Genomic DNA, 72089 nt, shown 5'->3' with positions numbered 1-72089 from the left:
CAACAGGTGTATGACCCTAGTTATGCGTGAGAGATCCGCTGTGGTCGCTTCAATGGAGATGCCTTGAAGCTGGAGATGCAGATGAATATTGTTAAAATGTACAAATGTTTATGAAACGTAGAAATGTTATGAAACTTGTAATGAAATTTTGTACGTCGAATTATAATAATTATTTGTTATTTATATTTTCATGCACATGTCATTAAACATTTATAAAATGACGAATTTATTATAAATAATAAAGTATTATAATATCTACTCTTCTGGCTAATTATATGTTTCCCATAAGTGAAATCATTGCCATAATTGTGATCTGACGTGACATGTAATGTAAAATGTTTTGGCGCTTCTTCAATCATTCAACCATTCATTGGAGTTAATATACAAGCGAATACATTTTCGTTCAATGTGGTCGACCTCAAATATGAATATCAAGCGAATAGTATTTCGTTTCGTAACAACGTTGGGTTTAATATAGAAACTTATAGGCGAATGATTCTTCGGGTTCAAATTCATTAGAGTATGACATGAAAGTGGCACAAATACAATAATATGTAACTTCAAAGATTGGATGCGACTTCATCTTCGTTTTCAATCACATGGTAAAAAGTAATACACTAACAAACGAAGAAATGTCCGTTCGATTTACTGATTAGATACTGTGTAATGAAGCGAACAACCAAACGATGGATCAATGTAAGGGGTTTACATGAACACATCAGTTGTTTTACATTATACTCTGAATTGATAATGACATCCAAATTGCAATCAAACAATCAAACATGATCAATGTAAGGGGTTTACATGAACACATCAGTTGTTTTACATTATACTCTGAATTGATAATGACATCCAAATTGCAATCAAACAATAAAACATGATCAATGTAAGGGGTTTACATGAACACGTCAGTTGTTTTACATTATACTCTGAATTGATAATGACATCCAAATTGCAATCAAACAATAAAACATAACGACAATGATTCGATTTAGCTCACTCCAGAATAAACTAACTACATAATGTAAAATATAACTTCAGACTATAATCAAACATAACTTCATAATATTGTTGAATACACAAAAACCTTCCGTAATCCGTTTACATAAGTACTACACAGATTAACCAACAAAATAGCTGTTCAAAAATACAAATGAAGCTCTAGTCTGATTCATGAGAGGATGACTCGTCAATCGGTCCTGTCAGCGACACGATCTCATGTTCGATGACGGGTGGAATGTATAGCTGAATGGCTTCGTTCATAGCATTGATCCATCGGTTGGGGATTGAAACCGTAAAAGAATTTTCAATTATTGATGCGTACTCTAGGTAAAGATGGTGAGGAGTAAGCATGAAGTCCTCTGGAGGATTGAGTCCATTCGAAGGTAGGGGATTCCTCAGGCCAAATTGTCTGTATATGACAGTTGTGCAGTAGGAGGTAGTTCCCTCCAGGCCCAACAAAATGATGAATGGAAAACCCCTCATCTCGTACATCATTACAGTAAAGAGATACCACGGAACAATGAACCTAATTGGGTGAATATCCGAAATAAAATTCGGAGGCACGAGTCCATTGACCCTTTGCACTTGTAGATTGGCAAAGGAAGTGTAGGGAATTGAAGGACGGGGCAACCAATGCAACTTGTCTAACAACCACAGGTAGAGAACCAAAGGTGATCCACGGCGAGAATAGTTGTTTTCCGCTGGAACAAATTCGTTAAGACCAAGTAATGTCTCAGCAAGTACAAGGCTAGCCAGGTTTGGGGAGTTTCCCATCAGTGCAGGAACTACCTGCAGGATCCTATCCGAAGGCCGTCGTCCTGCAGCCGGACATAAAAAAAATGAGCCAGAACCACAAGCATGATCAGTTTGCTTTGTGTGTGGTTGATGGTCCTCTCAGCTCCCTGGACACGCCAAATGTACTCGTCTATGTTTGTCATATTGAGAAATCCATGTTGGAGGGTAAACAAAAGAGCATCAAACATTGTACATCCATAGAAGTTGTCGCAAATGTTGAAGGCTATATGAGGATCTTGATTGACAGGCAAAATCATGAGTGCAAGACTACCACACCTAAGGATTGAAGCAAAGTCCTCTATCGTCGGGCATATGTGCATTTCCCCAATAACAAAAGAAGGAGAGTCCGTATTCCATCTGCTTTGCATGTGGGCCATCAGTCCGTCGTGAACGTTTATTCGTAATAGAGGTAGAATCTCATCTACATGATAGACATTAAAAGGGACAGGGTCATCGTTGATCAGACTTAAGTATCGCTCCAGCTGTTGCTGCGATAAAACCAGCATGTCTGGGTCCATCTCTACATCCATCTTATGAGTTTTACACTAAATGACTGAAGGAAAGACACCGGTAGATAGAGATTTGGGAAGGAAAGAGTCAAAACAGAGAGAGAGGTGAGAGTGAGAGTGTAGTGTGAGAGTGAGAGTGAGAGTGAGGGTATGAGAGTGATGATCTTGATACAACAGTAGTTGAAGTAATAAATGAGTTTTCATTCTTGAATTGACATCAATACAGAACTTCGGTAGGGGCATTACATGTTGCGAGGATATCTTCGTTTATGAATTGGCAAACATATAGTGAAGAAGATATCTTCGTCTCGGATTTTCAAAATATGGATTGCACCAAAAAAGAACATAAGAAGATATCTTCGTTTAGGATTTTGAAAATTTATAGTTAAGAGGATATCTTCGTTTATGAATTTGAAAATATATAGTGAAGAAGATATCTTCGTCTCGGATTTTCAAAATATGGATTGCACCAAAGAAGAACATAAGAAGATATCTTCGTTTAGGAATTTGAAAATTTATAGTTAAGAACAAGGCCACACGAAGACATAAGAATATAATTTCGTTTCAAATAAGGTCATCATGTCAATATTACGGTTGCAAGTTTATCAGTTTCATGATGTTAACAATATATCTTCGTTTAAGAATATTAAAACACACAGTTAAGAAAATAACCTCGTTTATGATTTTAAAAAAATGGGTACAAGAAGACACATCAAACATCAATACATTATAACTCCATACATTAAGATCTGAATTGCAGTCCATACATTAAGATCTGAATTGCATTATAAGTTATAATTCACTATCAAACATCCATACATTAAAAATATGTGAATTGACCTGTGTAAACATAAGAATTACTGTACAAGTATAATTCCGTATAACACATACAAATCCCTAATATCTTGATCTAATTGCAGTCTTTAACTTGAACCTATTGACATTGTGCTCAGACATAAGAATTCTGTATAAATATTTTATCCTCAACGTACTCAAAGCTTCTCCTGCCTTCAAAAGAACAAGAGAAAGTATAAGAACATCTAAAATTGTTCAATGTCATACACTAACATATGGTATAACACTTACATTATTTTCGTTGATGTCAATAGACCAATCCTTCGCCGTTCCTCTATATGTTTCCATATGTCTCATTAAATATACACCACAGTCTGTCTTGTTTGTTTGGTCTTGCCAGTCCAGCTTTGGGGCCGTTATCCTGTATTTTTTAACCTTTGCAGCCATTCTTTCCATGCCTTGACTTACCAAGAAAGTCACAAAACAATTGAGTTCTTTCCTCAAAGTGACATACTTGTCCATAATTTTCATTCTATGAGGACGACCGGAGTTGTCTAGTACAATGATTTTGGAGTCTTTAATGTTCACACAAACAAGGAAGAAATTTCTGGAAAAGACAACGGATAGGAATATCTGTAAAAAGAATACAAACATTTATTATTTTATTGCATACTCGTTACTTGGAATTGAGGGATATGTACATACCACGTCAGCGAAGATGAGGTCTTCTTTTGTGACTTCGTAGTTTCTCATGTCTTCTTCAATGGATTGGGAAAATAACGTGGCATCATGCTCCATATTAACCTGCAAAATAAGGGCAGAGCATCAAAGTCATGAACATTGAAGGATACATAGCACAAAAAAAGAGAAGCACTTACATGTGAAATTGATGAGAAACAAATTATTCTTGGTTCATGCCTTGGCAACCTACGGCATTTGAAGTGCACAATTATGGACCAAGCGTCAATCACTTCGCTCGCAATTTCTTCACCCATTTTCATTGTTTGAAATAGCCGACGGGTGATATTACCCGGTGCACCTTCGTACAGAACGTCACTGCAAAATACATTCATTTAGAAGACCATAACTAACTAATTTCATTTTTCAAATTTCTAAAAGCATGCGAACTAACTTACAATGGAGGCAGGTCTTCATCAAACACAAAATCGGCTAATCTCTGTTCCTTGTTGGTTATTTTGTGGTCCAACATATCAGCAACCTGTTGCATGTAAGGGGATCAAAGGTGCACAGGAATTTTTGAGATCTTCCTCTTAGGATATTCTCTAATGTTGATGCGTCCCCCCCCCATCACCTTCATCTTCATCTTCAGAAGATTCAACGGCCTTAGAAGCCTCAACCTGTTTCTTGCCTTCACCCTGATCACTTGGTGCAACAGACTGAGTTTGGGGTTCCTCAACATTTTCCTTCCCTGCACCCTGATCATTTGGTTCAACATGCTGAGATTTGGGTTCCTCAACCTGTTCCTTGCCTTCACCCTGATCACTTGGTGCAACAGACTGAGCTTGGGGTTCCGCAACATTTTCCTTCCCTGCACCCTGATCATTTGGTTCAACATGTTGAGATTTGGGTTCCTCAACCTGTTCCTTCCCTTCACCCTGATCATCGTCTTCAACAGTGGTTGTCTGCACTTTGTGTGCCTCATCCGGTTCCTTCCCTTCACCCTCATGATCAGTTGGTTCAACACTGGGTGAGTCATCTTTGTTGGGCAGAACTGAATCCTCAGGTTCGTCCTGTTGAGGAGGGGTGACTTGGCTTGAATGTGCTGAAATACAGCCTCTACATCTTCCTGTTCAAGAAGGAGTGATTCATCTTCAATGTCCTGACCTACATCCTCAACATCTTTCAGTTGCATAGGGGGTGACGGAGCTTCATTGTGCAGAACGGCATCATCGAGATCATTCGGTTCAACGTGATCTGATGGATTTTCTTGATTTGACATCACTGCATCATCAAAATCATTCAGTTCGACCCGTGCTGGTGGATTGTCTGCATTGTCGTCCACTGGATTCTCACAGGGGTATTCAACCGGGGGACTATTGATTTTAAGGCCCGCACACAGTACAGTGTCCCTAAGTGCCTCACTTGGAGGATCTTCCACACTTACACGAACATCACCATCGTTCACCACCTTCAAGTGTTTCATGAACCCTTCAGACTCTCTTAGGTTTAGGAAACCGGCCTCAAAAAAGGCTTCGGATCGATGTTGCGTTTCTCCAACTCCCCTGATAGGTAATTCAGCTGTTGGGCTGTATCTTTAAAAGTTTGCAGGATTTTGGATGTCAACATCTGTACATTATGAAAAACAGATTTCATTAATCTTGAAAACAGGATAATATAGACAAATGGGAGTCAATTTCTTGTTTCCACATACCTCATTATCGTCTTCTGTTACTTCAACCGAGTCAATTGGATTCTCGGGTTGTTTAGCTGCTAAGCGCGCCCTTGCACGACCCTTCCCAAAACCACCGGCACGAACTTCTAAGTTGGTAAACTCTAACACGGTGACGTCATCCCAACAAGAGATTATTGGAAATTTTCTTTCGTAGGGGATACGTTCACCTTCCACAAAAACACCATCTAGGTAGCAAATCTGGAGTAAAAGAATGGGAAACATGTTAGAAAATATTAGATATCTATAAATCATATACAAGAGAGGCAACAATACTTACCAATAAAAGGGTTATAGGTCCATCGAAATATGGATTTTTATCTTTACTGGCTTTTTCTTTCCAACTTCTTACACTGTCAACCAATCGTTGTAGTGTGAAGTGGCACCAGTTCAGTTCCTTTATGTTATCAACATCCATTAAGGATTTGAGAATTTTGAACCTGAAATGAAAAAAATACATGTGTCAGTATTCCCAAATACAATTAGATATATAATAGGTTTGAATACATGTTTACCTTGCTCGTGAATTTTGAACTGGACATAAAAAACTTGAGACAACAAAGACAACGAAGTCGATTTTGAAATCGTTGTCTGCACTTGTGTTACTTAATATCTTGGGGATCATAGAAAGTGTTTCGGGAGCTTTTGAGTTTTCCCCGGTCCATCTGGTCTTCCAATCCCTCAAGAAATTAAAATAATCAGGGTCCTTAGTCTTGTCCCCCCCAACGGACTCGACTACGTTCGTTGCCCCTCTAGGGAGGTTCATCACGAGCTGTACGAGATCTTCATCAATAAGGATCTCATCACCGTTGGCCAATACCAGAGAACTCTTATCCGGGTCAAAACATTGGATTATGTGTCTGGAAAAATGCGCCAGTCACTTGGAGACACCCATTGTAAGAAGAGAACCAAACCCGATTTCCTTCACGGCTTCCCTCTGTTCTACGCTCAATTTAGGAATCAGTTGAGCGAGGCCATGAGGTGATGATCTGGTTAGAAATGTCAGTTTATGTTTCTTGATGGTTTTGGTTTTTTGGGGAGATGGTGGTAACTCTTCATCGAATGGGGTAGTACACGGAGAAATATTAGTGGTTTCTGGGGGTGGTTCTAGTAACTCTTCATCGACTGTTGGAGTGGAGGTAGGAATAACATTGGGTTTTTTTGGAGGGGGAAAAGGTGGTGGTAAAATCTCATCAAAATGGGTAGTACCTGCAGCAACATCAGTAGCTTCGACAGCAACTGTGGAAACTGATTCAGCAGTCGATGACGACTTAGTATTCGTCTTCGGATTTCTCTTCCTCTTCCTTTCATATGTAAAGTTATTAAACCTCGAAGTCATTATTTTTGGTGGGATAGCATAAATCAGTATTCAACGAAATAAATTGAATAAACATGTGTAAAATTAGTATAAACACAATAAGATTAACATACATCTCTGGTTTATTGCGGGGATTGACGTTGGATGCAGGAATGGGGGCAGTTTCGTTTTCGTTTATGCTCCTACAGACTTGCAAGACGACCTCTTGGGACTCGATGGTATCCACTTCCATGTTGTTGCCTTGGTTCCCTGACATCTTCAGAAGAAATCCTTGTAGAATAAAACAAATATCTAGGGTTTCGACGTTGAGTGTTTGGATTATCGCCGGGAGATAGAGAGAGAAGAATATGAACAGTTGCTTATGAAAATGAAAATGATGGAGAGTGGGATTGTAGCGGGAAATTGAAATTATATCAACAAGTAATGGAAGCGAATAAATATTCGTTCCATATCGTAACTTCTTAAAAAAATTCATAAATTAAATTGAAAATAAAAACTATTAATCGAAGCGAAGATTTACTCGCGGGATGTGAATGCACGGGTAAGTGAATTTACATGACAGGCAAGTGGTCCTCTCATAGGAGGGGAGGGGGTTTTACATGAACGTCAGGCTAAAAATATATGAAAAGAAGTAATATTCGCTTTCAATCGTCTCCTCGAAAAAAAAATAAAAACATGAGAGTTCAATAATTGAAGCGAATATTTGTTCGTTTCATGCATGTCAATTTATATTAATTGAATTAACATTTATTAATAAACGGAAATATAAAATTAATAAAAAAAACTAGGGAAGTGATTGAAGCGAAAATTTGTTCGGTTATTGCATGTGATCTTCAATAAATTAAATTAATATTTAATAAACGGAAATAAAAAATCCATGTCATTTTGGTCTTTACATGCACGGGTAAGTGTATTCACATGGCAGGCAGGCGGTCTTTTCATGGGTGGGTTGGGGGGTTTACATGAGGTTATTATTAAAATTAAATGAAGCAAATATATCTTCGCTCCTGAGGGTCTCCAGACAAAAAAAATTAAATAACAGAATTAAATAAAATTAATAAAAAAAATATGAATTAATTGAATTAATATTTAATAAACGGAAATATAATTATTAAAATTAATTGAAGCAAATATATCTTCGCTTCTAAGGGTCTCCAGGCAAAAAAAAAATGAAATAAAAAATTAAATGAAATTTCTAAAAAAAAATGAATGAATTAATTGAAGCGAATATTATATCGCTGCATTCGATTATCAATAACTAAATTAGTATTTAATAAACTGAAATATAAAATCCCTGTCATTTTGGTCTTTACATAGATGGGTAAGTGTATTCACATGGCAAGCAGACGGTCTTCTCATGGGTGGGTATGGGGGGTTTACATGAGGTTTTTATTAAAATTAAATGAAGCAAATATATCTTCGCTCCTGAGGGTCTCCAGGCAAAAAAAAATAAAGAACAGAATTAAATAAAATTAATAAAAAAATATGAATTAATTGAATTAATATTTAATAAACGGAAATATAATTATTAAAATTAATTGAAACAAATATATCTTCGCTCCTGAGGGTCTCCAAGAAAAAAAATTAAATGAAAAATTAAATGAAATTCCTAAAAAAAAATGAATGAATTAATTGAAGCGAATATTATATCGCTGCATGTGATTTGCAATAAATTAAATTAATATTAAATAAACGGAAATATAAAATCCCTATCAATTTGGTCTTTACATAGACGTGTAAGTGTATTTTCATGAACGGCAGGCGGTCTTCTCATGGGTGGGTATGGGGGGTTTACATGAGGGTCAGGGCAACAGGCGTGTAGATCTTCGCTCCCATCGCATCTCACCCTTCCCTCTGACACGGTGCCCTGAGCGAAGATATCTTATTTGGGTATCATATGATTATTATATAATTTCCTGGCGTTAACAGGCGCTGCCGTTAACGACGTCTTGTGTGAACCCGGGATGAAACCCGGATTCCGGATTCTCCCTCCCTCCGTCTCCTCCCCAGATTGATTTATTATTAAATTAATAATGCTGCAATCTGATTGGTCCGCCACAGGGGAACACGACAATCGGTAGCAGAAGATCTGGATTGATAATGTTCACCTTTCCTATTTGAAATGCGTGTAAATTTGTGGTAGATGGAAATGTCAAAAGTAAAAGTAAGATAGCATATGTGAGTCCCTATGTAAATGCGTATGTGAATTTATTGTTTTTGATAATATTGTTAAAAGTATCTGTACAAATTACTCAAAGAATATGAGAGATCAATTAAAGAATACTTCAAATAATGAAGTAATAATATTAGTAAGTCAAAGTTTATTTTGGTGGAATATTAGTTGTTTTTAAATTAAAATTTTAAATATATTTTATTTAGTGTTAGTCACGCAATTAGTAATATGAAAGGACGGTTAGGAAATGTCAAAAGGATAATATCGATATAAAATGTTCTAAGTAAAGCCTAATAAGAGATCAATTAGAGAAGGTTCAAAACAAGGTTACAATGTTAGTAAATTAGAAATTTAATTTGGTAGAATATTAATTGTTTTTAAATTATTCAACTATATTTTTATTCTTAAAGAATTTGAATAGTACAAACGGTCAAAAATGAGAAGGGGGATAATCAGTCTTTAGTCTTTGCTTTACCTTTCTGTCCTAACTTTCTATCTTAACCTGAGACTAAGTTTAGTCTTCATTCTCATTTTAATTTAGACATATTTAACTTTTATTATTTCTTTATTTTATTTTTATTATTTTTTAAATATATATTATAATACAATATAAATAAATCAAATTATAAAAGTTCAAATACAAAGTTACATTTTTTTTTGTAAATATATAAAAATAAATGTTTTAATTATTTTAAATAAATATATATATATATATATAAAAATATAAACGTGGACAACATAATAAAAAAAATTGTTTTTATTTAAAAGAGAAAAAATAATAATTAATATATAATCGTTTTTAACAAATATTAGTATTGTTCTATAATCTCTAAAGAAGTTGAAAAGATTAGACCTCTCTAATTGCCTTTTTTTAGTATTAAAGATGGCTTGTCTTTTTTTCAAAATAATATTAATAATTCAGACACTTTTTTCTTATATTTTGTTTTTGAATAAAAGGATAAAATTGAAAAATGTGTTTGGGTTCACAATTTGTGGTCTTTCGTCAACATATTTTAGTATATCATTGGTGCTAAATTACGATACAATATTAATTGTGGGGTGGTTCTTCAATTAGTTTTTGGGATGACATTTTGTCTAGTGTCGAAAATCTAGCTACGACGTATCATAAGCTTGCTTCCACTAATATATGTAGAAATAACACAATTAAAGAAAAGTTTGATTCGGTCTAGTAGTTTTGCTAGTCGAATTATATATAGAAGTCGAATTATATATAGAAGGAGATTAAATATTATGGAGACTTCGTTCCATAATAAAGTTTTACTTTGGGTAAGACGCAAGAAAGTGTCACCGTCTAAACAAGACGTTATGCGTTGACAAAATATTGATAGTTTCCATGTGAGGCATTGCTATAAAGTGTTCGCTAGGATTATTCCATATAATTTTTGTTGAGAAAAACTTTGGGAGTCAAAAATTTCATCAAATATCTCATTTTTTGGATTAGTGTTATTCACGGTCTAGTTCTTACGGATGATATGTATGAAAAAGTTGTGTTATAGCTAGTCGTATATATGTGACACGAGAAAAATTGAATCAGTAACTCACTTACTTTTGCATTGTCGATGGATGACTAATATTTGGAGTCTTTTGTGAAGTATTATTGAGATTAATTGGGTGATGTCCGAATCTTTGGATAATTACTGAGAAATTTGGATTGATGCAGTTGATATATCGGTCATACATATTTGAGTTACCATTCTAATTATTTTTTGGTGAACTATCTGGTTGTAGAGAAATTGTCGAACTTTTAATGACTGTAGTATCATTTATAATACTATTATTATTACGTTTTTTGATATTCGTTTAGGAAACCAGAAAAGTTTGTCACTGAGTTAATAATTCTTTTCGAGGATAGAATAATAATAATATTTGGTATATGAGTTCTTTATGTTTGGATTGTTTTAATTTGTGTGTTTTATGGTTAATATAATAATAATAATAATAATTGAATTGATGGTAGGATTGTGAACTTAAAAAAAATGTTTGTTTAGTAAGCCAAAACCAAGGTAATAAAGGAATGTGAAAAATATAAAAAATAAAATATATAAATTTAATTCTTTATTATTTAATTTATTTAAAATAAACTAAATATATGTTTTTATAAGAACATTTATGTAAATAAATATAGTAATAAATAATAAATATAATCTTTTTATATTTTAAAATTATGATATATTTTAAAACAACATTAATATAAATATTTGAATATTCAATATATATATATATATATATATATATATATATATATATATATATATATATATATATATATATATATATATATATATATATATATATATATATATATATATATATATATATATATATATGAGTAATGATAGTGAACGCCAACGCAAAAATAGAATATTCCCTTTAAATATCGAATATTTTCTCTCCTCTTATTAATTAATTTCTCTCTATCTCTACGAATTAATTAATTTATCTCTCTTTCTCTCTCACTAATTAATTAATTTATCTCTCTTATCTCTTGTTAATTAATTTATTTAAACCCTAAAATCTAAACCCTAAACTCTAAATTCTAAATACTAAACCCTAATTAATATATTTACGGTTAGTTTAGTTGAATTATACATTTATCAAAGAAATGAGTGAAAAAAAATTAATTTATTAATAATTAGTTACCTATGGTGGAGAGAAAATAATTAATAGTGAGAATAAAAATATTAGATAAACATTTATAAGTAATAAAATTAAAAAATATTAATAAGTCAATACAAAAAATAATAAGAAAAAGAAAAAAGAGAGCATAAAGAATAAATAATATTTGATAAATAAAAGAATTGAAAATTCATAAAAATATAAAAAAAAAATAAAAGAGATAAATTCATAATACAACTAAACATGATATTAATTAAGGTTTATGATTTAGAATTTAGGGTTTAGAGTTTAGAATTTAGGGTTTAGAGTTTAGGGTTTAGAATTTAGAAATTAGTGTTTAGATTTATCGGAAAAAAAATTAATGAATAAATACAACCTATTATGTTTTATTTAAACATATTATTAAAATATTTAATGTGAGAGTTTATGGTAAAGTGTTGAGTTATAAATATAAAAGAAATGAGTGAAATAATTAATCGTGAGAATATGGATAAATTAATCAGTAAAAGTAGAAAGAAAAATTAGTTAATAAGAGGAGAGAATATTCGGTATTTAAAAGGAATATTCTGTTTTCGCGGATTTGAAAGTTAAAAGTTTTTATAAAATTGTTGACCCTTGTAAATTTATAAAATTAAGAATTTATTTTAAATTTAAGAGTTCAATTTAAAATAATATTAGTTATATATTATTATTTTAGACTATTATTTTAATATATAATTAAATATAAAATTTGATAGAAACTGTGATTTCGGTTGAGATGAGTAGTGGGTCTATATTTCGATTTTTTTTTTGGACTATTTGATTCGAAATGAACAGTTGAACGTTCAGTAATCGCGGTCCACAAATATGTTTACTATACCACGTTATTATTACGGCGATAAAAAAATCTCTTCTAAAACCAATCAAAACGGTCGGTGAACTTATTGATCTTTTTGAACACTCATCAATTTTCTTATTTATGTTGATATTTACGTTTACATATATACCTATTGAATATATTAATTAGAAGAGACAATATAACTTCTTTTCGATTGCATTTTTCGATGAATCTCAATTCTTTAAACAAATTCTAAATAATCCTTCATAAAGTTTAGGCCAAATTCATACATTTAAAAAAATTGTCTCCTTTTTTTATTTATATTAATTTGGATATTCTGTTTGAAAACATAAAACTAAAAGATAATTTAAGTAAATAGTTGTCCATCCAACAAATATATAAAAGTCTAATCACAAAGTCAATTCACATCACGTATTAAAAAACACGACTTTATTCTCAATAAATAAAAAAAAACATTAAGTTAATTTGTGGGTGTAGATGATAGAAAGTGCTGAAAAATGAAAATAAAATAAAAGCTCTTATTTAATATATTATTAAAATAGATTGTAATAGGAGAGCGATCCCTAAACAAATAAAAAAAAGAAAAAGAAAATTAATCTTATTATTGGAGTCTCTCTTCTATGAGACTATGGCATTACATGGGTTGAACAATCAGTTGGATCAAAAGAGACCATCCGACGGTGAATATCAATTCCAATTGAGAAGTCTATTTGTGCTCGGTTCCCCAATATGGATAAAGCATTATCTGGGTTTATTGCCAGACACACCATATTTTCGTATTTAATAAAAGTGTTCTTCTTTGACAAAACTATAGGGATACTGGTGTTAAGTTTATAGCAAAGTTCATTACGAACATTTAATGGTTTTTTACCAATCATGTTTCTTAATGCATACACCAATATTTGATACGCTTTGGTGGGCAAATAGCTTAGAGTAGAGCCTGTGTCCAACATGAAGTTAGCGGATAGTCCTCCCATTGGAATTACTGTATCTCCAATGATGATTGATTTCAATATGATATAATAGTTTGGTTTGTTTTGCATCTTCCACAACCAGGTGGAAATAGTCCCTTCCGGACTATGTCCAAAGCTAATCTTACTAGTCCTTGCATCTGGGTTTGAACCGAATTGATCAGATACTAGGCAGTATGTAAACCTTCCATGAAGAAAAGCATCAGTCTGACCAATGAATGAGAGAGGACTATCTCCAAGCCCAATTATACCGGTGCACTGTTGCTCATATTATCCTACATTGTTATGCCCGCACCCTAGAGCAACGTGAGTGATGGAACTGGGCCCAAGTGTATAAGTTTCCTTAAATAGTACCCCACGGGTATATGAATTGCCACCGAAAGCATAGTTACATACTCCATTTGATTTAGTTAAATCACGTTTGTCTTCTAATAACATACACTCATGCTCAGAATCTAGCAATATTTGAGATGATGCTGACGCATAAGGATTAAATATGGGTAGAGCTTGATGGAAACAATTCTCACATGGAAGGCACTGAATCCATGACACGCTGGACCCCATGTCCGCGTACATCATTTGTTTGACTGGCGGTGTGCCGACGTAAACCTCCATGAGGTACGATAAACCAGGAGAAGCCACCATTGTCGTTTCCATGCTAGTAGTTTCCGCCGAATGGTTGTCGTGGAGTTTCATGATGGATTTCAAATGAGACAAGCGAGAACTAGAACGACTAATGGTTCTTTCCATAATGTCACGGCCCATTGGTATGGGGTGCACATGGCAAGCCCACAAGGTGCATTTTCTAGAATATTCCGGATAGTTGTGGTCACTTATGGAACTATCTAGAATCCTCTAGGAGTTCCTGGATTTTGGTCGGTCATGGAACTCTCTAGATTTCTCTAGGAGTTCCCCTTTTGTGAATGAGGTTATGGAACTCTCTAGAATTCTCCAGGAGATCCTCTTTTGTAAATAGGGTCATGGAACTTTCTAGAATTCTCTAGGAAGTTCCTTTTTGTATGTAAGGTGGAGAACTCTCTAGAATTCTCTAGGAGTTCTCATGTATAGGTGTTAGTAGAATTCTCTAGAAATCTCTAGGAATTCTTGGGTCTAGGTTAGGTAATAGAAATGTCTAGAAAACACTAGGTCTAGGAGGATCTAGAATGATCCATATACTTGTATATAAACAAGCCTTGGTCATTAAGCCAAGCACCGAGTAATACAATTCAATCTTATTCTCCAAGCTCTCACTCTCACTCTAAAGTTTCCTTCTTGCACTTTCAAACAGGTTGACTAGTTAGCATTGTGGCAATACTAATCTAGGACCGCACGGGTCGAGGAAATCAGACATTCGAAAGTTAGCCCGTGACAAGTGGTATCAGAGCAAGCGTTTCGTACTTCCGCACTCACGTTGCAAGAAATGGATTCAGGATCGAACGTCACAAAGGTTCCGACCGGCGAACAAAAGGACAAGGCGCCCAAGAGGGGAAGGTCCGTTGAGAGGAATGCTGCCATGGAAGCGCGGGTGACCCGGCTTGAGGAAAGCATGAGCGAGCATCAAGAAGCTCTCGAGGAGTTCAGCACGGTGGCCGACAAGGTGGCGGAGTTGGATGAGGCTGGTGAAAAGTTGGAGAACGAGGTGATGGGGGTCATTAACAATATGAACCGGAGCATTCGTGACGAAGTGATGGGATCGGTTCGAGTGGAGGTTAATGATATCCGCCATGAAGTGCTCGAGACAATCTAGGGAGAAGTCCATGCGAGGATCGACGCTCTCCGAAGGGAGATAATGGGGAGGTTCGACGCTATGGAAAGGCGGATTGGGAGGAATGGAGGGGAACATAGAGGTGCGGCACCTCAACGAATGGATGTTCCTAAGCCAACTCCATTCAAAGGCTCGAGGAGTGCAAGGGAAGTGGAGGACTTCCTTTGTAACATGGAGAGGTACTTTCGGACATCAAACATACTAGATGATCGTGGCAAGTTGGAGACATCACCTTTCTTCTTGCAAGAGATGGCACTACTGTGGTGGAGGAGGCGAGAAGTAGATATTGAACGAGGTACGTTGCGAATGGAGACGTGGGAGGACTTCAAGACCGAGTTCAAGCGCCAATTCTTCCCAGAGAACGCCGAGTTCGAGGCTAGGAAAAGGTTGAATCAACTTGTGCACAACAGGAGCATCAAAGAGTATGTGAAGGAGTTCCAGGAGTTGATGCTCGAGTTACCTAGTCTAACGGAACAGGAGGCCCTGTTCGCGTTTGTGAATGGCCTTAAGACTTGGGCGCAGTTGGAGCTGCAAAGGGCCAAGGTGCGGGACGTCTCCGAGGCAATCGCGGTTGCAGAAAGACTGTTAGAGCTCAAAGTCTGTGGATAGGCCGAAGATCCTCAGGGACGAGGAGGAAAATTGTGGGGGAGACCGCCCACCTAAGAAGGGGCATGCACATAACAACTCTGTGGGGAAAACCGACGACTCGGGTAAGCCAAGAGTGTGTCAAATTTGTGGTGCCCATAATCACATAAAGTTTATGTGCCCGTTCAAGGGGGAAAAGGTTGCAGCAGTGAAAGGACACGAGTCTTCCGAGGAAGAGGAAGGGACTCGGGTGGGATCCTTGAGACTGCTCAACGCTGCGAAGACTAGTGTTGCGAAGCCGGTCAAGGAAACAAGGAGTGGCTCTTTGTTCGTGGAAGCTTGGATCGGGGGAATACGCATTAAGGCACTAGTGGATACAGGGGCTACACACAACTTCATGCGAGAAGGAGTAGCCAAGGCGTTGGGTCTGCGGATCAGTCCAACAAGAGGGGCGGTGAAGTCCTTTGATGTAGCCAAGTCGGTGGCCGGGGAGGCTAGGAAAGTGCACACCAGGATCGGAGATTGGTATGGGACAGTCTCGTTTACCTTGGTCCCAATGGAAGACTACGACGTAGTGTTGGGATTACAATGGTGCGATCAGGTACGCGCTTGCATAATGCCTTATTCCAATTCCTTAATCATTGTGGATCACGGGAAGTCTAGTGTGATCCCAACAAGGAGAGAATCCGAGGGAATAGGCATGTTCTCGGCAATGCGATTCAGCCGAGGTCGCAAATGTGGTAAATGGGCTTTTACCACTTTTGCTAGGGTGGATGATGGGGACGGTTCCAAGGGGAAAGGACAAGTACCCAAGGACGTCAAAGGGAGGTGCAAGGTCTTCGAGCGACTCAAGACTAAAGGCACAAAACCATCAGATCCACAAGGTTTGGCCACAGGAAACGTGGGCCAAAGTCAGTCTGCCTTCACTCGCGCCAAGTCCGTGGGAAAGGAAGCAGGTTATGCTCAGGCATCTTTGGAGGGAGACACCAAGAAGATGAAGAGAAGGGCAGATCTGAGAAGGCGTGCAGTAAAGGAAGGAGACGGTGGAAGGGGGAAGTTTCCCTCGCAACAGTTGAAGTCTCTGCGGTCTGTGCTCAAGGGGCTTGTGCGCAGATTCGAGGGACCGTTTTCGAACGAGAGACGTGTGGGAAACGTCTCATATCGGTTGGAGCTGGCAGCCATAAGTGCACCTGATGTCGTGACGTGCAAGGGGAAGGAAGAGCACTTAGGGGACGCCGGGAAGAAGATCACCATGCATCGTTCTAAGGTCGTGCCGAGGTCGGCCACGACTTAGGTGGGGGAGAATGTCACGGCCCATTGGTATGGGGTGCACATGGCAAGCCCACAAGGTGCATTTTCTAGAATATTCCGGATGGTTGTGGTCACTTATGGAACTATCTAGAATTCTCTAGGAGTTCCTGGATTTTGGTCGGTCATGGAACTCTCTAGATTTCTCTAGGAGTTCCCCTTTTATGAATGAGGTTATGGAACTCTCTAGAATTCTCTAAGAGTTCCTCTTTTGTAAATAGGGTCATGGAACTTTCTAGAATTCTCTAGGAAGTTCCTTTTTGTATGTAAGGTGGAGAACTCTCTAGAATTCTCTAGGAGTTCTCATGTATAGGTGTTAGTAGAATTCTCTAGAAATCTCTAGGAATTCTTGGGTCTAGGTTAGGTAATAGAAATGTCTAGAAAACACTAGGTCTAGGAGGATCTAGAATGATCCATATACTTGTATATAAACAAGCCTTGGTCATTAAGCCAAGCACCGAGTAATACAATTCAATCTTATTCTCCAAGCTCTCACTCTCACTCTAAAGTTTCCTTCTTGCACTTTCAAACAGGTTGACTAGTTAGCATTGTGGCAATACTAATCTAGGACCGCACGGGTCGAGGAAATCAGACATTCGAAAGTTAGCCCGTGACAATAAGGTAAGTTCCGTTGACATGTCCATTGTACGATGTCAATTTTAGTGAATCTCGATGGATGAGATTAGTAGTAAAAACTATCGGTTTTGAAGTTGTTGTACTATGAGAATTTGAAATTTGGAATATGAAATAAAATATTAGGATTATTGTATGATATAAAGATACGATAGGTCATTTTTTAAGATATAGATGATATATTGAATTATAAAAATATCTTTTAAATTTATAGAAGGTAAAATTAAGGTTAAAATAAAATTTGATTTACTAAATATTACAGTAATATTTATATTAATTTTAAATTATATTTAACTTATAAATGAGATCATTTGGAACATTAATTTATTTGTAATATTATTAATTTTATTATTTTATATTTAAAATTTTGTTATTCTTAACAAATTTGAACAGTTTAAGTTTATAATTTTTTTTTTTTATATTTTTGTAACAATAAATAGAAGATAGTTTAAAAATAAATGTTGTACTGTAATTTGAATTTTTCAAAAGTTTGAAATTAGGACATTAATAATTTTTAATTATCTGAATTTGTTTTCAAATAAACATTTTTTCACATACTTTAATATGATATATTTTTGTTAAATAGTTATTAAATGTCATCTATTTCATTGAATTAAAAATAAAAATTGTGTAATTTAAATTTCAACCATCATATAATAAATAAAAATACTCATTTAGACTTAATATATATATATATATATATATATATATATATATATATATATATATATATATAATTTATTTAGACGTAAAATTATAAAAAAAAATCTAAAATGAATATAGTATTAAAAATTAACTTTTTTATTCTTCATTCTTAATTTAGTTTAGGCTTATTTAACTTTTATATTTATTATTATTATTTTTTATTATTATTATTATTATATATATATATATGAGAAAGGATTAGGCGAGGAAATTTAGTGAGGGAATGACTTGGCATAATCTTATTAGCTGAAAAAATCAAATAATTTCTCTTTTTTCTCTCTTTCCTCCCACTTTTACATTTTCCAACCAATGTCATTTTGTCACCAAATTCTCTCTCTCTATCACTCCTCATATATATATATATATATATATATATATATATATATATATATATATATATATATATATATATATATATATATATATATATATATATATATATATATATATATATTAGAAACTCTGTAAATTAATATTCGGTAAATTAATAAACTCTCTAAAATAATAAATTTGTCCGGTCCCAACTTAATTAGGTCAATATAAAAAATTGAAAAACTTGATAAAATATTAAGATAATATTTTTTCGGGAGATCCTTTTATAATTTTCGGTTCCAAGAAAATCATAAATTAATAATTCATAGAAAATGAAAACATATATATTACACTCTATTGAAATATGATTCAATAATTGTCTAGTTTCCTTTAAAGTTCAAGTCTATTTGGAGCTCATACCTAACTTTTTTTTATTGCATCCAATAACTCAAATGTTGTATTTTTGTATTGTATCATAAAGTTGTGAAGAGTATTCGACGCCATAAGTACTTCCTTTCGCGTAATAGGCTTCAAAGACACCGTATCATATTCGTTGACATCCCCTGCATTGTTCTCAATAATAGTACCACAATATCTTCTAAACTCTAAATCTTTAAACATGATTTATTTTCACCTGAATACTACTCTTTTTTTTCTTAATTAATTTTTTTCCTTATTAGATATATACACATATATATAATTAATTTTTTTATTAATTTAATTTAATATAAATATATATTAAATTTTAAAAATAATTTTACTTTATTATTTAATTCAAATTTCTATAATAAATTATTAAAAAATTATTTTTATAACTTCGGTATATTTATTATTTATATAATTAACTAATTTCTTTTTTTCATTATATATTTTATATATGATTAAATATTTATACATATATATACATACAATTATAAATTAAATTTAATAATCATAAGTAGTTTGATGGTTAAAATATTCACCTATCATATTTGAGACCAGAGTTTGAGTCATATTTAATGCCAAGTTATAAATAATAAAATGAAATTAATGGTGCATGTGGATACTTGATGTGATGGCCACTAGTAGAAAAAGAGGTATCAGTAAGGGCGAAAACCGTTACTGAAAGCATCGAATGCCGTTACTGAAACAGAATTGTAACGGCAAATAAAACCGCTACCAATCGTTACTAAAAAATACGTTACAAAAACTTTACCGGTATCAGTAACGGCTTTCGAAAACCGTTACTGATAGTAAAGGAACAACAGTAACGGTTCTAACCGACTTAAAACCGTCACAGAAACTTCACAGGTATCAGTAACGGTTTTCGAAAACCGTTACTGATAGTAAATGAACAACAGTAACGGTTCTAATACTTAAAGTCAAGTAATAATATTATTAAGCAAAAGTTTATTTTGGTGGAATATTAGTTGTTTTTAAATTAAGATTTTAAATATATTTTATTTAGTGTTAGTCACGAAATTAGTAATATGAGAGGACGGTTGGTAAATGCCAAAAAGGTAACATCGATATAAAATGTTCTAAGTAAAGCCTAATAAGAGATTAATTAGAGAATGTTCAAAACGAGGTCACATTATTAGTAAATTAGAAATTTAATTTGATAGAATATTAGTTATTTTTAAATTATTTAACTATATTTTTATTTAACCATTATTAATATTATCTTTGAAAGATAAGATATAATAGTATGTGTGAGTCCTAATTTTATGGTTCGAAGAGAGATTGTTAGTCATGAGAATCGAGATTAATAAATTAAAATTTTATTTTGTTAAAATATTAGTTGTTTTTAAATGAAAAATTAAACTATATTTTTATTTAACCATTATCAATATTATTTTTGATAAATATGATATAATATTATCGATTTTAAAGTTGTTGTATTATGGGAATTTGAAATTTGGAACATGAAATAAAATATTAGGATTATTGTATGGTATAAAGATATGAGGGTCATTATTTAAAGTAGAGATAATATATTAAATTAAAAAAATATCTTTGAAATTTATAAACTATAGAATTAAGATTAAAGTAAAACTTAATTTACTAAATATTACAGTAATATTTGTGTTAATTTTAAATTAAATTTTACTTATAAAATGAGATCATTCGGAACATTAATTTATTTGTACTATTATTAGTTTTATTATTTTATATTTAAATTTGTTTTATTCTTAACAAATTTGAACAGTTTAAGCTTATATATATATATTTTTTATTTTTTTAACAATAAAAGAAGATAGTTTAAAAATAACTGTTGTGCTCTAATTTGATTTTTTTCAAAAGTTTGAAGTCAGGACATTAATAATTTTAATTATCTGAATTTGTTTTCTAATAAACATTTTTTTACATACATATGATATATTTTTGTTAAATAATTATTAAATGTCATATATTTTATTGAATTAAAAATAAAAATTATGCAATTTAAATTTCAAGCATCATATTATAAATAAATAAAACTCATTTACACTTAATATAACTAATTTATTTAGACGTAAAATTATAAAAATAAAAAAAAATCTAAAATGAATATAATATTAAAAATTGGGTCATTTATTCTTTATTCTTAATTTAGTTTAGGCTTATTTAACTTTTTAATTTATTTTTTTTTTCTATTTTTATTATTTTAAATATATATTAATACAATATATAGTAGAAACTCTTTAAAATAATATATGGTAAATTAATAAATTTTCTAAAATAATAAATTTGTCCGATATGACTTAGGTCAATGTAAAAACTGAAAAACATGATAAGATATTAAAATAATATTTTTCGACCTCTTATAATTTTCTATCCCAAAAAAATCATGAATTAATAATTATAGAAAATGAAAACATATAGTACATTTTATTGAAATATGATTTAATACTTGTCTAGTTTTTTTTAAAGTTCAAGTCTATTTGAAACTCATATCTAACTTTTATTGCATCCAATAACTCAGGTGATGTAATTTTGTATTGTATCATAAAGTTGTGAAGAGTGTTCGACGCCATAAATGCTTCCTTTCACGTAATATGCTTTAAAGTAGGGATGATAATTTGAAACCGCCCCGTGAAAAATGAACCGAATTGTCCTGTTTGGGACGGTTTTTTCCTGAAGCCCTACGAGGATGGGGCGGGGATGATATTTGTATCCCCGCCCCGATCTCACCCCGTTTCTGCCCCGAACACTATAAATATAATTAAATATATTAGATAATCATTATATTTATTTCTTCATTATATTTTATAAGAGTTTTAAGTTAATTTCTTTATAAAAATATAAACTTTCAATATATTTCAATATATATTTTATTAAAAAAATTCGTTTATATAATTTTATTTTACAATTTTATTATTTTTTAAAATAATATTTTATTAATGGTGCTCCGCGGGGATTCCCCGAAATCGAATAAAACCGAACGGGACGGGGATGGTATTAAAAAAATCTCCGAAACAAAAATGGTGCAGGGATGGTAAATGCATTCCCCACCCCGAACCGCCTCATTGCCATCCCTACTTCAAAGACACCGTATCATCGCCATCCTCTACATGGTTCTTACGACAATATCTTCTAAACTCTAAATTTCTGAACATGATTCATTTTCACATGAGTAATTCATTATATTTTCTATATCCATCTTTTTATATATATATATATATATATAAATAAATAAATAAATAAATAATGATGCTTAAAATTTTGAGCTCACTGGAATCATCTACATATTATCCAGACAAGTATATTAATTCTCATTTCTTACTCTCTTTCTTAATTAAATTTTTTTTATGTAATTAATTTTTTTTATTCATTATATCTTTTATCTATTATTTCATTATTTTAATTTTTTAATTAATTTAATATAATTATATATTAAATTTTAAAAATAATTTTACTTTATTCTTTAATTCAAATTTCCAAATAAATTATTAAAAAAATATTTATATACTTTCAATATATTTATTATTTATATAATTAATTAATTTTCTTTTTTTCATTATATATTTTATATATGTTTAATTAACAATGATTAAAAATTTATATATATATAATTTTAAATTAAATTCAATAATCACAAATAGTTTGATGGTTATAATGTTCACTTTTCATATTTGAAATGCGTGTAAATTTGTGGTAGATAAAAATGCCAAAAGTAAGGGTAAGATAACATATGTAAGTTCCTAGATAAATGCGTATGTGAATTTATTGTTTGATAATATTGTCAAAAGTATCCGTACAAATTACTCGAAGGAACATGAGAGATCAATTAAAAAAATTTCTTATAATGAAGTAATAATATTAATAAGTCAAAGTTTATTTTGGTGGAATATTAATTGTTTTTAAATTAAAATTTTAATTATATTTTATTTAGTGTTAGTCACGCAATTAGTAATATGAAAGGACGGTTAGGAAATGCCAAAAGGGTAATATCGATATAAAATATTCTAAGTAAAACCTAATAAGAGATCAATTAGAGAATGTTGAAAACAAGGTTACAGTAAATTAGAAATTTAATTTGGTGGAATATTAATTGTTTTTAAATTATTCAACTATATTTTTATTATTAAAGAATTTGAATAGTACAAACGGTCAAAAATGAGAAGGGGATAATCAGTCTGCTTTACCTTTCTGTCCTAACTTTCTATATTAACTTGAGACTAAGTTTAGTCTTCATTCTCATTTTAATTTAGACATATTTAACTTTTATTATTTCTTTATTTTATTTTTATTAATTTTTAAATATATATTATAATACAATATAGATAAATCAAATTATAAAAGTGCAAATGCAAAGTTACATTTTTTTTAAATATATAAAAGTAAATGTTTTAATTATTTTAAATATATATATATAATAAATATAAACGTGGACAACATAATAAAAAAAATTGTTTTTATTTAAAAGAGAAAAAATAATAATTAATATATATAATCGTTTTTAACAAATATTAGTATTGTTTTCGTTCTCACTCAAGAAAAATAATCTTTAAAGAAGTTGAAAAGATTAGACCTCTCTAATTGCCTTTTTTTAGTATTAGAGATGGCTTGCCTTTTTTTCAAAATAATATTAATAATTCAGACATTTTTTTCTTATATTTTATTTTTGAATAAAATGATGAAATTGAAAAATGTGTTTGGGTTCACAATTTGTGGTCTTTCGTCAACATATTTTAGTATATCATTGATGCTAAATTACGATACAATATTCATTGTGGGGTGGTTCTTCAATTAGTTTTTGGGATGACATTTTGTGTAGTGTCGAAAATCTAGCTACGACGTATCATGAGCTTGATTCCATTGATATATGTAAAAATAACACAGTTAAAAAAAAGTTTGATTCGGTCTAGTAGTTTTGCTAGTCGAATTATATATAGAAGTCGAATTATATATAGAAGAAGATTAAATATTATGGAGACTTCGTCCCATAATAAAATTTTACTTTGGGTAGTACGCAAGCAAGTGTCTAAGATACTTGGACTGATACTTGACTGATAACAGAATCAATACCTATAATGGTTGCAAGAAACAGTAACTATAATATATGATTCTATAAAACATATAAACCTTCCATATTGAGTGATTCATTGACATTAAGTGAACGAATGTGAAACCTCAAAGATTCATTGGTGAGGACAACAAAACCTGGATGCATGAAAGTTGAGATAAACGAAGAGAAATTACCATTGCAGACTGGTTTGATCGAGCTAGCGGTGAGATTGGCGGCTTGAACAACTTAGAATTCAAGGGCTAAAGGGCCAGGCCGAGTCAGAAAGGCTTGGATGACTCTTTGTGAACATTAGGGAAAGGAGAGTGAGGGTAAGAGGGGCAGCCCTGATAATTGCTTCGTTGTGCCTGGGCTGTGAGGGCTCTCAGCCACAATGGATAGTTCAATGTGCTCTCAGCCTTGTTCAGATGATTCAATGGACAATCCAACTATGAAGCTCGTTTTTTACTAATTTAGATGTCTGAATTAAGATGGTAATCAATTTATTATGTCGGTTTCAACAAAACTAAGAAAAAATATATATCAAAATTTATTATTTCAGTTTATTGGTCTATTACAATCTTAAGATATAAAATAATTGATTCAATTAGATTAGATTATATTCATTTTATTTATTCACAATTATATTTATAACAAAAATAACAACAAAATAATAATATAAAAAATGCATATACTGTAAATCAATTTAAATTAATATTTTTTCATTTTTATTTATTTTAGTATTATTATTTATAATTTTAAACATTATTCAAATGAATAGTTAAAAATTGTAATTATTAGAAATAAGGAAAAAAAATTATCGATATTTTTGATATATATAAAAAAAAGTAAAATATAGTATAAACCAAAATAATATTTATAAAGAGATTTAACTCTATAAGTATTTTTTTTCTTTTAATTTCTCTTTAGAAATATCTGAACAAAAAAGAAATAAGAATTTCTGCTATATCCCTGGGACTATAGTTCAATTGGTTAGAGTACCGCCGCCCTGTCAGGGCGGTAGTTGTCGGATAAATTTATTTCATTTTCTAAACATTATTGATACCGTCAATATTGGTATGAAAAGTATGAATAAAAAATTACGGTAATAAAATTAATTACTATAATAATAAAAGAGGTCTAATTAACTCTCATCAATTTGGATAATACTAATTAATTATCCAAATTGATAGATTTCACAATAGCTAAACTATTTCAGCATTAGTAAGAAGTGATTTAAATAATTTTAAAACAATATTTATAAATATTAAATAAAATTAAACAAATAACTTATTAAAATAATTAGTATTATTAAATTATTATTTCATAATAATTAAAAAAATAATAAATATAAATGTTAGGATCTAGGTAGCCGCTGGAGGACCGGGGGTTGGACCGGTTAGCGGTTTTCACTCAAAGGGTGGTGGTTAATCCGGTTAGAGATTAACACCGGGGTTTCAATACTACACAAACTGTCACAAACCCTTGAACTAGGTTCAAGCGCGGAAGAGGTTTGTTTCAGGTTGAAACAGCACACTTGTATGATAGACAGAACCGGTTTCGGATGATGAAGGTTAAAGAAAATGATGGGTCGGTTTCGGTAACCTGGTGATTCGGCTTAGTTAAGTAAGTTAGAGCGGTACGGATAGGTTAGATAATGGAGCCGACAGAAAGTAAAAGACAAGACCGATTTTATGGATGTTCGGAGATAAAACTCCTACGTCACCCCTTTCTCTCGAAACCGCGAGAAGGATATTCACTAAGGAATACAAATACAATCCGATCGAGACTTATTTACTGCTCGATAACACTCTTACAATTTATACTGGAATTGTAAAATACACACACTATCACTCAGGCTTTCTCTAGAGATAGAACGCACTGTTTTCACTTGTAGATTAAATGCTCTTAGAATTTCTCACTTGTCCCCCTGTGTGTCACATTTACTCTTCTTCAACTGCCCCTTTTATAGGTGAAATATACCAACGGTCATATTTCACTATCTTGAATCTGATTGGCTGAGCAGAGGTGCAGTGATTTAGTGATTCAGACCATGCGGTCATCTTTTCAGACCTGACGGTCAAACTCAGACCTGGCGGTCAATCTCAAAAACTTGGCAGTCTGTTCTTTCGGTATGTAAGACAAACATGCTAGGTTTGTCTTTTACTCAATGTGGACACTGTCTGTTAAATAGTTGTCTGTACTTGGGAAGATTTTCTTTCTGACTTAACCCGAAGTGGAAAGATCCTGTAGGACTGTCTTCTGCAGCCTGCAGACTTTCCTCAGACTTGCATAGATATGGAAGTGTTCAGTCTGTTCCTTTGGTATCATACTCAGCACATACCCAAATTGTCTTTTTGTACTTGGTCAGTTATTTGTCTTTAACCGGATGGCTTCCGGTGTGATTGGTTTAACCGGACAGCTTCTGGTTATTTCTCTGCCTTGTGGCTGATAGGCTATCTAATGTTTCCGGTTTTAAGCTTTGGCCGATCCTTTCTTTGTGCGGTCACGTTTCAGATGTCCTGGTCGGTTTAGTAGTTTGACCGGCTGGTTTCTTATCCGGTTCTTTTGTTAGATCGATCTGGTTCCTTTGTTCCTGCATGGAAGGTTTATTTATGTTAAGTCTTGTGAACCGGTCTAATTTTATCCTATCAATTTCTCCATTTTTGATTATTTTATTTAAAATTATCAAAACCATGTAAGTTTGCAAATGTAGGCCGGTTCTTTTATTTGACCGGATTTTTGAAACTGACTTGTGAGAATTTTTCGAAAAATTTGAGAAGAATTTTGGAAAAGTCTTATCTTTTTGTCTTATCAATTTCTCCCTTTTTGATTATTTTACTTAAAATTATCAAAACTAAGTAGAGATGCAAGAGTTGGACGGTTTCAAAAATAACTTTATATATATATATATATATATAATGGGTAACCAAAATTAGAAAATAACATATAGACATATGAAAACAAGCATAGGTAAGAGAAAATAGAGCCCCTATTCCGAGTCCGAGAAGTCATAGCTGGCCATCAGATCCTTGTTCCGCTTTTTCTTCACCGGTTGCGGTCGACTGGCCGATCCGGAGACTCGTTGTCTTGTGGGCCGCCGATGTAGGTGCACTTCATCCTCTTCTTCGACGTGAGTAGCCTGATCCGGTATGCTCTCAATAACCGTGTCAGTTACTACATTCAGCAGGTCGGCCACTTGAGCCTTCTTCGAGGAGTCCCGTTTTCGCTTTGTCGGAACCGAACCGGAAGAGGCCGCCTTTTTCTTCTCGTTAGCTTTTGCAAAGTTCGCGAGTCTTTGTCTTTCATTCTCTATCCGCTCTTCATCCTCTCGTTGCTGAGCGACTACCTTTTATGCAAGGCCCGGAAACTTAGACATTGCCCTTCGTTCGCGCTCGGCTGCTTCCTCTTCGGTGAGTTGCGGCGGATCCTTTGCTTTTCTTACCTCGTTGTCCAACGCATCATGGAGTTCCTAATCCGCTCGAGCATTGGCCTCCACAACCGCGACATCCGCATTTATCTTAGCCGTGAGCAATTCGGCAACTTGTGCGGTGAGCGCCTTGAGCTCGGTCTCGAGACCCTCATTCTTCTTCTCAAGTTCGGAGACCCGTCCAAGAGTTGTGCCAACCAGGTCTTCAGTGACCTCTGTCAATCGTTGATCGGTCTCTCTTTGAAGCCGGTCAAAGTTCTCTTTTATCTCGGAGGTCGTATCCTCCAAAATCATGGTTCACCGAAGGTGTTTGCTGCGCAGAACCGCTTCTGCCTGTTGATCATCTTCGATTTCTGAGAACCGGTCTTCTGTTCTTGACAAAAGTTGCCTTGTAGTGTTGGAGAACTTGAGTGCCGAGCGAACGGTTCTTTGCATCTTTTCTTCTAGTGGGTTAACCGTCGAGTCTTCAAATTCTTGAAAGAGGCTCTCAACCCATTCTTTTGTAACGCCCGGTTCGGAGACTTCCGGTTGTTTATGTGGAGATTGCCCGGTGATAGAAGGGTCCGTCCGATCATCGGTTTCATCTATTGCCGGATTCGCCCTTGGAGGGGTTGGGTCGTGAGTCGGACTCTTATCGATCCGTGGAGTTGTATAGTGCGGTATTTCTCTTTGTTTGTACATCTCCTCCAACCAGTTTATTTCTTTAACGAGTTCGACTCTCGCGGTCTCAAGCTTTTATAACACCAAAGGCGTTAGGGTATCCTCCGATGTTTCCTCGTACCGTTCCTTAATTTTCCGGATCCGAACGGTGAGCTTTCTGTAGCCGGGCTCTCGGTCTTATGACGGAGGTTCGCCCCAAGGCTTCGTGGATAGTTTCGGAGTTGGTGAGGATCATGACCATTTCCTCGACTTACTTCAGCCTTTAGAAACATTCTTCGTCGGTCAAACCCGGTAAGATATGTTTATAGCGTTTGCTGAACCGATGCTCGTGCCATTCCCGGTATATCTCGCCAACATTCTCAGCCCGCTTTGCAATGGTCTCCAGGAGTCGCGTGCTATATTATCGGCCTTTGTTTGGTCGTGCCATTCCCGGTCTTCTGCAGCCTGCAGACTTTCCTCAGACTTGCATAGATATGGAAGTGTTCAGTCTGTTCCTTTGGTATCATACTCAGCACATACCCAAATTGTCTTTTTGTACTTGGTCAGTTATTTGTCTTTAACCGGATGGCTTCCGGTGTGATTGGTTTAACCGGACAGCTTCCGGTTATTTCTCTGCCTTGTGGCTGATAGGCTATCTAATGTTTCCGGTTTTAAGCTTTGGCCGATCCTTTCTTTGTGCGGTCACGTTTCAGATGTCCTGGTCGGTTTAGTAGTTTGACCGGCTGGTTTTCTTATCCGGTTCTTTTGTTAGATCGATCTGGTTCCTTTGTTCCTGCATGGAAGGTTTATTTATGTTAAGTCTTGTGAACCGGTCTAATTTTATCCTATCAATTTCTCCATTTTTGATTATTTTATTTAAAATTATCAAAACCATGTAAGTTTGCAAATGTAGGCCGGTTCTTTTATTTGACCGGATTTTTGAAACTGATTTGGGAGAATTTTTCGAAAAATTTGAGAAGAATTTTGGAAAAGTCTTATCTTTTTGTCTTATCAATTTCTCCCTTTTTGATTATTTTACTTAAAATTATCAAAACTAAGTAGAGATGCAAGAGTTGGCCGGTTTCAAAAATAACTTTATATATATATATATATATAATGGGTAACCGAAATTAGAAAATAACATATAGACATATGAAAACAAGCATAGGTAAGAGAAAAGAGAGCCCCTATTCCGAGTCCGAGAAGTCATAGCTGGCCATTAGATCCTTGTTTCGCTTTTTCTTCACCGGTTGCGGTCGACTGGCCGATCCGGAGACTCGTTGTCTTGTGGGCCGCCGATGTAGGTGCACTTCATCCTCTTCTTCGACGTGAGTAGCCTGATCCGGTATGCTCTCAATAACTGTGTCAGTTACTACATTCAGCAGGTCGGCCACTTGAGCCTTCTTCGAGGAGTCCCGTTTTCGCTTTGTCGGAACCGAACCGGAAGAGGCCGCCTTTTTCTTCTCGTTAGCTTTTGCAAAGTTCGCGAGTCTTTGTCTTTCATTCTCTATCCGCTCTTCATCCTCTCGTTGCTGAGCGGCTACCTTTTCTGCAAGGCCCGGAAACTTAGACATTGCCCTTCGTTCGCGCTCGGCTGCTTCCTCTTCGGTGAGTTGCGGCGGATCCTTTGCTTTTCTTACCTCGTTGTCCAACGCATCCTGGAGTTCCTGATCCGCTCGAGCATTGGCCTCCACAACCGCGACATCCGCATTTATCTTAGCCGTGAGCAATTCGGCAACTTGTGCGGTGAGCGCCTTGAGCTCGGTCTCGAGACCCTCATTCTTCTTCTCAAGTTCGGAGACCCGTCCAAGAGTTGTGCCAACCAGGTCTTCAGTGACCTCTGTCAATCGTTGATCGGTCTCTCTTTGAAGCCGGTCAAAGTTCTCTTTTATCTCGGAGGTCGTATCCTCCAAAATCATGGTTCACCGAAGGTGTTTGCTGCGCAGAACCGCTTCTGCCTGTTGATCATCTTCGATTTCTGAGAACCGGTCTTCTGTTCTTGACAAAAGTTGCCTTGTAGTGTTGGAGAACTTGAGTGCCGAGCGAACGGTTCTTTGCATCTTTTCTTCTAGTGGGTTAACCGTCGAGTCTTCAAATTCTTGAAAGAGGCTCTCAACCCATTCTTTTGTAACGCCCGGTTCGGAGACTTCCGGTTGTTTATGTGGAGATTGCCCGGTGATAGAAGGGTCCGTCCGATCATCGGTTTCATCTATTGTCGGATTCGCCCTTGGAGGGGTTGGGTCGTGAGTCGGACTCTTATCGATCCGTGGAGTTGTATAGTGCGGTATTTCTCTTTGTTTGTACATCTCCTCCAACCAGTTTATTTCTTTAACGAGTTCGACTCTCGCGGTCTCAAGCTTTTATAACACCAAAGGCGTTAGGGTATCCTCCGATGTTTCCTCGTACCGTTCCTTAATTTTCCGGATCCGAACGGTGAGCTTTCTGTAGCCGGGCTCTCGGTCTTATGACGGAGGTTCGCCCCAAGGCTTCATGGATAGTTTCTGAGTTGGTGAGGATCATGACCATTTCCTCGACTTCCCTCAGCCTTTAGAAACATTCTTCGTCGGTCAAACCCGGTAAGATATGTTTATAGCGTTTGCTGAACCGGTGCTCGTGCCATTCCCGGTATATCTCGCCAACATTCTCAGTCCGCTTTGCAATGGTCTCCAGGAGTCGACGTGCTATATTATCGGCCTTTGTTTGGTCGTCCTCCTCCTCTTCTTCTTCACTATCTTCTTCACCGCCCTCGACGGTCTCTGGATTTACGCCTGTACCGGCGTTATCTGGACTTTGGCCTGACTGTTCTTCATCATCGGTCTTCTCAGATCCGGTACGTTGAGATGTGGAGGCTGACTCTTCCTCCTCTGTTTGTGGGGCCGGTTTTAAGAATATTATCTTTTCCTTGCTTTCGGCTTTTTCTTTCGCCGGGGCCGACTTCTTGCCGGTTGCCTTCTTTCGGCCACCTGTGGAACCGGGGGCCGGCTGCTTCCTTTCCATGAACTGTTTGGATCGGATCAGGCTTCTCGATGGAATGGTGATGCCGGGACCGATGTTGAGTTCTTGTGAAGGAAGATTTTGCCGAGAGGAACAGCGTATCCCCATGATCGGGTTGAATCCGGTTTTACCATGTCCTTCAAATTATTGAAGACTTCCTTCGCCCAGTTCACTTTAGTGCCTTCAATCAGGCCGACTAGCATACCGATTTTTGCCTTGGTGAGGTTGCTGTAGTTTCCTCCCCTTGCCTGAACCGCCTTTGTGAAGATATCACAAATCGGTATGTATTCCGGGCGCAGCGTCGCCTTGTTACCGGACACCTTTATCGGTTCCTTAGTCGCCGAAAGTATTTGGAAGCTGCTTCGAAAGTTGACAGCTCTATATCCGCCGTTGCATCTTGGCCGGCTGTTGGGAGGCGCATGCTTTCCGCGACCGATTCCTCGGTCAGCTCGAGTTTAGTACCGCTTACAGTCGCGGTGATTTTGTCGTCAGAGAGTGTTGCGGTGTTGAAGAATTTTTCAACCGCATTTCTGTAAAGAACGTGGGGACCGCCGAGAAAGTACTCCAGACCGGCTTCAGCGACCCGGTCAATGACCCCTTTTGCTGCGGGCGTCCCTTTCTGTCGGATTTCCTCGAAATCCACTTGGGTCAAGTGTTTGAACAATACCGAGTTGCGCCCCATCTTGGAGAGTTGAAAAAATTTTGAGAGATAACCGCTTGAGAGAGTCTGAGAATTTAGAGAGAGAAAGCTGTTTCGCGTGAGAGTGAAATGAGAAGGCTGAAAGTCCCTTTTATAGGTGCGGTCTGGAAACCCAACCGTCCCATCAACATTGGGCGGGAATTTTCCCCTCCAAGCCGAATGGGCGACAAACCATGGGCGGGAAGCCAAAGGCAGTAATCCGAACATGCGCCAATCCGTGGGCGGTAAACCAGGAGGCGGGAGTTTTGGGCGGGAAATTTCCCTCCAAAATTTTTCTTTCGATTTTGATGACGCAATACTCTTTTGAGACCGATTGATGCTGCGGTTTTTCTAAAGTTAACTGGTTATTTTGAGTGAGCGGATTTTTGCAATCTTTTCGAGTTTAAGCGGTTTTTCTTTGAAACCGGATAGGGACGCGGTTATTTTGATAATGTTAACCGGTTACTTAGATGGATATTCAAGATGTTAAGATAACTCGGTCATTTAAACTGAAATGAAATTGTATTCAAGAAGCATTGCAAAAAGGAGACCGACAGATAAATCGGTATTGGAATAAGCATACATAAAAAATGGAAAAGTACAACTTATGGAAGAAACATTCTGGAAATCCTTTCCTCCACCGCATCCTTGTCAAGGATGTTCGAAGAGGATGCCGGTGTCCCCGGTCCAAACTCTGGCTGGTATGTGAGAATCAGCTTGCTGATGTGAGGTGCATAACCGAGACCTTTCTTGGTTATTACCATGGATTTCAGGTGCTGGAAGATGACCGTGGACTAGTTGATGGCCTTTTTGCTAAAGATATTGGTCATCATGTTATAGGTGTTCTTTGAGTACCGCTGATTAGGGGACTGACAAAGAATGGACCGAGTGACAATCTCAAGAAGGAGTTGAGCGTGTCTCCCCAGACGGTTTTTGAGCCCATGGTCTTCCACCGGTTCCATGGTTCCAGAGAAGAGGAGTGCGTAATAAAATTCGTCAAGCCCCTCCAGAGGTGGAAAATCAGAGAACCCTTCTGTGGGCAGGTTGAATAGGGAGGCAAATTCGGCTTCGTCAAGCCAGAAGGTGTGGTCTCTTACCGTAGAGACAATGTAATTGCCCCTGATGCAGGCGCTTCTGAAGAACGTTTTAACGTCCTCAATCAGAATTGGACCGGATTCTTCGAGGAACGGTCGAAGGCCTGTAAGGATGAGGGATTCGAACATGAGTTTCTTTGCGTGCAACCCGTCCCATTCCTCCATGCATGATTCGAAATCGATGCTTAAAAAATTTCCCAAGGTTCGGCTCGGCATGATTACGGTTCTGAGAGAGAGATAGAATTCAAGAGATTTCAGGAATGTTTTGTACCTTAGGATGTCTTGAGTTGAGTAGAGGATGGTCCTTTATATAAGGCGGTTTTGGAGGGAAAATATGAGCCTTGAATGTTAGTTTTGTTTTATTAGACATGAGAATCTTTATGTTTCCAAGGTGCATTGGGAAGGGGCTGATTGCGGAGCCCGAGGTAAGTGTTAGTTGAGAGGAGACCAAGTTAGTTGGATATTGATTATTTATGTTAGGTGGGAGTTACCTAATTAATTAAAGATTCCTTTTCCATTAAAGTACTAACATGATTTGAGGTAATTAAAAGAGACCGAGGAAATCATAAATAAGACCGAGGAAAGACATAAGAAAAGCCGAAGTGATCATGATGATGTTGGATAAAGATGCACCCGGTACGTCCAGCAAAATGACCGGGTGCAGGAAGGAGTAACTTAGTGTGCGTGGGAGTTGACGACACCTTTAGGGTTGTTCCGGCGGTTCCTTCTCCTCCAAGCCCTTTCGAACCGCTCGTAGAAGGAGTCGGTTATCTCTTTGGTCAGCACTTGAGACTGGTTTAGACCTTCGCCCGGACAGGTCGGAACACCAAGTTCAACTAGTAGGCAGCTTAGTTGTGGAACCAGACCGACTGTTCGCACCCCAATCATCCAGATTAGGACATCAAACAGGACCCTCGACCAGTTCATCGGTGTACCGGTGCTGATGGCTGCCATCATGTTGAAGGCCGCTGTGCAGTAAGTATTTGTGACATCTCTTCCCAATATGCTTCTTCCTATCACATCGTTGAGGAGCTGGTACTCAGCTCTCAAGAGTGATTTAGTGCCATGATCATCGACAGGTTCGTTTGATCGTGCGAAGGCGAGGGAAATTTCGGCCTTGACATCGGCCGGAACATTCAGATCTGTTAGCCCTTGCTTTGGCAAGCTAAAGCATCTGGCAAAATCATGTTCTGTGAAGTCAAAGACTATACCTCCCACTTTCGATTGGATATGAGTATCGAAATGAGGAGTTCCCCTGAACACCCTGGCATTATACAAGAATTCCAGGACTGATTCAGAGTATATAGTCTGCTTGTCATCCAGGAAGTACCTAAGACCGGTATCTTCCAAGGATTTGATCACTTTGTACACCTCATAGTGTTCAGTGCTCAAGGCAGATTGGAAATCAACTTGAAAGATGTTAGGAAACTGAGACATTTTTGCCTTAGTGAAAGAAAGATCTTTTGTCTTGTGAGTGTTTTGGTTAATGTTTGCTTCTCTTAAATACTAGTTGTGGGAGTATCCTAATGTCCAGGTATTACATGTGATGATATCTATTAACTACAAGATAAAAGGTATTGCATGAAATAGGTATGTTTACAGTCTAGGGTGTTGGTCATAGACCTGGACTATGAAAGATATTATCAGATCTTCACGTCTTTTTAGGTGCGACCATTTTTCTTTGAAAAGGCAATGTTTCAGAACAGACATCTTTAAACACTGATAGTTATTCCACTTTTGTTTGAAATTCAAATAATCTAAGATAGCCTATTTCCGAACCGGTCAGTTGTCAGTTGTTCATCCCGATGCGGTTATTTGGTGTATGCACCAAGTAGCCGGTCGGTTTATTCTATCTGATAAGCTGGGCGATTCTTCCATAGATACCAAGAAGATTTGAAGTCCAACAGGTTAGGAAGAACTACCGGTTTTGTTTGTCCGAACCGGTTTCCCCTTTTGAAGCATCCTTAGGAAGTATTTGACTAATATCGGTTAAGCCGAGAGTAAGCCTGAATTGAGAGAACTTAGCTTCCTGTAGAGGCTTGGTGAAGATATCGGCCACTTGTTGATCAGTCGGTACGTATTCTAGCCGGATATGCTTCAGCATGACATGTTCCTTGATGAAGTGATGCCTTATGTCGATATGCTTGGTTCTGGAGTGGAGAACCGGATTGTAGGTGATTGCTATGGCACTTGTGTTGTCGCAGAAGATCGGAGACTCATTGGCTATGACACTGAAGTCCGTTAGTTGTTGTTGGATCCAAAGGAGTTGTGAACAACAACTTCCGGTCGTCAGGTATTCAGCCTCTACGGTGGATGTGGCCACCGATGTCTGTTTCTTGCTATGCCATGAGACGACCCGGTCACCTAGGAACTGACATGTTCCGCTGGTGCTCTTTCTGTCAATCTTACAACCTGCATAGTCTGCATCTGAATAACTCGTTAGGTTAAAGGACGAGTCCTTTGGATACCACAAGCCGACATCAGGTGTTCCCTTTAGATACTTCAGTATTCTCTTTGCGGCTGTGTAGTGGGATTGTTTAGGATTTGCTTGGAATCTCCCACACACACCGACTGCAAATAGGATGTCCGGTCTACTCGCGGTTAGGTATAGGAGAGAGCCGATGATGCCTCGGTACGCGATCTGATCTACCGATTGGCCCTCATCATCTTTGTCCAATTTGATCGATGAGCTCATTGGAGTAGCCGCTGAGGAGCATGTGTCCATCCCAAACTTCTTTAGAAGCTCCTTGGTGTACTTAGGTTGGCTGATGAAGGTTCCTTCTTCGAGTTTCTTAACTCGAAGACCTAGGAAGAAACTTAATTCTCCCATCATACTCATTTCAAACTTGTTAGTCATCAGGGTTGAAAACTTATCACACAACTTAGGATCGGTTGAACCGAAAATGATATCATCTACATATATTTGAACAAGTAGGATATGTTCCTTCTTTTCAAATTTGAACAACGTTTTATCCACCGAGCCCATCGTGAAATCGTATGCAATTAAAAATGCGGTTAGTGTGTCATACCAGGCTCTAGGCGCTTGCTTTAGACCGTATAAAGCTTTGTTTAGCCGGTATACATGGTTTGGAAATTCAACACTTTTGAAACCGGGTGGTTGTTCAACATATACCTCTTCACGTAGGTCACTATTCAAAAATGCACTTTTGACATCCATTTGAAAAACCTTAAAGTTTTTGAATGCAACAAAGGCTAGAAAAATCCTAATGGCTTCAATCCTAGCTACAAGGGCAAATGATTCTTCAAAATCAATACCCTCTTCCTGTTTGTAACCTTGTGCCACTAATCTGGCTTTGTTCCTCGTGACCAAACCGTCCTCATTGAGTTTATTTCTAAATACCCATCTTGTTCCTATGACCGGATGATCTTTCGGTCTAGGGACTAGGTACCAGACTTTGTTACTCTCAAACTGGTTTAGCTCTTCTTGCATTCCCAAGATCCAATCCGGATCTGACAATGCTTCATCTATTCTTATAGGCTCAATCTGGGATATAAAAGCGGAATTGAAGTACTCCTCCAGAAGTTGACCCCTAGTTCGAACAGGTTCTGAAGGATCACCTATAATTTGCTCAGGAGGATGTTTAGTGTTTCTTCTGAAATTCGGTTCAGGGATGTCTACCAGATTACCGTTTGTTTGATCAAGGCTAGACATGTCAGTAGGCTGAGCAGAATTGTCAGACCGACCGATTTCCTCGGATTGGACCGAAGTGTCAGCTTCCTGTCGTGGGACAACTTGATCCGGCTGGGTTTCAATATTACCCATATGGTCATGGACAAACCGCCTGAAGACCGGTGTCTCATCTTCACTATCAGAGTGGATATTGTTGTTTTCCAATCTGTTGTGTAGATCAAAGCATGATGCAGTATTACTTTCAACCGATTCATCGAAAACAACGTGAAGTGTTTCCTCCATGGTTAAGATCCTATTGTTGTACACTCTATATGCCTTACTTACTGCTGAGTATCCTAGCATGATCCCAGTATCGATCTTTGCATCAAAAGCAGAAAGATATGTTTTACCATTTATATGAATATAGCATTTACAACCAAAAATCCTGAGGTACCTAAGATTAGGAACCCTGTTAAAATAAACCTCATATGGTGTTTTGTTATGAAACTTGTTAATCAGAGACCGGTTTTGTGTATAACATGCAGTGTTGATAGCCTCAGCCCAAAATTTCTGAGCAATGCCCAAATCGGCTATCATGGACCGTGCGCGGCTTCCTTGAGAGTCCGGTTTCTTCTCTCGGCCAGGCCATTTTGTTGAGGAGTCCTAGCACTAGACAACTCGTGTCTAATACCGGATTCATCAAGAAATGCAGTTAAAGTACTATTGGTAAATTCGGTACCTCGATCACTTCTAATGCTATTAATACGAGTTGATCTTTCATTTTGCAAACGTTTAAGAAGTGTGATCAGGTTTGATGCGGTTTCACTTTTGGATGTTAAGAATATTACCCATGTAAATCTAGAGTAATAATCAATAACTACCATGGTGTACAACATACCTCCTAGGCTAACGACCTGAATCGGTCCAAATAGATCCATGTGAAGGAGATCTAAGCATCGGCTAGATTTGATATTTCCTTTACTTTTAAATGTTGATTTAGTTTGTTTACCCATTTGACATGCTGAACAGACCTTATCCTTGTTAAATACTATGTTAGGGATACCTTCTACTAGCTTTTTACCGCGAATGTAGTTTAAGGTTTTCATGTTTAGGTGGTTTAGTCTTTTATTCCATAACCAGGTTTGATCAGTCTTAGCTATCATGCATATATGGTTTAGTCGTTTTCCAGTGTACTTTGTAGATATTTCCTAGTCTATTTCCGGTTAGCAGTACAATGCCTTGAGAGTTCTTAACTAAGCATGCATGTTTAAGAAATTCTACAGTGTATCCAGCATCACACATTTGACTAATACTTAGGAGGTTAAAACGTAGATTTTCAACCAGAAGTACGTTATCAATAGTTAAGTTACCATGGACAATCTTACCCTTGCCCACAGTTCTACCTTTTGAGTTGTCACTGAAAGTGATTAGTGCACCGGTTTCTATTCTGATGTCGGTTAACAGGTTGTTGTTTCTGGTCATATGCCTGGAGCAACCGCTATCCAAGTACCATTCAGAGTTTCCTAGTCGTTTCATTATATCCTGCAAAATGTACATATTTACAACTACTTGGTACCCACATTCACTTGGGTCCACATGCTATTAGTCCCTTAGGTATCCAAACCTTGATAAACCGGACAACTTTCTTTGCTAATGTTTTAGCCGTCCTTTTGGCACTCGGTTTTGGGTGTCTCGATTTTTCTACAAAGGTCTTAAATGAGGGTGATCTTTGGTTTGACCTATGCGGTTGACGATTGGCTTTCCTACTTTTGAGAATGTCGGCTTTTCTTTTCTCAGGATCAAGCCATTTCTCAGAGTCGGTCGGACCAACATAATTGTACTTTAGTTTCTCTTCCCTATAGTATGCGATCAATTCCTCTTCAGCGGTCAGGGAGCTTTTAAGGAATCTTATGAGAGGAAGGTTATTTCTTGTAAATCTTACTTTCTCTACGGGTTTTTGGTCTTTGGAGCTATCCTTTGTGTATCCTAGGCCGAACATGCAAAAAGGGTGTCTGTAATGACTACACATTTTCTTTACCATATCACTAGATCTCTTATATGCGGCCATCTTATACTGAAGTCGGGCATTTTCCTCTTCGGTCAATTCTCTAGCTGGTTCACTAGGCTGTTCGGTCCTAATTGGTAGTTCAGGTTCTAACTCGGTTTCTATGCTGGGGATTTCATCAGGTTTTGTGACCTCTGGTTCGGTTGTAATTAGTACCTCTAGTTCTATCGGAGTGGGTACTATAGAGTCGGTTCTAAGGTTGAGTTGCTTAGGTAACATGGCGAGCAGGTTCTTATACTCCTCTACCATATCATTTAATGCATTATATAACTTATCTTTGGTAAATTCTTCACAAGAAGAGTCAAATACATGTTCCTCGTTTGCCATAAGACATGTGAGTTCATCATCACTGTCACTGTGAGCCCATAGACTTCCTCCATCATCGGCTATCAGTGCTTTTTGAATCTCACTTCCTTCACCGGTTTGTTGATAATTGTTTCGGTCATTTTGGTAATCCGGTTTCCGATTATCCCTCCTCGGTTTTCTGCATTCCCACTTAAAATGTCCCAAACAGTTGCAGTTATAACACCTTACATTGGATTTGTCACCATAGTTGTAGTTTGTCGGTTGGCTTCTTTTCATAAATCTTCCAAACTTCTGTGCAAGCATAGCCATGGCATCCTCGGTGAACTGTTCGGCGGTTCTAATCGGTGCAGGTGTAGGTACCGGTGCAGGTGCAGGTGGTTCTGTGGATGTGATTAATGCTCTGGTTGATGTTGAGGCTGAGACTTCTTCTTCAGTCCTAGATCTCATTTCGAACTCGTATGCCTTTAGATATTCGAATACATCGTGTAGTTTCATCTTACGTAGGCTTTTTGATTCCCTCATTACCATTGTCTTTATATCCCATGCACTTGGAAGAGATCTCAAGGCTTTCATGATGACCTCTTTGTTGTCATACCTCTTGCCAAGAGTTGCTAGCTCATCTAACACACCTGTGAACCGGTCACTGTACTCCTTCATGGTTTCTCTCGGTTTCATTTTGATGCTTTCAAACTTCTGAGTAGCTACCATTACCTTGTTTTCCTTTGTTCTTTCATTTCCTTCAAAGATCTGAATAACTGTGTTCCATGTCTCCTTCGCGGTTTTGCAGTCTCTGATCTTGCAGTATGTGTTTCTGTCCACACTGTTGGAGATCCGGTTTCTAGCATGATTATCCAGGTTGTTTCTTCTCCTGTCTTCAGCTGTCAATTTCTTTCTGTCCTTATCAATGAATATCGGTCCTTCGGTCAGAATGGATTCCATCTCATCATCCAAGGTGATTAAGTGTAGGTGCATGCGTGCCTTCCAGTTGGCAAAGTCATCACCTTCTAGCATTGGAGGCCTATCGAACGACATGCTTGCTTGAGTATTGAAACTACCTGCTCTGATACCAATTGTTAGGATCTAGGTAGCCGCTGGAGGACCGGGGGTTGGACCGGTTAGCGGTTTTCACTCAAAGGGTGGTGGTTAATCCGGTTAGAGATTAACACCGGGGTTTCAATACTACACAAACTGTCACAAACCCTTGAACTAGGTTCAAGCGCGGAAGAGCTTTGTTTCAGGTTGAAGCAGCACACTTGTATGATAGGCAGAACCGGTTCCGGATGATGAAGGTTAAAGAAAATGATGGGTCGGTTTCGGTAACCTGGTGATTCGGCTTAGTTAAGTAAGTTAGAGCGGTACGGTTAGATAATGGAGCCGATAGAAAGTAAAAGACAAGACCGATTTTATGGATGTTCGGAGATAAAACTCCTACGTCACCCCTTCCTCTCCAATGATGATTGATTAAGTACGTCATTCATTAGTGTATCTCTAATGATGATTGATTTCAATAAGATATAATAGTTTGGATTGTCTTGCATCTTCCACAACCAGGTGGAAATAGTCCCTTCCGGACTATGTCCAAAGCTAATCTTACTAGTCCTTGCATCTGGGTTTGAACCGAATTGATCAGATACTAGGCAGTATGTAAACCTTCCATGAAGAAAAGCATTAGTCTGACCAATGAATGAGAGAGGACTATCTCCAAGCCCAATTATACCGGTGCACTGTTCCTCAACTATCCCAAAATTGTTATGCCCGCACCCTAGAGCAACGTGAGTGATGGAACTGGGCCCAAGTGTATAAGTTTCCTTAAATAGTACCCCATGGGTATATGAATCGCCACCGAAAGTTAGAGCATAGTTACATACTCCATTTGATTTAGTTAAATCACGTTTGTCTTCTAATAACATACACTCATGCTCATAATCTACCAATATTTGAGATGATGCTGACGCATAAGGATTAAATATGGGTAGAGCTTGATGGAAACAATTCTCACATGGAAGGCACTGAATCCATGACACGCTAGACCCCGTGTCCACGTACATCATTTGTTTGACTGGCGGTGTGCCGACGTAAACCTCCATGAGGTACGATAAACCAGGAGAAGGCACAATTGTCGTTTCCATGCTAGTAGTTTCCGCCGAATGGTTGTCGTGGAGTTTCATGATAGATTTCAAATGAGACAAGCGAGAACTAGAACGACTAATGGTTCTTTCCATAAGGTAAGTTCCGTTGACATGTCCATAACGATGGATGAGATTAGTAGTAAAAACTATCGGTTTTGAAGTTGTTGTACTATGAGAATTTGAAATTTGGAATATGAAATAAAAGATATGGTATAAAGATATGATGGTCATTTTTTAAGGTAGATATGATATATTGAATTAAGAAAATATCTTTCAAATTTATGGAAGGTAGAATTAAGGTTAAAATAAAATTTGATTTACAAAATATTACAGTAATATTTATATTAATTTTAAATTATATTTAACTTATAAATGAGATCATTTGGAACATTAATTTATTTGTAATATTATTAATTTTATTATTTCATATTTAAAAATTTGTTATTCTTAACAAATTTGAACAGTTTAAGTTTATAAATTTTTTGTTTTTATATTTTTGTAACAATAAATAAAAGATAGTTTAAAAATAATTGTTGCACTGTAATTTGAATTTTTCAAAAGTTTGAAATTAGGACATTAATAATTTTTAATTATCTGAATTTGTTTTCAAATAAACATTTTTTCACATACTTTAATATGATATATTTTTGTTAAATAATTATTAAATGTCATCTATTTCATTGAATTAAAAATAAAAATTGTGTAATTTAAATTTCAACCATCATATAATAAATAAAAATACTCATTTAGACTTAATATATATATATATATATATAACTAATTTATTTAGACGTAAAATTATAAAAAAAAATCTAAAATGAATATAGTATTAAAAATTAACTTTTTTATTCTTCATTCTTAATTTAGTTTAGACTTATTTAACTTTTATATTTATTATTATTTTTTTTATTATTATTTTAAATATATATATATATATATATGAGAATTGATTAGGCGGGGGAATTTAGTGAGGAAATTTGGTGAGGGAATGACTTGGCATAATCTTATTATATGAAAAAATCAAATAATTTCTCTCTTTTCTCTCACTTTTACATTTTCTAACCAATGAAGTCAATTCCTCACCAAATTTCCTCTCTCTATCACTCCTCATATATATATATATATATATATATATATATTAAAAAATTAAAAAACTTGATAAAATATTAAGATAATATTTTTTCGGGAGATTCTTTTATAATTTTCGGTTCCAAGAAAATCATAAATTAATAATTCATAGAAAATGAAAAATATATATTACACTATATTGAAATATGATTCAATAATTGTCTAGTTTCCTTTAAAGTTCAAGTCTATTTGGAGCTCATACCTAACTTTTTTATTGCATCCAATAACTCAAATGTTTTTTTTTTGTATTGTATCATAAAATTGTGAAGAGTATTCGACGCCATAAGTACTTCCTTTCGCGTAATAGACTTCAAAGACACCGTATCATATTCGTTGTCATCCTCTGCATTGTTCTCAATAATAATACCCACAATATCTTCTAAACTCTAAATCTTTAAACATGATTTATTTTCACCTGAACACTATTCTTTTTTTCTTAATTAATTTTTTTTCCTTATTATATATATACACATATATATAATTAAGTTTTTTATTCATTATATCTTTTATCTATTATTTCATTATTTTTTTATTAATTTAATATAAATATATATTAAATTATAAAAATAATTTTACTTTATTATTTAATTTAAATTTCTAAAATAAATTATTAAAAAGTTATTTTTATAACTTTTGTATATTTATTATTTATATAATTAACTAATTTCTTTTTTCATTATATATTTTATATATGATTAAATATTTATATATATATATATATATATACATACAATTATAAATTAAATTTAATAATCATAAGTGGTTTGATGGTTAAAATGTTCACCTATCATATTTGAGACCAGAGTTTGAGTCATATTTAATGCCAAGTTATAAATAATAAAACGAAATTAATGGTACATGTGGATACTTGATGTGATGGTCACTAGTAGAAAAAGAAGTATCAGTAAGGGCGAAAACCGTTACTGAAAGCATCGAATGCCGTTATTGAAACATAATTGTAACGACAAATAAAACCGTTACCAATCGTTACTAAAAAATACGTTACAGAAACTTCACAGGTATCAGTAACGGCTTTCGAAAACCGTTATTGATAGTAAAGGAACAACAATAACAGTTCTAGCCGACTTAAAACCGTCACAGAAACTTCACAGGTATTAGTAACGGTTTTCGAAAACTGTTACTGATAGTAAAGGAACAACAGTAACGGTTCTAATATTTAAAGTCAAGTAATAATATTATTAAGCAAAAGTTTATTTTGGTGGAATATTAGTTATTTTTAAATTAAGATTTTAAATATATTTTATTTAGTGTTAGTCACGAAATTAGTAATATGAGAGGACGGTTGGGAAATGCCAAAAAGGTAACATCGATATAAAATGTTCTAAATAAAGCCTAATAAAAGATTAATTAGAAAATGTTCAAAACGAGGTCACAATATTAGTAAATTAGAAATTTAATTTGGTAGAATATTAGTTGTTTTTAAATTATTTAACTATATTTTTATTTAACCATTATTAATATTATCTTTGAAAGATAATATAATAGTATGCGTGAGTCCTAATTTTATGGTTCGAAGAGAGATTGTTAGTCACGAGGATCGAGATTAATAAATTAAAATTTTATTTTGTTAGAATATTAGTTGTTTTTAAATGAAAAATTAAACTATATTCTTATTTAACCATTATCAATATTATTTTTGAAAAATATGATATCATATTATCGATTTTGAAGTTGTTGTATTATGGGAATTTGAAATTTGGAACATGAAATAAAATATTATGATTATTGTATGGTATAAAGATATGATGGTCATTATTTAAGGTAGAGATAATATATTAAATTAAAAAAATATCTTTGAAATTTATAAACTATAGAATTAAGATTAAAGTAAAATTTAATTTACTAAATATTACAGTAATATTTATGTTAATTTTAAATTAAATTTTACTTATAAAATGAGATCATTTGGAACATTAATTTATTTGTACTATTATTAATTTTATTATTTTATATTTAAATTTGTTTTATTCTTAACAAATTTGAACAGTTTAAGCTTATATATATATTTTTTATTTTTTTAACAATAAAAGAAGATAGTTTAAAAATAACTGTTGTGCTCTAATTTGATTTTTTCAAAAGTTTGAAGTCAGGACTTTAATAATTTTAATTATCTGAATTTGTTTTCTAATAAACATTTTCTTACATACATATGATATATTTTTGTTAAATAATTATTAAATGTCATATATTTTATTGAATTAAAAATAAAAATTATGCAATTTAAATTTAAAGCATCATATAATAAATAAATAAAACTCATTTACACTTAATATAACTAATTTATTTAGACGTAAAATTATAAAAAAAAATAAAATCTAAAATGAATATAGTATTAAAAATTGGGTCATTTATTCTTCATTCTTAATTTAGTTTAGGCTTATTTAACTTTTTAATTTATTATTTTTTTCTATTTTTATTATTTTAAATATATATATATTATAATACAGTACATAGTAGAAACTCTTTAAAATAATATATTGTAAATTAATAAATTTTCTAAAATAATAAATTTGTCCGATATGACTTAGGTCAATGTAAAAATTGAAAAACTTGATAAAATATTAAAATAATATTTTTCGAGAGATCCTTTTATAATTTTCGATCCCAAAAAATCATAAATTAATAATTATAGAAAATGAAAACATATAGTACATTTTATTGAAATATGATTCAATACTTGTCTAGTTTTCTTTAAAGTTCAAGTCTATTTGAAACTCATATCTAACTTTTATTGCATCCAATAACTTAGGTGATGTAATTTTGTATTGTATCATAAAGTTGTGAAGAGTGTTCGACGCCATAAATGCTTCCTTTCACGTAATATGCTTCAAAGTAGGGATGATAATTTGAAACCGCCCCGTGAAAAACGAATCGAATTGTCCTGTTTGGGACGTTTTTTCCCCAAAATCGAACGAGGATGGAGCGGGGATGATATTTGTATCCCCGCCCCGATCTCACCCCGTTTCTACCCCGAACACTATAAATATAATTAAATATATTAAATCACCATTATATTTATTTATTCACTATATTTTATAAGAGTTTTAAGTTAATTTCTTTATAAAAATATAAACTTTCAATATATTTCAATATATATTATATTAAAAAAATTCGTTTATATAATTTTATTTTACAATTTTATTATTTTTTAAAATAATATTTTATTAACGGTGCTCCGCGGGTATTCCCCGAAATTAAATAAAATCGAACGGGGCGGGGATGGTATTAAAAAAATCTCCGAAACAAAAATGGTGCGGAGATGGTAAATGCATTCCCCGCCTTGAACCGCCTCATTGCCATCCCTACTTCAAAGATACCGTATCATATTCGTCGCCATCCTCTGCATGGTTCTTACCGACAATATCTTCTAAACTCTAAATTTCTGAACATGATTCATTTTCACCTGGGTAGTTCATTATATTTTCGATATCTATCTTTATATATATATATATAAATAATTAAATAATGATGCTTAAAATTTTGAGCTCAATAGAATCATCCACATATTTTCCAAGTCAACAAGTATTTTAATTCTCATTTCTTACTCTCTTTCTTAATTAAAATTTTTTCTTTAATTAATTTATTTTATTCATTATATCTTTTATCTATTATTTCATTATTTTAAATTTTTAATTAATTTAATATAATTATATATTAAATTTTAAAAATAATTTTACTTTATTCTTTAATTAAAATTTCCAAATAAATTATTAAAAAAATATTTATATACTTTCAATATATTTATTATTTATATAATTAATTAATTTTCTTTTTTTCATTATATATTTTATATATGTTTAATTAACGATGATTAAAAATTTATATATATATATATACAATTTTAAATTAAATTTAATAATCACAAATAGTTGGATGGTTATAATGTTTACCTTTCATAATTGAAATGTGTGTAAATTTGTGGTGGATGGAAATGTCAAAAGTAAAGGTAAGATAACATATGTGTATATGTGTATCCATATGTAAATGCGTATATGTAAATGCATATGTGAATTTATTGTTTTGATAAAAGTATTTGTACAAATTACTCAAAGAATATGAGAGATCAATTAAAGAATACTTCAAATAATGAAGTAATAATATTAGTAAGTCAAAGTTTATTTTGGTGAAATATTAGTTGTTTTTGAATTAAAATTTTAAATATATTTTATTTAGTGTTAGTCACGCAATTAGTAATATGAAAGGACGGTTAGGAAATGTCAAAAGGGTAATATCGATATAAAATGTTCTAAGTAAACCCTAATAAGAGATCAATTAGAGAATGTTCAAAAACAAGGTTACAATATTAGTAAATTAAAATTTTAATTTGGTAGAATATTAATTGTTTTTAAATTATTCAACTATATTTTTATTCTTAAAGAATTTGAATAGTACAAACGGTCAAAAATGAGAAGGGGGATAATCAGTCTTTAGTCTTTGCTTTACCTTTCTGTCCTAACTTTCTATCTTAACCTAAGACTAAGTTTAGTCTTCATTCTCATTTTAATTTAGACATATTTAACTTTTATTATTTCTTTATTTTATTTTTATTATTTTTTAAATATATATTATAATACAATATAGATAAATCAAATTATAAAAGTTCAAATGTAAAGTTACATTTTTTTTTTGTAAATATATAAAAATAAATGTTTTAATTATTTTAAATATATATATAAATATAAACGTGGACAACATAATAAAAAAATTGTTTTTATTTAAAAGAGAAAAAATAATAATTAATATATATAATCGTTTTTAACAAATATTAGTATTGTTCTATAATCTCTAGAGAAGTTGAAAAGATTAGACCTCTCTAATTGCCTTTTTTAGTATTAAAGATGGCTTGTCTTTTTTTCAAAATAATATTAATAATTCAGACACTTTTTTCTTATATTTTGTTTTTGAATAAAAGGATAAAATTGAAAAATGTGTTTGGGTTCACAATTTGTGTTCTTTCGTCAACATATTTTAGTATATCATTGGTGCTAAATTACGATACAATATTCATGGTGGGGTGGTTCTTCAATTAGTTTTTGGGATGACATTTTGTGTAGTGTCGAAAATCTAGCTACGACGTATCATGAGCTTGCTTCCATTGATATATGTAGAAATAACATAGTTAAAGAAAAGTTTGATTCGGTCTAGTATTTTTGCTAGTCGAATTATATATAGAAGTCGAATTATATATAGAAGGAGATTAAATATTATGGAGACTTCGTCCCATAATAAAGTTTTACTTTGGGTAGGACGCAAGCAAGTGTCACCGTCTAAACAAGACGTTATGCGTTGACAAAATATTAATAGTTTCTATGTGAGGCATTGCTATAAAGTGTTCGCTAGGATGATTCCATGTAATTTTTGTTGAGAAAAACTTTGGGAGTCAAAAATTTCATCAAATATCTCATTTTTTGGATTAGTGTTATTCACGGTGTAGTTCTTACGGATGATATGTATGAAAAAGTTGTGTTATAGCTAGTCGTATATATGTGACACGAAAAAAATTGAATCAGTAATTCACTTACTTTTGCATTGTCGATGAATGACTAATATTTGGAGTCTTTTGTGAAGTATTATTGAGATTAATTGGGTGATGTCCGAATCTTTGGATAATTACTGAGAAATTTGGATTGATGCACTTGATATATCGATCATACATATTTGAGTTACCATCCTAATTATTTTTTGGTGAACTATCTGGTTGTAGAGAAATTGTCGAACTTTTAATGATTGTAGTCGTCCAATGCGTATCATTTATAATACTATTATTATTACGTTTTCTGATATTCGTTTAGGAAACCAAAAAAGTTTGTCAATGAGTTAATAATTCTTTTCGATGATTTACGAGTTCGATAACTTAGTAAGTATTTTTTCTTTTTATATATTTTTTGTCGTTGTGTGTTTAAATAATTTTTTATTTTTATTTTTAATATATATGAACTTTTTAAGAATAATAATAATATTTGGTATATGAGTTCTTTATGTTTGGATTGATGCACTTGATATATCGATCATACATATTTGAGTTACCATCATAATTATTTTTTGGTGAACTATCTGGTTGTAGAGAAATTGTCGAACTTTTAATGATTGTAGTCGTCCAATGCGTATCATTTATAATATTATTATTATTACGTTTTCTGATATTCGTTTAGGAAACCAGAAAAATTTGTCATTGAGTTAATAATTCTTTTCGAGGATTTACGAGTTCGATAACTTTTTAAGTATTTTTTTCTTTTTATATATTTTTTGTCGTTGTGTGTTTAAATAATTTTTTATTTTTATTTTTAATATATATAAACTTTTTAAGAATAATAATAATATTTGGTATATGAGTTCTTTATGTTTGGATTGATGCAGTTGGTATATCGGTCATACATATTTGAGTTACCATCCTAATTATTTTTTGGTGAACTATCTGGTTGTAGAAAAATTGTCGAACTTTTAATGATTGTAGTCGTCCAATGCGTATCATTTATAATACTATTATTATTACGTTTTCTGATATTCGTTTAGGAAACCAGAAAAGTTTGTCAATGAGTTAATAATTCTTTTCGAGGATTTACGAGTTTGAAAATTTATTAAGTATTTTTTTTCTTTTTATATATTTTTTTGTCGTTGTGTGTTTAAATAATTTTTTATTTTTATTTTTAATATATATGAACTTTTTAAGAATAATAATAATATTTGGTATATGAGTTCTTTATGTTTGAATTGTTTTAATTTGTGTGTTTCATGGTTAATATAATAATAATAATAATAATAATAATAATTATTTTATTGATGGTAGGATTGTGAACTTAAAAAAATGTTTGTTTAGTAAGCCAAAACCATGGTAATAAAGGAATGTGAAAAATATAAGAAATAAAATATATAAATTTAATTCTTTATTATTTAATTTATTTAAAATAAACTAAATATATGTTTTTATAAGAACATTTATGTAAATAAATATAGTAATAAATAATAAATATAATCTTTTTATATTTTAAAATTATAATATATTTTAAAACAACATTAATATAAATATTTAAATATTCAATATATATATATATATATATATATATATATATATATATATATATATATATATATATATATATATATGAGTAATGATAGTGAACGCCAACACAAAAATAGAATATTCCCTTTAAACACTGAATATTTTCTCTCTTCTTATTAATTAATTTCTCTCTATCTCTACGAATTAATTAATTTATCTCTCTTATCGCTAATTAATTTATTTAAATCCTAAAATCTAAACTCTAAATTCTAAATACTAAACCCTAATTAATATATTTAAGTTAGTTTAGTTGAATTATACATTTATCAAAGAAATGAGTGAAAAAAAATTAATTTATTAATAATTAGTTACCTATGGTGGAGAGAAAATAATTAATAGTGAGAATAGAAATATTAGATAAACATTTATAAGTAATAAAATTAAAAAATATTAATAAGTTAATAGAAAAAAATAATAAGAAAAAGAAAAAAGAGAGCATAAAGAATAAATAATATTTGATAAATAAAGGAATTGAAAATTCATAAAAATATAAAAAATAAAAAATAAAAGAGATAAATTCATAATACAACTAAACATGATATTAATTAAGGTTTATGATTTAGAATTTAGTGTTTAGAGTTTAGAATTTAGGGTTTAGGGTTTAGAATTTAGAAATTAGTGTTTAGGTTTATCGAAAAAAAAATTAATTAATAAATACAACCTATTTTGTTTTATTTAAACATATTATTAAAATATGTAATGTGAGAGTTTGTGGTAAAATGTTGAGTTATAAATATAAAAGAAATGAGTGAAATAATTAAACGTGAGAATATGGATAAATTAATCAGTAAAAGTAGAAAGAAAAATTAGATAATAAGAGGAGAGAATATTCGGTATTTAAAAGAAATATTCTGTTTTCGCGGATTTTATAGTTGCAATAACTCTTATCATAATAGCAGTGTATGAATATATTTTTGTGTTGTAAACCTTTTTTTATATTAAAAGTATTTTGTATAATGCAACTAAATAAAGTCATCGTAAAGATTTTGACAATTAACTAATAGATTGTACATGATCTTAAAGTGTTTCAAATATATTGTACCTATCTTAAAATGAATTATGATTATTTTTATTATCATAATTTTGTTTATAAATAAAATAGAAATTATTAATTAAAAATATTTAAACTTATTATTGCCATAAACATGTGTGAAAAACTTGCAAAATAAATTTACTACTTGTAAATGTAAATCTTTATTAACCATTATCATTACTTATTATTAATTATATTTTTAAAATTTTTAATTTTAATTTTTAAAAATAATCAACATTTTTATTTAAAAACAACATTGATATTCATAACTTATCATTTCTTACGTAATAACTATTATTTTATCTATTAAATAAGTAATTTATTTATATCATTATTATTTACTTTTTTTCTTCAAAATATAATTATTAATTATTTTTACTAATTATATATATATATTATATTATATTATATTATATTATATTATTTTTTATAGATTTTACATTATTTTTTATTTGTTCTCTTTTTATTTTTTCCTTTATTTTTTTTATATTTTTACTTTTTTTAAATTTTATTTATTTTAATACAACAAATATACTTATACATTCTTTATTTAAAAAACCCAAAAGGCCAATATGCCCATGAGGCCTTTTGGATTCAACGAGTTGAGTTGGCTAGCGGGTCGTGGAGCTGGCAGGTTTGGAGCGGGTTAAAACCGAGTTTCTAGGAAAAGAACTCCAATCACTTTAATTTGTGTGTTAGATGGTCAATATCATTTTTTTAGAAAACCGTTAAAATCATTTTAATAATATTTTTAGAAGTTTTTCGTCGCATGGTTGTTGGGGAGTTTCATGATGGATTTTAAACGAGACAAGCGAAAACTAGAACGAATGATGGTTCTTGCCAAAAGATCAGTTTCGTTAACATATTTGTTATACAATGTCAATTTTTATGAATCTCGGTGGATGAGATCAGTAGAAAAAACTATCGATTTTGAAATCGTTGTATAATAAAATTTTGAAATTTAGAACCTGAAATAAAAGACTAGAATGATATGGTATAAAGAAATATTGATAATTTTTTATGTAGAGGTGATATATTAAATTAAAAATTGAAAATATATCTTTGAAATTTACCGAGGTTGAAATTAAAATTAAAGTAAAATCTGATATACTAAATATTAGAGTAATATTTATGTTAATTTTAAATTAGATTTTACTTATAAATTAGATCAATTGGAGTATTAATTTATTTGTACTATTAGTACTTTTATTGTTTTAAATTAATCTTTTTTTATTCTTAACAAATTTGAACAAATTATCTTATAAATTTATTCTTTTTTTAGACGGATTAAATAAACAATGGTTGTGCTCTAATTTGATTTTTTCAGTTTAAAGTCAGGACATTAAATTTTAATTAACTGAATTTTGTTTTTCTAATAAACATTTTTTTACATACTTTAACATAATATATTTTTGTTAAATAATTATTAAATGTTATATATTTAATTGAATTAAAAATATAATAAATGGAAAAAAACATTTAGATTTTTTTTAGAGAATAGTTAATACTATTTATTAAAAATCTCAAAAATTGAAGGATTAAAAATCAAATCTAGACCAACCTAATTATGATTAAATGATGACAATTAAAAGATTCTAAAGAAACTTATTAGTAACATTTGTAAAAACAAATAAACAGAGATTACAAACAAAAAAATCACAATAAAAAATATATCATAAGTTCATAACTACCCCAATTAGGGTGTTTACTTCCATATAAACTTGTTGCGTTATAAAGTCTTTTCCCCCTTCCCCTTGCGATGCAAGAAGATTGAATTGAAGAAGATGATGAAGCTTGTTTATTCCCATGGTGTAATCTTTCTTTGTACGAACCCGTGCTAATCTAATAGAAATAGTTCTTTTTCAGGACTTCTTATATTTGTTGTCATCTACTTGAATTTCAGGATTTTGCATTCGTTTTCTTCAGGTTAGCTTTGGTATCCTCTACATCAGTCTTGATATCCTCTGTTTCAGCTTGATTAGTCTGAGTATTTTCTTCTACTACAACTTGACTTGTTTGAGAATTAACTTCCTCCTTCTTTCTTAAGCTCTTTTTAGTACAACATTTATCCTCTTCTTAATCAGAGTTTCTTTACCCTCTTTTCTTTAATCACATTCTTCTCTTCCTTTTAGAGTACTCATTGGCTTCAACTTCATACTCTTCCTCCACATTTTTCTCTATGATGTTAGACTCATCTATTTTATTTACCTACTTTTTTTATCTTCTTCCTTAGCTTGAGCACACATTTCATGTTGGCATGTTGGAAAATATTACAGAATGAAAACTTGTGTGACCTCCACTCATAAGTGATTTCCATGATAGTATTTTTTTTTTCTTGTCAATCACTATCATTTTATCTGGCAATGTGCTTTGAGGATGCACATCAATGTTAATTCTAGCAAAGAAAATATGTTCTCCTCCTTTGGTAATTGGGTCCATATATAAAGGTCTACCAAATAAACCTGCTAAAAGATTTTAAGTTATACATGTGTGTAGGAATATTCTAAAGTTTGAACCATATTTGACTTGTTTCCTTAGGTTTTCTTAATAAGTTCAAATCTTCACACCATCTTTCTAACTCCATGCAGCTGAATCCAATATATGTATGCTCATTTTTTAGAATTTCATTCAAATTTGATCATTTCTTGAATTTCAGAAAATAGAGATCATGTACATTTTATTCTGTTCATTTTCCTTCCATTGCTTCATAAGTGTCTCTTTTAAGGTGAAAAAACGGGTAAAATAATCTTGTTTGTCCGATCCGTATTAAATTCAAATTAAATTTATTCAATTTGTAATCCAAATAATTTTACTAAATAATACGGATAGAATATGGATTGGATTGAATATAGTTTGAACAATCCATACTAAAAATATTTATATATTTGTAAATGTCAACTTAAAATTATTTAATAATTTTAAATTAATTAGATTATTCAAATCAAATCCGTATTAAACTTAATCCGAATTTAATCCAAATCGAAAGTTAATCCCACTACGTTATTATTACGACGATACAAAAAAATCTCTTACAGAAAATCAATGAAAGTGGTCGATGAACTTATTGATCTTGAACACTCATATTGTTGTCGTCACTCATATTGTTGTCGTCTGAAGTTCATTCGTCTTCTTCTGTTGTTCACTCTTCAGTCCAATCAGTACCATTTTTTACACAGCCTCTCACGTATCATTTTGATATACGAGTCAGTTTTTGAGGGTCATTACTCGGATTGATTTGTGAATTTCTTAACTAGTTATTTGGTTAACTGTTAGCCTATAGAATGTCATGTCAGTAATTAGTATGTTAGTTTGTGTTAGACTGTTATTTTAGTAATTAGGTTAAATGTAAAAATATATATACTAATTGCTAAGAAGTAATCATGTCACAAACTCACAAGAGAGACTAAATTGATTGGCTATGATACCAATTGAAAATTGAGTAATTTGATAAGTTCGAGTAAAATCACCTGATTCTTGGTTTAAAAGTTTATTTTCTTTATTTTTTTTAAAATGACATAACGTCGTTAAATAAAAAGATCTTAAAAGTGTAGGATTCAAACTTCAGAAAAAAAAACAAGCCGAATGAGAATAAAAGTTAAAGTACAAAAACAACGAAACTTAGAGCGATTTGAAATCAAAAGTAAGAGTGATTTTCTCATATTCAATACTCTTAAATCATGTTTTAAAGAAGTGCAACTTGAATGGCTATTAACATCTCTGTCTTAAAAGTTTTATGTTTTCAGTTGCTGAATTTTTTTTCAAGAATCATTTGTTAATATTTTGTTTTCTAATATCCATCATCTGAATAATCTCCTAGAATTGTTATCAATCAAACAGTAGTCTCTTAAATTTTAGTTTCAATTTTCAGCATTTTTTTTAGATGCTCTTGGATCAAGAGTGTATAGCATGATTGTTCATATAACCATGATGCTCTTTGAATTTTTTTAAGGTCAATGGAATAATAACAGCGAAATGCTGAAAATCGCGCTACTTTCAAAATGTTGCTATTCAAACGTCCAATTATACTAAAAGTTTTATAGTATGCAATTTTTTTGACATTATTTTTGAGCGAGTCACCAAGTTAGGAATACTAATATAGAGAACAAAAATACAACAAATTTATTTAAACTAACTATTTTATTATATTACCATTTAAACCATTACAAAAAAAGTTTCAAAAAATGTGATGGTAAACCACATGAATTATTTAAACGATCAATCAATTTGTCTAAATACCCTATAAAAATTTCTGCCTAATTTATATATTATTAGATAGATATTTCTGAGAGATACAGAGAAAGTTCCGAATTGAGAATGACAACAAAATCACAAATAATTATTATATTACCATTTAAACTATAATAAAAAAAATCATAAAAAATGTAACATTAACTAAAGAATTTGGTTGAACAGATGTTTTAGGCCTTCTTACATGAATTAGACAAAACGATCAATCAATTTGTATAAATACCCTAAAAAAGTTTATACACAATATATTTTAAAATAGACATTTTCGAGAGATACACTGAAAACTTTGATATGACTCAATCCTGAGTTAAGAATGACTATATTATTACCATTTAAACCGTAACAAAAAAAAAAGTTCACCAAAATGTGACAGTAACCAATTGGCTGGAAAGATGTTTTTGCCTACTTACATAAATTACTTAAATGATCAATCAATTTTTTTAAATAACTTATAAAAGTTAATGCCCAATATATTTTTTAAATAGAACTTTGTTTGAGAGGAACAAAGAAAGCTTTGAATCATATCAATCATGAGTTGTGAATTACAACCAAATCGGGTGTATCTTTTTGCCTACTTACACGAATTACTTAAATGGTCAATCAATTTTTCTAAATACCTTATAAAAGTTAATGCCTAATATATTTTTAAATAGAAATTTTTTTGAGAGAAACAAAGAAAGGTTTGAGTCATATTAATAACGAGTTATGAATTACAACAAAATCACGTGTATCTATTATATTACCATTTAAACATTAACAAAAAAAATCACAAAAATGTGAAAGGTTCTTCATCTGTTTTTATTGTTTTAAATTTCTTCACGAAAATTATTTTAGATAACTATGAGTAAGTATAAGAATAAGAAGAAATAATGTTATACAGCTTAAGAATTTCATGAATAAATATTTAATTTCCTTAAATTGATACTAAAAATTTAATATTCTAATATTAACAATAACATACTAAATACTAGTCATTCAAATGATATACAAATGATTTGAGAAGAAGACTCCAATGACCAATTAAAATCATAAGAACATGAGAAATTCTTAAGTTCAAAAAATAATTTTTCATCTCAATTCTTTAAACTAAATATTAAACTAAATTCTAAATAAAATTCATAAAATTTAATCCCAATACATACATTTAAAATTGGAAAAAATTCACATAGATTTAGACGCATGTACTTGTACAATTAACTCATTTAAACGTATATACTAGTAACTAGTAATAATGATTATTTATATATTCTATCAAAAATAAACTTATTTAACTTCTATTTACTAACATAATTATTTATTTTTTATTTATATATTTATTAATTAATTATTAATATATTTTTTATTTCCTTCTTTTTCATTAATTAATCACTCTATACTTCTATTTTTTTAATAAAAATTCTTATTATTCATATATATAGTATTTATTAATTATTTTAATATATATAAATGATCATTTATCATTAATTATTTTAAATTTATATTTCTTCTTCTATATATTTTCTTATATTAACATTAATTATTAATTTTTTTTAAAATTGTTTAGTCTCAGTGGTTGAATATAAAAGTGACTTATTCCTTCAACAACAACAATCTTTCAACACAAAAATAAATAAATTAATAATTAGAAATTAGAAAATAATAGAAACTCATTAATCAAACAAAAAATGAGTAATGATCAAATATTAAACAAAACAATATTTCTTTCTATTTCTATTATATAAGTAATGAATTAAAAATTAAATAAAAATTTATTTTATTTTCTAACCCTGATGTTAATTTAATTAAAAAATTAAAATTATAAAAATTAAAATATAATTAAATCTTAATATTATTCTATATTATTCTATATTATTATATATTACAGATACCATCAATATTGGTATGAAAAGCATGAATAAAAAATTATGGTAATAAAATGAATTACTATAATAATAATAATAAAAGAGGTCTAATTAACTCTCATCAATTTGGATTTATAGATTTTCTGAACTATTTCAGCATTATTAAGAAGTGATTTAAATAATTTTAAAACAATATTTATAAATATTAAAAAAATTAAACAAATAACTTATTAAAATAATTAGTATTATTAAATTATTATTTCATAATAATTAAAAATAAAAATAAAATATGAACCTAAATTAAATTAAATTAAATTTAAATCTTATCTATAAACAATTACTTTTGTTTACTTTGTATATATGTAAACAAATATTTGTTTTCCTTTTTTAATTATACATTCTTTATTTAACCATTAATTTACTTTTTAATTATACATTTTTTTTTAATTTGAAAGTTAAAAGTTCTTATAAAATTGTTGACCCTTGTAAATTTATAAAATTAAGAATTTATTTTAAATTTAAGAGTTTAATTTAAAATAATATTAGTTATATATTATTATTTTAGACTATTATTTTTATATATAATTAAATATAAAATTTGATAGAAACTGTGATTTCGGTTGAAATGAGTAGTGGTCTATATTTCGATTTTTTTTTGGACTATTTGATTCGAAATGAACAGTTGAACGTTCAGTAATCGCGGTCCACAAATGTGTTTACTATACCACGTTATTATTACGGCGATAAAAAAATCTCTTCTAAAACCAATCAAAACGGTTGGTGAACTTATTGATCTTTTTGAACACTCATCAATTTTCTTATTTATGTTGATATTTACGTTTACATATATACCTATTGAATATATTAATTAGAAGAGACAATATAACTTCTTTTCGATTGCATTTTTCGATGAATCTCAATTCTTTAAACAAATTCTAAATAATCCTTCATAAAGTTTAGGCCAAATTCATACATTTAAAAAAATTGTCTCCTTTTTTATTTATATTAATTTGGATATTTTGTTTGAAAACATAAAACTAAAAGATAATCTAAGTAAATAGTTGTCCATCCAACAAATATATAAAAGTCTAATCACAAAGTCAATTCACATCACGTATTAAAAAACACGACTTTATTCTCAATAAAAAAAAACATTAAGTTAATTTGTGGGTGTAGATGATAGAAAGTGCTGAAAAATAAAAATAAAATAAAAGCTCTTGTTTAATATATTATTAAAATAGATTGTAATAGGAGAGCGATCCCTAAACAAATAAAAAAAAGAAAGAAAATTAATCTTATTATTGGAGTCTCTCTTCTATGAGACTATGGCATTACATGGGTTGAACAATCAGTTGGATCAAAAGAGACCATCCGACGGTGAATATCAATTCCAATTGAGAAGTCTATTTGTGCTCGGTTCCCCAATATGGATAAAGCATTATCTCGTTTTATTGCCAGACACACCTTATTTTCGTCGTATATAATAAAAGTGTTCTTCTTTGACAAATCTAATTCAGCGCCATCTTCAAATTGGAGGGTGATTATAGGGATACTGGTGTTAATTTCATAGCAAAGTTCATTACGAACATTTAATGCTCTTTTACCAATCTTTTGTCTTAATGCAAACACCAATTTGTGATACGCGTAGCTGGGAAAATAGCTTAGAGTAGAGCCTGTGTCCAACATGAATTTAGCGGTTTGTCCTCCTCGCATTTGAATTACTGTATCTCCAATGATGATTGATTTCAATATGATATAATAGTTTGGTTTGTATTGCATCTTCCACAACGAGGTGGAAATAGTCCCTTCCGGACTATGTCCAAAGCTAATCTTACTAGTCCTTGCATCTGGGTTTGAACCGAATTGATCAGATACTAGGCAGTATGTAAACCTTCCATGAAGAAAATCATCAGTCTGACCAATGAATGAGAGAGGACTATCTCCAAGCCCAATTATACCGGTGCACTGTTCCTCAACTATCCCAAAATTGTTATGCCCGCACCCTAGAGCAACGTGAGTGATGGAACTGGGCCCAAGTGTATAAGTTTCCTTAAATAGTACCCCATGGGTATATGAATTGCCACCGAAAGTTAGAGCATAGTTACATACTCCATTTGATTTAGTTAAATCACGGTTGTCTTCTAATAACATACACTCATGCTCATAATCTAGCAACATTTGAGATGATGCTGACGCATAAGGATTAAATATGGGTAGAGCTTGATGGAAACAATCCTCACATGGAAGGCACTGAATCCATGACACGCTAGACCCCATGTCCACGTACATCATTTGTTTGACTGGCGGTGTGCCGACGTAAACCTCCATGAGGTACGATAAACCAGGAGAAGCCACCATTGTCGTTTCCATGCTAGTAGTTTCCGCCGAATGGTTGTCGTGGAGTTTCATGATGGATTTCAAATGAGACAAGCGAGAACTAGAACGACTAATGGTTCTTTCCATAAGGTAAGTTCCGTTGACATGTACATTGTACGATGTCAATTTTAGTGAATCTCGATGGATGAGATTAGTAGTAAAAACTATCGGTTTTGAAGTTGTTGTACTATGAGAATTTGAAATTTGGAATATGAAATAAAAGATTAGGATTATTGTATGGTATAAAGATATGATCGTCATTTTTTAAGGTAGAGATGATATATTGAATTAAGAAAATATCTTTCAAATTTATAGAAGGTAGAATTAAGGTTAAAATAAAATTTGATTTACTAAATATTACAGTAATATTTATATTAATTTTAAATTATAATTAACTTATAAATGAGATCATTTGGAACATTAATTTATTTGTAATATTATTAATTTTATTATTTTATATTTAAAAATTTGTTATTCTTAACAAATTTGAACCGTTTAAGTTTGTAAATTTTTTGTTTTTATATTTTTTGTAACAATAAATAGAAGATAGTTTAAAAATAATTGTTGTACTGTAATTTGAATTTTTCAAAAGTTTGAAATTAGGACATTAATAATTTTTAATTATCTGAATTTGTTTTCAAATAAACATTTTTTCACATACTTTAATATGATATATTTTTGTTAAATAATTATTAAATGTCATCTATTTCATTGAATTAAAAATAAAAATTATGTAATTTAAATTTCAACCATCATATAATAAATAAAAATACTCATTTAGACTTAATATATATATATATATATATATATATATATATATATATATATATATATATATATATATATATATATATATATATATATATATATATATAACTAATTTATTTAAACGTAAAATTATAAAAAAATATCTAAAATGAATATAGTATTAAAAATTAACTTTTTTATTCTTCATTCTTAATTTAGTTTAGACTTATTTAACTTTTATATTTATTATTATTTTTTTTATTATTATTTTAAATATATATATATATATATATATATATATATATATATATATATGAGAAATGATTAAGCGGGGGAATTTAGTGAGGAAATTTGGTGAGGGAATGACTTGGCATAATCTTATTAGCTAAAAAAATCAAATAATTTCTCTCTTTTCTCTTTTTCCTCCCACTTTTACATTTTTCAACCAATGAAATCATTTCCTAACCAAATTCCCTCTCTCTATCACTCCTCATTTAGAAACTCTGTAAATTAATATTCGGTAAATTAATAAACTCTCTAAAATAATAAATTTGTCCGGTCCCAACTTAGGCCAATATAAAAAATTGAAAAACTTGATAAAATATTAAGATAATATTTTTTCGGGAGATCCTTTTATAATTTTCGGTTCCAAGAAAATCATAAATTAATAATTCATAGAAAATGAAAAATATATATTACACTCTATTGAAATATGATTCAATAATTGTCTAGTTTCCTTTAAAGTTCAAGTCTATTTGGAGCTCATACCTAACTTTTTTATTGCATCCAATAACTCAAATGTTGTATTTTTGTATTGTATCATAAAGTTGTGAAGAGTATTCAACGCCATAAGTACTTCCTTTCGCGTAATAGACTTCAAAGACACCGTATCATATTCGTTGTCATCCTCTGCATTGTTCTCAATAAAGTACCCACAATATCTTCTAAACTCTAAATCTTTAAACATGATTTATTTTCACCTGAATACTATTCTTTTTTTCTTAATTAATTTTTTTTCCTTATTATATATATACACATATATATAATTAATTTTTTTATTCATTATATCTTTTATCTATTATTTCATTATTTTTTATTAATTTAATATAAATATATAATAAATTTTAAAAATAATTTTACTTTATTATTTAATTTAAATTTCTAAAATAAATTATTAAAAAATTATTTTTATAACTTCTGTATATTTATTATTTATATAATTAATTAATTTCTTTTTTCATTATATATGATTAAATATTTATATATATATATATATACATACAATTATAAATTAAATTTAATAATCATAAGTGGTTTGATGGTTAAAATGTTCACCTATAATATTTAAGACCAGAGTTTGAGTCATATTTAATGTCAAGTTATAAATAATAAAACGAAATTAATGGTGCATGTGGATACTTGATGTGATGACCACTAGTAGAAAAAGAAGTATCAGTAAGGGCGAAAACCGTTACTGAAAGCATCGAATGTCGTTACTGAAACATAATTGTAACGGCCAATAAAACCGTTACCAATCGTTACTAAAAAATACGTTACAGAAACTTCACAGGTATCAGTAACGGCTTTCGAAAACCGTTATTGATAGTAAAGAAACAACAATAACAGTTCTAGCCGACTTAAAACCGTCACAGAAACTTCACATGTATTAGTAACGGTTTTCGAAAACTGTTACTGATAGTAAGGAACAACAGTAACTGTTCTAATACTTAAAGTCAAGAAATAATATTATTAAGCAAAGGTTTATTTTGGTGGAATATTAGTTATTTTTAAATTAAGATTTTAAATATATTTTATTTAGTGTTAGTCACGATATTAGTAATATGAGAGGACGGTTGGGAAATGCCAAAAAGGTAACATCGATATAAAATGTTCTAAGTAAAACCTAATAAGAGATTAATTAGAGAATGTTCAAAACGAGGTCACAATATTAGTAAATTAGAAATTTAATTTGGTAGAATATTAGTTGTTTTTAAATTATTTAACAATAATATTATCTTTGAAAGATAAGATATAATATTATGCGTGAGTCCTAATTTTATGGTTCGAAGAGAGATTGTTAGTCACAAGAATCGAGATTAATAAATTAAAATTTTATTTTGTTAGAATATTAGATGTTTTTAAATGAAAAATTAAACTATATTCTTATTTAACCATTATCAATATTATTTTTGAAAAATATGATATAATATTATCGATTTTGAAGTTGTTGTATTATGGGAATTTGAAATTTGGAACATGAAATAAAATATTATGATTATTGTATGGTATAAAATATGATGGTCATTATTTAAAGTAGAGATAATATATTAAATTAAAAAAATATCTTTGAAATTTATAAACTATAGAATTAAGATTAAAGTAAAATTTAATTTACTAAATATTACAGTAATATTTATGTTAATTTTAAATTAAATTTTACTTATAAAATGTTATAAAATGAGATCATTTGGAACATTAATTTATTTTTACTATTATAAATTTTATTATTTTATATTTAAATTTGTTTTATTCTTAACAAATTTGAACAGTTTAAGCTAATATATATATTTTTTATTTTTAACAATAAAAGAAGATAGTTTAAAAATAAGTGTTGTGCTCTAATTTGATTTTTTCAAAAGTTTGAAGTCAGGACTTTAATAATTTTAATTATCTGAATTTGTTTTCTAATAAACATTTTTTTACATACATATGATATATTTTTGTTAAATAATTATTAAATGTCATATATTTTACTGAATTAAAAATAAAAATTATGCAATTTAAATTTCAAGCATCATATAATAAATAAATAGTTTAGGCTTATTTAACTTTTTAATTTATTATTTTTTTCTATTTTTATTATTTTAAATATATATATTATAATACAGTAAATAGTAGAAACTCTTTAAAATAATATGTGGTAAATTAATAAATTTTTTAAAATAATAAATTTGTCCAATATGACTTAGGTCAATGTAAAAATTGAAAAACTTGATAAAATATTAAAATAATATTTTTCGAGAGATCCTTTTATAATTTTCGATCCCAAAAAGATCATTAATTAATAATTATAGAAAATGAAACATATAGTACATTTAATTGAAATATGATTCAATACTTGTCTAGTTTTCTTTAAAATTCAAGTCTATTTGGAACTCATATCTAACTTTTATTGCATCCAATAACTCAGGTGATGTAATTTTGTATTGTATCATAAAGTTGTGAAGAGTGTTCGACGCCATAAATGCTTCCTTTCACGTAATATGCTTCAAAGTAGGGATGATAATTTGAAACCGCCCCGTGAAAAACGAACCGAATTGCCCTGTTTGGGACGGTTTTTCCCCAAAACCGAACGAGGATGGAGCGGGGATGATATTTGTATCCCCGCCCCGAACCCGCCCCGATCTCACCCCGTTTCTACCCCGAACACTATAAATATAATTAAATATATTAAATCACCATTATATTTATTTATTCACTATATTTTATAAGAGTTTTAAGTTAATTTCTTTATAAAAATATAAACTTTCAATATATTTCAATATATATTATATTAAAAAAATTCGTTTATATAATTTTATTATTTTTTAAAATAATATTTTATTAACGGTGTCTGCGGGGATTCCCCGAAATTGAATAAAACCGAACGGGGAGGGATGGTATTAAAAAAATCTCCGAAACAAAAATGGTGCGGGGATGGTAAATGCATTCTCCGCCCTGAACCGCCTCATTGTCATCCCTACTTCAAAGACACCGTATCATATTCGTCGCCATCCTCCGCATAGTTCTTACCGACAATATCTTCTAAACTCTAAATTTCTGAACATGATTCATTTTCACCTGGATAGTTCATTATATTTTTGATATCCATCTTTTTATATATATATAAATAAATAAATAATGATGCTTAAAATTTTGAGCTCAATAGAATCATCCACATATTATCCAAGTCAACAAGTATTTTAATTCTCATTTCTTACTCTCTTTCTTAATTAAAATTTTTTCTTTAACTAATTTCTTTTATTCATTATATCTTTTATCTATTATTTCATTATTTTAATATAATTATATATTAAATTTTAAAAATAATTTTACTTTATTATTTAATTCAAATTTCCAAATAAATTATTAAAAAAAATATTTATATACTTTCAATATATTTATTATTTATATAATTAATTAATTTTCTTTTTTTCATTATATATTTTATATATGTTTAATTAACAATGATTAAAAATTTATATGTATATATACAATTTTAAATTAAATTTAATAATCACAAATAGTTGGATGGTTATAATGTTCACCTTTCATATTTGAAATGCGTGTAAATTTGTGGTAGATGGAAATGTCAAAAGTAAGGATAAAATAGCATATGTGAATTCCTATATAAATGCGTATGTGAATTTATTATTTTGATAATATTGTTAAAAGTATCTGTACAAATCACTCAAAGAATATGAGAGATCAATTAAAGAATACTTCAAATAATGAAGTAATAATATTAATAAGTCAAAGTTTATTTTGGTGGAATATTAGTTATTTTTAAATTAAAATTTTAAATATATTTTATTTAGTGTTAGTCACGCAATTAGTAATATGAAAGGACGGTTAGGAAATGTCAAAAGGGTAATATCGATATAAAATGTTCTAAGTAAAGCCAAATAAGAGATCAATTAGAGAATGTTCAAAACAAGGTTACAATATTAGTAAATTAGAAATTTAATTTGGTAGAATATTAATTGTTTTTAAATTATTCAACTATATTTTTATTCTTAAAGAATTTGAATAGTACAAACGGTCAAAAATGAGAAGGGGGATAATCAGTCTTTAGTCTTTGCTTTACCTTTATGTCCTAACTTTCTATCTTAACCTAAGACTAAGTTTAGTCTTCATTCTCATTTTAATTTAAACATATTTAACTTTTATTATTTCTTTATTTTATTTTTATTATTTTTTAAATATATATTATAATACAATATAGATAAATCAAATTATAAAAGTTCAAATGCAAAGTTACATTTTTTTTTTGTAAATATATAAAAATAAATGTTTTAATTATTTTAAATATATATATATATAAATATAAACGTGGACAACATAATAAAAAAATTGTTTTTATTTAAAAGAGAAAAAATAATAATTAATATATATAATCGTTTTTAACAAATATTAGTATTGTTCTATAATCTCTAAAGAAGTTGAAAAGATTAGACCTCTCTAATTGCCTTTTTTTAATATTAGAGATGGCTTGTCTTTTTTTCAAAATAATATTAATAATTCAGACATTTTTTTCTTATATTTTGTTTTTGAATAAAAGGATAAAATTGAAAAATGTGTTTGGGTTCAAAATTTGTGGTCTTTCGTCAACATATTTTAGTATATCATTGGTGCTAAATTACGATACAATATTCATTGTGGGGTGGTTCTTCAATTAGTTTTTGGGATGACATTTTGTGTAGTGTCGAAAATCTAGCTACGACGTATCATGAGCTTGCTTCCATTGATATATGTAGAAATAACACAGTTAAAGAAAAGTTTGATTCGGTCTAGTAGTTTTGCTAGTCGAATTATATATAGAAGGATATTAAATATTATGGAGACTTCGTCCCATAATAAAGTTTTACTTTGGGTAGGACGCAAGCAAATGTCACCGTCTAAACAAGACGTTATGCGTTGACAAAATATTGATAGTTTCCATGAGAGGCATTGTTATAAAGTGTTCGCTAGGATGATTCCATATAATTATTGTTGAGAAAAACTTTGGGAGTCAAAAATTTCATGAAATATCTCATTTTTTGGATTAATGTTATTCACGGTGTAGTTCTTACGGATGATATGTATGAAAAAGTTGTGTTATAGCTAGTCGTATATATGTGACACGAAAAAAATTGAATCAGTAACTCACTTACTTTTGCATTGTCGATGGATGACTAATATTTGGAGTCTTTTGTGAAGTATTATTGAGATTAATTGGGTGATGTCCGAATCTTTGGATAATTACTGAGAAATTTGGATTGATGCAGTTGATATATCGGTCATACATATTTGAGTTACCATCCTAATTATTTTTTGGTGAACTATCTGGTTGTAGAGAAATTGTCGAACTTTTAATGATTGTAGTCGTCCAATGCGTATCATTTATAATACTATTATTATTACGTTTTCTGATATTCGTTTAGGAAACCAGAAAAGTTTGTCAATGAGTTAATAATTCTTTTCGAGAATTTACGAGTTAGTTAACTTATTAAGTATTTTTTTTCTTTTTATATATTTTTTGTCGTTGTGTGTTTAAATAATTTTTTATTTTTATTTTTAATATATATGAACTTTTTAAGAATAATAATAATATTTGGTATATGAGTTCTTTATGTTTGGATTGATGCAGTTGATATATCGGTCATACATATTTGAGTTACCATCCTAATTATTTTTTGGTGAACTATCTGATTGTAGAGAAATTGTCGAACTTTTAATGATTGTAGTCGTCCAATGCGTATCATTTATAATACTATTATTATTACGTTTTCTAATATTCGTTTAGGAAACCAGCAAAGTTTGTCAATGAGTTAATAATTCTTTTCGAGGATTTACGAGTTCGAAAATTTATTAAGTATTTTTTTCTTTTTATATATTTTTTGTCGTTGTGTGTTTAAATAATTTTTTATTTTTATTTTTAATATATATGAACTTTTTAAGAATAATAATAATATTTGATATATGAGTTCTTTATGTTTGGATTGTTTTAATTTGTGTGTTTCATGGTTAATATAATAATAATAATAATAATAATAATAATAATAATAATAATAATAATTATTGAATTGATGGTAGGATTGTGAACTTAAAAAAAAATGTTTGTTTAGTAAGCCAAAACCATGGTAATAAAGGAATGTGAAAAATATAAGAAATAAAATATATAAATTTAATTCTTTATTATTTAATTTATTTAAAATAAACTAAATATATGTTTTTATAAGAACATTTATGTAAATAAATATAGTAATAAATAATAAATATAATCTTTTTATATTTTAAAATTATAATATATTTTAAAACAACATTAATATAAATATTTAAATATTCAATATATATATATATATATATATATATATATATATATATATATATATATATATATATATATATATATATATATATATATATATATATATATATATATATATATATATATATATATATATATATATATATATATATATATATATATATGAGTAATGATAGTGAACGCCAACACAAAAATAGAATATTCCATTTAAACACTGAATATTTTTTCTCCTCTTATTAATTAATTTCTCTCTATCTCTAAGAAATAATTAATTTATCTTTCTTATCTCTCGTTAATTAATTTATTTAAACCCTAAACTCTAAATTCTAAATACTAAACCTTAATTAATATATTTACGGTTAGTTTAGTTGAATTATACATTTATCAAAGAAATGAGTGAAAAAAATTTATTAATAATTAGTTACCTATGGTGGAGAGAAAATAATTAATAGTGAGAATAGAAATATTAGATAAACATTTATAAGTAATAAAATTAAAAAATATTAATAAGTCAATAGAAAAAAATAATAAGAAAAAGAAAAAAGAGAGCATAAAGAATAAATAATATTTGATAAATAAAGGAGTTGAAAATTCATAAAAATATAAAAAAATAAAAAATAAAAGAGATAAATTCATAATACAACTAAACATGATATTAATTAAGGTTTATGATTTAGAATTTAGTGTTTAGAGTTTAGGGTTTAGGGTTTAGAATTTAGAAATTAGTGTTTAGGTTTATCGGAAAAAAAATTAATTAATAAATACAACCTATTATGTTTTATTTAAACATATTATTAAAATATTTAATGTGAGAGTTTGTGTTAAAGTGTTGAGTTATAAATATAAAAGAAATGAGTGAAATAATTAATCGTGAGAATATGGATAAATTAATCAGTAAAAGTAGAAAGAAAAATTAGTTAATAAGAGGAGAGAATATTCGGTATTTAAAAGGAATATTCTGTTTTCGCGGATTTTGTAGTTGCAATAACTCTTATCATAATAGCAGTGTATGAATATATTTTTGTGTTGTAAACCTTTTTTTATATTAAAAGTATTTTGTATAATGCAACCAGATAAAGTAATCGTAAAGATTTTGACAATTAACTAATAGATTGTACATGATCTTAAAGTGTTTCAAATATATTGTACATATCTTAAAATGAATTATGATTACTTTTATTATCATGATTTTGTTTATAAATAAAATAGAAATTATTAATTAAAAATATTTAAACTTATTATTGACATAAACATGTGTGAAAAACTTGTAAAATAAATTTACTACTTGTAAATGTAAATCTTTATTAACCATTATCATTACATATTATTAATTATATTTTTAAAATTTTTAATTTTACTTTTTAAAAATAATCAACATTTTAATTTAAAAACAACATTGATATTCATAACTTATCATTTCTTACGTAATAACTATTATTTTATCTATTAAATAAGTAATTTATTTATATCATTATTATTTACTTTTTTTCTTCAAAATATAATTATTAATTATTTTTACTAATTATATATATATATATATATATATATATTATATTTTATAGATTTTACATTATTTTTTATTTGTTCTCTTTTTATTTTTTCCTTTATTTTTTTTTATATTTTTACTTTTTTAAAATTTTATTTAAATTTTATTTATTTTAATACAACAAATATACTTATACATTCTTTATTTAAAAAACCCAAAAGGCCAATATGCTCATGAGGCCTTTTGGATTCAACGAGTTGATTTGGCTAGCGGGTCGTGGGGCTGGCAGGCTTGGAGCGGGTTAAAACCGAGTTTCTAGGAGAAGAACTCCAATCACTTTAATTTGTGTGTTAGATGGTCAATATCATTTTTTTTAGAAAACCGTTAAAATAGTTTTAATAATATTTTTAGAAGTTTTTCGCCGCATGGTTGTTGGGGAGTTTCATGATGGATTTTAAACGAGACAAGAGAAAACTAGAACGAATGATGGTTCTTGCCAAAAGATCAGTTTCGTTAACATATTTGTTATACAATGTCAATTTTTATGAATTTCGGTGGATGAGATCAGTAGAAAAAACTATCGATTTTGAAGTCGTTGTATAATAAAAATTTGAAATTTAAAACCTGAAATAAAAGACTAGAATGATTGCATGGTATAAAGAAATATTGATAATTTTTTATGTAGAGGTGATATATTAAATTAAAAATAGAAAATATATCTTTGAAATTTACTGAGGTTGAAATTAAAATTAAAGTAAAATCTGATATACTAAATATTAGAGTAATATTTATGTTAATTTCAAATTAGATTTTACTTATAAATTAGATCAATTGGAGTATTAATTTATTTGTACTATTAGTACTTTTATTGTTTTAAATTAATCTTTTTTTATTCTTAACAAATTTGAACAAATAATCTTATAAATTTATTCTTTTTTAGACGGATTAAATAAACAATGGTTGTGCTCTAATTTAATTTTTTCAGTTTAAAGTCAGGACATTAAATTTAATTATCTGAATTTTGTTTTTCTAATAAACATTTTTTTTACATACTTTAACATAATATATTTTTGTTAAATAATTATTAAATGTTATATATTTAATTGAATTAAAAATATAAATGGTGCAATTTAAAGTTCGAGCTTCATATAATAAATGGAAAAAAACATTTAGATTTTTTTTAGAGAATAGTTAATACTATTTATTAAAAATCTCAAAAATTGAAGGATTAAAAATCAAATCTAGACCAACCTAATTATGATTAAATGATGACAATTAAAAGATTCTAAAGAAACTTATTAGTAACATTGGTAAAAACAAATAACAGAGATTACAAACAAAAAGAATACAATAAAAAATAGATCATAAGTTCATAACTACCCCAATTAGGGTGTTTACTTCCATATAAACTTGTTGCGTTATAAAGTCTTTTCCCTCTTCCCCTTCCTCTTGCGATGCAAGAAGATTGAATTGAAGAAGATGATGAAGCTTGTTTATTCCCATTGTGTAATCTTTCTTTGTACGAACCAGTGCTAATCTAATAGAAATAGTTCTTTTTCAGGAGTTCTTATATTTGTTGTCATCTACTTGAATTTCAGGATTTTTGCATTTGTTTTCTTCAGGTCAGCTTTGGTATCCTCTACATCAGTCTTGATATCCTCTGTTTCAGCTTGATTAGTCTGAGTATTTTCTTCTACTACAACTTGACTTGTTTGAGAATCAACTTCCTCCTTCTTTCTTAAACTCTTTTTAGTACAATATTTATCCTCTTCTTAATCAGAGTTTCTTTACCCTCTTTTCTTTAATCACATTCTTCTCTTCCTTTTAGAGTACTCATTGGCTTCAACTTCATACTCTTCCTCCATATTTTTCTCTATGATGTTAGACTCCTCTATTTTATTTACCTACTTTTTTTTATCTTCTTCCTTAGCTTGAGCACACATTTCATGTTGGCATGTTGGAAAATATTACAGAATGAAAACCTGTGTGGCCTCCACTCATAAGTGATTTCCATGATAGTAAATTTTTCTTTCTTGTCAACCACTGTCATTTTATCTGGCAATGTGCTTCGAGAATGCACATCAATGTTAATTCTAGCAAAGAAAATATGTTCTCCTCCTTTGGTAATTGGGTCCATATATAATGGTCTACCAAATAAACCTGCTAAAAGATTTTAAGTTATACATGTGTGTAGGAATATTCTAAAGTTTGAACCATATTTGAGTTGTTTCCTTAGGTTTTCTTAATAAGTTCAAATCTTCACACCATCTTTCTAACTTCATGCAGCTGAATCCAATATATGTATGCCCATTTTTTAGAATTTCATTCAGATTTGATCATTTCTTGAATTTCAGAAAATAGAGATCATGTACATTTTATCCTGTTCATTTTCTTTCCATTGCTTCATAAGTGTCTCTTTTAAGGTGAAAAAACGGGTAAAATAATCCGGTTTGTCCGATCCGTATTAAATTCAAATTAAATTTATTCAATCCGTAATCCAAATAATTTTACTAAATAATACGGATAGAATATGGATTGGATTGAATATAGTTTGAACAATCCATACTAAAAATATTTATATATTTGTAAATGTCAACTTAAAATTATTCAATAATTTTAAATTAATTAGATTATTCAAATCAAATCCGTATTAAACTTAATCCGAATTTAATCCAAATCGAAAGTTAATCCCACTACGTTATTATTACGACGATACAAAAAAATCTCTTACAGAAAATCAATGAAAGTGGTCGATGAACTTATTGATCTTGAACACTCATATTGTTGTCGTCACTCATATTGTTGTCGTCTGAAGTTCATCCGTCTTCTTCTGTTGTTCACTCTTCAGTCCAATCAGTACCATTTTCTACACAGCCTCTCACGTATCATTTTGATATACGAGTCAGTTTTTGAGGGTCATTACTCGGATTGATTTGTGAATTTCTTAACTAGTTATTTGGTTAACTGTTAGCCTATAGAATGTCATGTCAGTAATTAGTATGTTAGTTTGTGTTAGACTGTTATTTTAGTAATTAGGTTAAATGTAAAAATATATATACTAATTGCTAAGAAGTAATCATGTCACAAACTCACAAGAGAGACTAAATTGATTGGATTTCATACCAATTGAAAATTGAGTAATTTGATAAGTTCGAGTAAAATCACCTGATTCTTGGTTTAAAAGTTTATTTTCTTTGTTTTTTTTAAAATGACATAACGTCGTTAAATAAAAAGATTCTAAAAGTGTAAGATTCAAACTTCAGAAAAAAAAAACAAGCCGAATGAGAATAAAAGTTAAAGTACAAAAACAACGAAACTTAGAGCGATTTGAAATCAAAAGTAAGAGTGATTTTCTCATATTCAATACTCTTAAATCACGTTTTAAAGAAGTGCAACTTGAATGGCTATTGACATCTCTGTCTTAAAAATTTTATGTTTTAAGTTGCTGAATTTTTTTTCAAGAATCATTTGTTAATATTTTGTTTTCTAATATCCATCTCCTAGAATTGTTATCAATCAAACAGTAGTCTCTTAAATTTTAGTTTCAATTTTCAGCATTTTTTTAGATGCTCTTGGATCAAGAGTGTATAGCCTGATTGTTCATATAACCATGATGCTCTTTGAATTTTTTTTTTTTAGTTTTTGTCAATGGAATAATAACAGCGAAATGCTGAAAATCGCGCTACTTTCAAAATGTTGCTATTCAAACGTCCAATTATACTAAAAGTTTTATAGTATGCAGATTTTTTGACATTATTTTTGAGCCAGTCACCAAGTTAGGAATACTAATATAGAGAACAAAAATACAACAAATTTATTTAAACTAACTATTTTATTATATTACCATTAAAACCATTACAAAAAAAGTTTCAAAATATGTGATGGTAAAC

At 30.8% G+C, this 72089-nt stretch overlaps 3 protein-coding genes across 3 annotated transcripts; all 3 read right to left on the bottom strand.

The window, feature by feature from the left end:
• Nucleotides 1-13103: 13103 nt before the first annotated feature.
• On the bottom strand, nucleotides 13104-14213 carry LOC124909949 (aspartic proteinase CDR1-like). The gene is made up of 2 exons (XM_047450576.1): nucleotides 13803-14213; nucleotides 13104-13706 (listed from the first exon to the last, which is right to left on the bottom strand). Exons 1-2 carry the CDS (start codon nucleotides 14211-14213, stop codon nucleotides 13104-13106), a joined length of 1014 nt encoding a protein of 337 aa, XP_047306532.1.
• Nucleotides 14214-40494: 26281 nt separating this feature from the next.
• Nucleotides 40495-41421, bottom strand: LOC124909948 (aspartic proteinase CDR1-like). Its single transcript, XM_047450575.1, has one exon. It carries the CDS (start codon nucleotides 41419-41421, stop codon nucleotides 40495-40497), a length of 927 nt encoding a protein of 308 aa, XP_047306531.1.
• A 16423-nt stretch (nucleotides 41422-57844) lies between these two features.
• LOC124909947 (aspartic proteinase CDR1-like) lies at nucleotides 57845-58984 on the bottom strand. The gene has a single exon (XM_047450574.1). It carries the CDS (start codon nucleotides 58982-58984, stop codon nucleotides 57845-57847), a length of 1140 nt encoding a protein of 379 aa, XP_047306530.1.
• Between the last annotated feature and the right edge of the window lie 13105 nt (nucleotides 58985-72089).

The sequence above is a fragment of the Impatiens glandulifera genome, chromosome 7 (genome assembly GCF_907164915.1).
Source record: "Impatiens glandulifera chromosome 7, dImpGla2.1, whole genome shotgun sequence".
NCBI classification, from domain to species: Eukaryota; Viridiplantae; Streptophyta; class Magnoliopsida; order Ericales; family Balsaminaceae; genus Impatiens; species Impatiens glandulifera.
Note: the sequence above shows the minus strand (reverse complement) of the source record. Positions and strands in the feature narration are given on the sequence as shown.

Coding starts and splice junctions, on each gene's coding strand:
- LOC124909949 (XM_047450576.1), bottom strand. CDS start 14,213: ATGGGCCGTGACATTATGGAAAGAACCATTAGTCGTTCTAGTTCTCGC. Junction 13,707..13,802: donor GCAATTCATATACCCGTGGG/GTACTATTTAAG, acceptor TATGAGCAACAG/TGCACCGGTATAATTGGGCT.
- LOC124909948 (XM_047450575.1), bottom strand. CDS start 41,421: ATGACCATCATATCTTTATACCATATCTTTTATTTCATATTCCAAATT.
- LOC124909947 (XM_047450574.1), bottom strand. CDS start 58,984: ATGGAAAGAACCATTAGTCGTTCTAGTTCTCGCTTGTCTCATTTGAAA.